The sequence below is a fragment of the Oenanthe melanoleuca genome, chromosome 8, assembly GCF_029582105.1.
Source record: "Oenanthe melanoleuca isolate GR-GAL-2019-014 chromosome 8, OMel1.0, whole genome shotgun sequence".
Taxonomy (NCBI): domain Eukaryota; kingdom Metazoa; phylum Chordata; class Aves; order Passeriformes; family Muscicapidae; genus Oenanthe; species Oenanthe melanoleuca.
In genome coordinates this window covers 24,027,139-24,099,227 of record NC_079342.1, presented here as the reverse complement: position 1 = coordinate 24,099,227, position 72,089 = coordinate 24,027,139, and positions in this window count along the sequence as shown.

Below are 72,089 nucleotides of genomic sequence, written 5' to 3'. Positions count from 1 at the left end.
CTGTTTTGCAACCCCCCATTCCTCCTGCTCTCCTTAAGGTTTGTTTTCTGTGGATTTATAGGTTCAAATCCCAGTGAACAGCCTGTGGATGTAAAGGGTAGCAAAAAGTGAGTTTGGGAAGAATGGGACTAAAAATCTGTGGGTTAGAGGGGTAGAGAACTGGGATTATCTGGGAATAAAAATTTATCCTCAAAAAAAACTCAAGGTAGGAAAGCCAAGAAGGTAGGCTGGGAATGTGAGATTTTTAGAGCTATTAGAGGAGACTGTAGAAAAACTGGGATGGTGGAAAATAAACTAATTTAAATTAAAACATTTAGTGGCAGAATTAGAATAAGGAAGGGGTGATGAAACATTCGAAGGTGTTGGGAAGAGGCAGTCGTGTCTCTACTCAAACTGTCTAGAAAGCCAAGTGGAATTACAAAAGTAATTTCATTTTCCTTCAGTTGCAGCAGACAATAATATTAATTGCTTAAACCTTTGTCTCCCAGAATCCACTTGCTTTCATTTCATCTCCTTGATTTCTTTGGAAGCTGCCATGAACTATTTCCTGGGATTTTGACATTTCTCCTACCTTGCCAAGGCACAAATATAAAATGAGTTTTGCTTCTGTATTTCACACCCCAGTCAGGTTGGATGCTCATGAGAAAAATGGACTCTCAGTTGAGATGGTGCAGGTCAACCATGGAGTAGCCAAAAGGTGAGAACACTTCCAGCCCAAGAAAATCCTAGATGGGCTCACTGAGTAAAGTATAAACCCAGGAAAATTAAACTGCATTTAGTCCTTAGACTTCTGGAAGCAGAGAAAGTGTCAGTTCATCTCCACTTCAGACTGTTTTCTTTTATGTTTCTGGGAAAAATTACTGCCCACAAGTGCATATTGTTGTCTTACCTCTTTTCCCATTGGAGTAGATTGAGGACAATACTAAGGACTTCTAATTTCCCAGAATAAATGAGTTTTGTGAGTGTCTGAGGATAAAAATGCCTTTCTTCAGTAAATAAGAGGAACTTCTGAAGTGAATTCAGCCTTTCTGGCAAAGTGGTTTCTTCAGAATTAGAGAGCATCCTGAAGAAAGTGTCTTCTTGCAAGTGGATTTAATGTTTGGAAAAAAATGTTAGATTTCTTTAAATCAGCTCTGCAAATCTAAGAACTCTCCTATCTTCAGAGTGAATAACTAAAGTAGGAATAATTATAACAGCACCAGAACTTGTTGGAAAAAGGAAATTAATTCTGTTTCCATGACTGAAATAAAATGAAACATTAATGAAGTTAATGAAAACTCACATGGGTTTTAAGTGTCCAACTGGGCAGGTGGAAAAAATCTCTCAGTCCTAAAGTCTTTGAAATATTGGAAGAATTTAGACCACCATCATCCTGCAGGAGATTCAAAACAATACAGTGTTCAATATTTACAGATACTTTAAAATATGGGTTTTTTTCTGATTTTGGGAAGTAGCTTCCAGCCATGTGTGCACACAGAGAAAACTATTAATTAAAAATGCTCATGCAGAGAATCCCTTTACACTTGGAGGATAAGAGCTGCAAAAAGAGTTGAAAGCAAACATCTGCAGCTACTGTATTCCAGGTTATTGGTAATTATTCCCTGTGGAATTCATTAGTCTTGTGTAGGCAAAATAAACCCTCCAGTTTAGAGCAGGCAATAGAATTCCCTCCCCTGGCACCCATAAAGTCTCCACAGCTCCTGTCTAAGTGCTTTAGGAAAGGTTGGGTTCAATTCCCCAAAGCCAAATCACAGCACAATGCAGGGCTCTTGTTCCACTTTCCAGGCATTTAAGCATCTTTTCCAACTTCCACAAGATAAATCTGCCTGCAGCCAGGGTCTTTACAGCTCCAGAAAAGCCCCAGGTGCTGAATAATTCCAAATCTTTGCCTAAAAATGAACTGAAATGCAACATAAGCCTGATACACTCACAAATTATGCACAACCACTTTTTTTTTTTTGAATCTGTTTAATCTATCCACTTTTAATTACTCTTATTGCTCCTCTGCAAGCTTTTTATTGCATTATTGATCCTTCAGAAAGTGTTACAACAAGTTCCCCTGTAATTATTTTAATAAAGGCAAATATCTTTTAAACAGAAAAGACTACCAAGCATTTCTATTATGCAGCAAAAACATGGCTTAATTTCAAGACTTTTCCTTTCTTTTTCTACAGGATACTTGAATCACAATATTATAACTCAATATTAAAACTCCTTAACTCTGTTTGTTGCAGTTAATTCTGATCCATTCATTCATTTCAGGGGGCAGCTGGAGCCCAAATGGTATTTAAGGTACAAATTTGGATACAAACTTATTGGTCCACAAAATGTCCCCAAAAGGTTCAGATGCAGCAATGTTGTCACAATTAGATGTGGTAAATTAATATGAAACCAGATACTTCAGCCACCAAAAATTGAATGAAATGCAGAATTCTCAAGTAAAGGCACATACAGATTATATCAGTACTTTACAACTTGCACTCTATTCCATGATTAGAAACTGAAATTTGGAGTCCTTTCTTCTTAAGAACTGAAAGAATTATTCAAACAACACAAATGAGTTCATCCAAGGACACAGTTATGGTGAATTGAATACAACAGCACTAGGGCAAAGTTTAATCTCAAAAGGAAGATCAAAATGGCATTTTAGGTAAAACTTGATTTTCAGCTCATTACCAGGGTAAAAATCTTACATATGGCCATCCTGAAATTTGTTTATCAGAGGAGAAAAAACACCCTGATACCTTTTGTGTCAAAGACAAGTGTGATTTTCTTCCACATATTTCTTCCTTTTGTGCCACCCTCCTTTCCTTTGCCAAGTACCTCTGTGCATGCTGGAAAACTCCTCTGTGTGATTACCATGTCCTGGGGACAAAATGTGGAGTCCATTCTGATTATTAATGATGATGAGAAATAAAGAAATCAGATGAGAGGGTCCATAAATCCCTGGGAGAGAAGGCTCAGGTTAAATGTTTGTGTTGTTGTGGTGATTATCAGAGCTAATACATCCTCCCATCTCTAATAGCAACATGAGGCCAGGTTCTCAGGGAGGACAAATCATTCTGGTTCTTGTACTATAAAGGATTTTTCTTGGTTGGCTGGTTGGGCTTGTTTTATTTCCATATTTTTGTTCTAAACAATGAATTAAGGCACAGCTCCTCCATAATGGGGGCACTGACTTGTGTAATTGAATGTATCTTTTCTCCAAAACCCAACCAATGCATAATACCCCATTTTTCAAGTATTTCACAGAATACCTAAGTTTAAAGTCCTTTATTTTTTGCTACATTATTTTAGTCATCTGTGGCAAAGCAAAAAAATGACCTGAAAATTTTAATTTTTAAAAAAGACAAACAAAACTCAAAGACTGACCTGAAAATGCCAACTATTTACCTCTGTCAAATCAAGAGCCCACCCCAGTAAATCCCAAGAGTTCAGGATGTTGGGGACAGTGATATTTCTTTTGTTAGACCAGCAGCTCTGTCTTGTTGAGAGTACAGACCAAGGTGTCTTGTAACTTGTCCAGTCAAGCATTGAAGAAAAATGACTCAATCTATTTTCCAAATCTGTATGCTTTCTCTCCAATTATTTCCTAATGTGCCTTTTGACAAATTGTCAGGAAGGGAAGTTAGCAGGCTTGGCTTCTCTGGTCAGACATGCCAAGCAACAATTCTGACTGGGAATCCAGCCTGGAAAGGTGATGGCTGAGCAGACTTGGAGTCTGGAATATCAGGGAGAAAGCAAATGTAGGTGATTGTGACAGTGCTGTCCTGGGTGTTTGTCTAGGAAAAGGCATCAAAGAGGAGGAACTGACCAGAAAATAAATTATTACTATGTTTTTAATAAAGAAAATGCATAGGGACTTTTTTAAAATTTTGTTTTATGGTGAGAGATCCAGTCCACAACATGGGTCTGTTTATGCATTGTGAAGTGCTTGTTTTCATAATTTCAACAAAAATGTCTAAGCCAAGTGATTAGAGAGCACATGGACTTTGCACTGATTCCATGTATTAAAGGAATATATGTTTTGTTTCAATTAAAGTATTGTGCCCCAAATGCTTACTGGGCAAGCAGACTAGAAGGGAAATGACACAAGGAATGTTTGTATTTGAAACAAAACACATCCAGCTTTATACATTTCCACATTTATTTAACAGCATCAACCCTCTGTGAGACCTGATTTCTCAAAATTTGAGATATTGGCATGCACTTCCACATAGGGTGTGTTTGGAGGGAAGGGAGTTGTGCTGCCCTGCCACAAGGCAGGGGATCTTTCAAAGGATGGGGACTCCAGTTGATGAAGGACATGATGACAAACCAATTGGAAATTACCTTCAGTATTTGCAGAAAAAGAGGCATCACTGCAGGGGTAGTCTTAATTAATGAGGGGGAATAAAGAGAAGCTGTGGCTGCCCCTGGATCCCTGGCAGTGTCCAGGGCCAGGCTGGATGGGGCTTGGAGCAACCTGGGACAGTGGAATGTGTCCCTGCCCCCACAGGGGGTGGCACTGGATGGGATTTAAGGTTCTTTCCAGCCCAAACCAGTCTGGGGTTCTGGATTTTGGACACTGAGAGCCTCTGCAGTCATTCTAACACACGAAGAAGCAAGCTGCCTATTTAAAACCAGATGACACTTTTTTGACAGCTAAAATGTTTTCATTTAATGCCCATGCTTCTCTTTAGGCTTACAAAGTGCTTTTAGGCACTCCCAGCTCTGTATAAATGCAAGATAATTTCTCTTATTGAAGTGCTACAATTATCTATCATGCTATAGGATTAATGGAACCATAAATTCCAGACTGGTCTGTGTTGGAAGGGGCTTTAAAGCCCATCCAGTGCCAGGGACTGCCATGGGCAGGGACATCTCTCACTATTCCAGGTTGCTCCAAGCCCATCCAAGCTGGTTTTGGACACTTCCAAGGATCTCTGGGCAATCTGTGCCAAGGTCTCTCCACCCTCTCAGGGAACATTCCCTGTGTCCTGTCCCTCCAGGCCTTGACCTTGATAGGCAGTGTGGAATGGCTTTAAACAGACAAACAATATATTTAAATTAGATATTAGGAATAAACCATGAGCTAAGAGGGTTGGAGCACCTGACCTAGAGAAAGGCTGAGAAAATTGGGAATGTTCAACCTGGAGAAGGGAAGGTTGTGAGGAGACTTCACAGCACATTCCAGGATCTTTAAGGGCCACAAGGAAAGTAGAGAGGAGCAATCCATCTGACACTGGTCATAGTGCAAACCATTCTGGGGTTCTATGGTTCTATGCTTTAATTAGAAAACTTTGTTCTTATGGCAGACGAAAGAAGAAAAAGGGCAAGATTAATATGTTATATAAATCTAAGAATGTAGAAATATATGTAATGCCATAGAAAGAGGGAGAATAAAGGGCAACAGCACATCTTGTTCATCCAGCAGCATTATGTATGTAGTATTACACTTATTAAGATATTTTCTACTAAAGAATTGCATAAACTTAAAAAACAAAACCAAAACAACAAACCATTCCACGCCATCATTTTTCCCTTTTTTTTTTTCCAGAATGGAAGACTCACCTAAAGCCACCTGACTTGTGGCTGACCATTTGCAGTGTCAGTGGAGCACAATTCACTTGGAATTCAGGCTGGCCCATGTGGAAGTGTGCAAATGCCCTCCCTGCTGCTGGGACATGCTTCCCTTCCCCAGGGATCTCAGCAGTCCAGGGGAAGCTGTGCATGGAGAAACCCCAGGGGTTACTCACAAAAGGCCAGAGAAATTTATCAAAATTGATGGAAAGTTCTCTGCACTTTGAATGCTGAAGCTTTTTGCATGACAAACAGAGCCTGTTTGGAGGGGGATGGAGCAGGGATGCTCCATGGAATAATCCTGCTCCCAGGGCAGATGGGACAGTGGAAACACTGAGCTGGGCATGCTGTGCCCAAGGAAACACACAGCCCTGGGCTTTAGAGCCAGGGATTGGCAATTTTACTGCTTTCATGGGGATATAACCAGAGTTAGAAAATGTGACCTTCAGGGAGGAAAAAAAAAAACATACAAAACCATAAAACAATAAATCAACAACAACAAAAAGAACCAAAATCAGGCTTGCAAGGGAAGTTTCAACCCCTTTAAGGACAAGTTTTGAGAGTTGTATTATATTTTGTTTTTGGTTGGAAAAAAAAAAGATCAGCACAGCAACTAGAAGGCTGTTGGGTTGTCACAGTGAGCAGAAAAGGTGATCAGTCTGGCACTAGAACTAATTACAGCATCTGAATGAGAAGGGCTCAGGGAAAGGGACTAAATTGTCACATTTATAACATTTGCAGCATTCCACCTTGGAACTAACTGGAACATTTTGCCTTGATGAAGTGCAACACAGCAGAGCAGTAAAGTTGCATTTGTCCTCATCAAAATTTTCAGCCTGAAATTATGGAGAAAAAAGGGTCAGATAATACAGAAACCACCCCTCCAGACTCCTTTTGAAAGGGAACTGCAGTAGAAGTTGAATTTGCCTCACTGGTGAAATCCAGCTCTATGATCTTTGAGAATTCTGCTGATGTCAGCATTTTTAGCTGATGAATAGAACTGAAGAACAGAAGTTGGAATAGTGAGCAGCAAGTTATAATTCCATTTTGGGGTGTAATTAGAGGCTCTGTGTGATGCCCTTTTTTGGTGGTGCCAATGGAGAGCTGCAGATAGTCAGAAGTATTTGGGAAATCCAAAAAATTCTATTCCCACCACCAGTGGAACTCCCAGCTGGTGGCAAAGCTCTCCTGCATTGCCTTGGACTGGCCCCAACCCTTAGCCTAAAGAATTTAAAGTTTAAACATGAACCAGCTGTCTGCAGTTCCCAAACAGATCAATGGAAATATGTGCCTGGACATTTAATTATGGAGGTTTGGTTTTGCAAGGTATTCAGTTCTAAAAGGAACTAAAACATTCTAAAAAGAACTCAAAATTTTTTTTTGGTGCAGGAGTGAGGCAGGAAGAGAAATGTGTCTCACAGTCTTTCTTCAAAGAAGGATCTTGGCCTGGTAAAATGGATTTTTACCAGGTTTATACTCCATATGGGATATAAGGAAATTAAGTTTAGAAAAGTTGTCTCTCACCAGTCCCAGGATGATGCCTTCATCAATCACATTTATTTAATATGAAAAAAAAAAAGAAAAAAAGATATTTAGACAACATAAAATTATTAAATTCTCAGAGGATCCATGAGAAGAGTAGACAAGAATTTTTGGCTGGCTGAGAGGGGGAAGCAGAGCCTTGGTTCAGAAATTCCCAAGGGATGAGCAAGGCACAGTGGAAATGTGCAGCCAGTCATGGCAGAGTAGAAGCAAAGCTGCTGTAGCAGCAAACATTAAATGGATCAAGCTGCACACAGAATTTGTGGTTTAATTTTTCAGGTAATTCCCTCCTGTTCCTTCCTTAAAATAAACATATTTTCCCACTGACTGTATCTTGCTCTTACATTTACCAGAGGTCTCAGTGTCTTGGTACTTATTCTGCTGAAATCTTCACTTCAGACCTGTTTCCAAAATGTTCACAAGGACATTTTTGGTGCATTATTCCAGATGATCAATAGCTTTTGCTTCAGAAATATTCATTGTGGAGTGACATTGGAAAAGGCAGGTCAGATACCTCCAAACTTGATGATCTTTGTGTGCCCCTTCCCACTCAAGATATTCTGTGATTCTGTAAAAAAAAAAAAAAAATAAAAAAAGAAAGAAAAAAAAAAAAAAAAAAAAAAAAGGAAGTTTTTGGTTTAGTCAGATAGGAATTTCCTTTCATACATATATGAATATAAAAAATCTGGAAAGAAAAGTTGAAAAAGATAAAGACATTTCTGGTTTAGTGGCTGAAGTTATGTACAGGAAATGTTCCTTGAGGAGTCTGTTCACTTCCAGGTGTGCTGGAGGTTCTGTGTGTTTTCTCAGTATCTTAACTCCTCATCAGAGACATTGATAAAAGGTGAACCAAAAGAGAAATGTCAGGGGCAAGAGAGAGGGACACCTGTGTGCTTTAACCTGCATGCTTTGCTCTTCTCTTATCTCCATCCTTTTCCTGGGAAGAAAAAGGAAAAGCAAAGATTGGTAGGGAACAAATTTGGTTTTTGCAGATTAATGTGTAGCAACACTCATGGAGCAGGGAACAGGATTTTTGGATGCACATTTGCTGAGTCCTCTGATATTTTTCCCAGTTTCCTTCTTCTACAAAGTAAATAATTATTTTTAAGAAAGACCTTCCAGCTTTGCAGAAATTAATTTGTTCCTAGACTTTGTAGTGTGATCTAAAGAATAATTGGAAAGCTGAAACTCCCTAATATTCTCAAATTTGTGTCTACCCAGTGCCTAAATTGATGTTTTCTTGTACTCTGCCTTGAAAAGATTAGGTACCAGGTGGAGGAATATTCCAACTAACATCCCAAAATTATGTTTTAAATTTACAGCAAATAAATTTTGTTCTACTGTAGCATCAGCCTCAGAAGCAAATGACTTCTGGCATCTTCTTTGTTCTAGGAGAGATATTCCTGGTGATGTTCCTCCTTCATCAACACCTCCATGTGCCAGATAGCTCTGAACTTGATTTTCAAACGTTTTAGCTGAAACTGGAAAAAAAGCTGATTACAGAAAGCAATGAATATTCCATAAACTGGAAAAGCAAAGGAACAAGCAGCAGCAAACAAACAGACCAAACCTGAGACAACACACTCCAAATGGTTTGGGGTATTTAATTTAAGCTGCTCAAACTCAGAAGTGGAAGGGTTTGATTTCAAGAAAATTCAGGACTCAGGCTGATACCAACAGGCTCATTGGAAGCAAAGCATTCTGAGCAAACACAATTTAGGTGCCTAAAATAATTTTCTGCTTTGTCTCATTTATAGAAATAAAGAATTTCCTTCAAGCTGAAGTAAATAGATTTATGGAGACAGAAGTTGTGCTGAGTGATTTTCACTCCATCAGGTCAGGGCAGCACACTCCATAATACAAGAAAACAAATATTTGTTACTCTCCCTTTATCTAATAGATTTTGGCTTTCAGTGTTGTTTTTCCTTGCAACATAAAGGATCCAGAGGTTGCAGACAGACATTTTTATAGCTTAATGTAAATCACTTGAAGTAGAAATAATACTCCTTTCCTGCTGTATTGAAATTTCTATTCCACAGGCCAGCATTGTTATTTGACCTTTCCAAACAAATACCAAATTGTTTCAACAACAAATGGCAATAACCTTTGGCTCTTCCACTGGGGAAAAGTGACCACTAGTGACACTGTCCTTGTTAGAATTCCTGGTTAGTGGGATGTCCTCAGCCAGTGACTGACATTTCTTTCTTGTGAATAACAAATTAACTCAGGTCTGAGCTTACCTGGAGGAAGTTAAAACACATTAATTACAATGCATCACTGCTCACCAACCAGTCTCATTGTGCTTCATGTTTAGGTGATAAATCCACTTTGTCCTCCAGAGGTGTAAACCAAGCCCTGTGATGGATGGCCTTGGCTTGGACTCAAAGCATCAACACCACTTCTGATTGTTTTAGTGCAGAGACAAAACTGCTTTTGCTGCACTCTGATAACCCTTCAGTAATTCTATGATATCACAACTGGAGTCATTATGTTTATTGTCTATCTGATATAATATGGTTTAACTTTAGTTACTTGGTGAGGAAAAATCCCACAAGCAGACTTTTAAAAATGTGGTTTGTGCTTTTCTTCCACTGTTTACAGCTCATTTGGGTCTCTATTCAGCAGCTTCTCTTTGTAGCCCCAAGGATACAACAAAATGAAGCAGAGCCTTCACAGAGGAAAGAAAATTACCTAGTTTTCCTTTTACACAGTAATTGCTTTTCCAAACAAAATCAAGCACAGTCTTGGGGCACAGTGATCATGAAATTATAGAATTCTCAATATTTGGTGAAATCAGGAGGAACATCAATAAGACTTTTAGGTTGGACTTCCAGAGGGCAGACTGGCTTATTTAGGAGACTTATTCAGAGAGTTCCTTGGGAAGCAGCCCTCAAAAACAAAGGTGTTCAGGAAAGGTGAGTGTGCTTCAAAACAGAGGTCTTGCCCCTGTGTGCCAAAAGGCAAACATCCAGGCTGGATGGGACACAAGGCTTTGGAGGAACTTAGAAATAAAAAGAGGATGTATCATCTTTGGAAGGAGGTCAGATGTCTGAGAAAGTATTTAAAGGGGCTGCTAGAGCATGTAGAAAGAAATAAGGGAGGCCAAGGCTCAAGTCAAATTTAATTTGGCAACTTGTGTAAAGGATAACAAAAAACGTTTGTACAAATAAATTAATGGTAAAAGGAATGGTAAGAGCAACCTTTATTCTCTATTGGATGAGGGAGGGAACTTGGTAACTGCAGATGAGGAGAAGGCAGAAGAGCTCTACACCTTCTTTGCCCCAGTCTTTAGTGGGAAGATGGCTTGTCCTCAGGACTACTGTCCTCCTGGGATGGTAGATGTGTCAGGGAGCAGAATGGTCCCCCTGGTATCCAGGAGGAGGCAGTCAGAGAACTGCTGAGCCACTTGGATGTTCATAATCTATGGGACCAGATGGGATCCATCCCAGGGTGATGAGGGATGGCAGATGAGCTTGTGAAGCTGCTCTCCATCATTTACCAGCAGTCCTGGCTCACTGGTGAGTTCCAGATGACTGGGAGCTGGCCAATGTGACACCCATTCACAAAAAGGGTGGGAAGGAGGATCCTGGTAATTATAGACCAGTAAGATAATGGAACAGTTCACACCAAGTGCCATCACACAGCACTTAGAGGATGCCCAGGGGATCAGACCCAGCCAGTGTGGTTTAGGAGGGGTAGGTGTGTTTGACCAACCTGATCTCCTTTCATGATCAAGTGACCTGCCTGGTGGATGCAGGAAAGGCTGTGGGTGTTGTGTACCTGGATTTCAGCAAGGCTTTTGACACTGTCTCCCACAGCATTCCCTGGAAAAGCTGCAGCCCCTGGCTTGGACAGGAGCACTCTGCTGGGCTAGGAACTGGCTGGATGGCTGGGCACAGAGAGTGGTGAACAGTGGTGTCCCCCAGGGGTCTGTGCTGGGGCCTGTTCTGTTCAATATTTTTATTGCTGACATGGATGAGGGCGTTGAGTCTTTCATCAGTAAATTTGCAGATGACACCAAGCTGGGAGTGTGTATCCATCTGCTGGAAGGTGGGAGGGCTCTGCAGAGAGACCTGGAATGGTTGGAGGGATGGGCAGAGTCCAGTGGGATGCAGTTTGATCAGTCCTAGTGCTGAGTTGTGCATTTTGGCCACAAGAAGCCCCTGCACTGTTCTATGGGGATGGTGTGGCTGCACAGAGCCCAGGCAGGGAGGGACCTGGGGCACTGCTGGGGGCAGCTGGACATGAGCAGGGTGTGCTGGTGGCCAAAGCCAGTGGCCTGGCCTGGCTCAGGAATGGAGTGGCAGCAGGAGCTGGGAGCTCATTCTGCCCTGCACCAGCCCTGGTGAGGCACACCCTGAGTGCTGTGCCCAGCTCTGCCCCTCAGTTTGGGAAGGACATTGAGACACTGAGTGTGTCCAGAGGAGGGACAGGGCTGGGGAGGGGCTGGAGCACAAACCCTGTGAGCGATGGCTGAGGGAGCTGGGGGTGTCCAGCCTGGAGAAAAGGAGACTCAGGGTGAGCTGGTCACTCCCTACAGCTCCTGAAAGGTGGCTGTGCTCAGGGGGGTTGGTTTCTCACCAGGCAGCACTGGCAGAACCACAGGACACAGACTCAAGCTGTACCAAGGAAAATACAGGCTGCATATTGGGAAAAAGTTTTTCATAGAAAGAATAATAAAGTACTGGAATGGTCTGCCTGGGGAGGTGGTGGAGTCACCATCACTGAATGTGTTTAAATAAAGACTGGATGTGGCACTCAGTGCCATGGTCTAGCTGAGGTGTTAGGGCATGGGTTGGACTTGATCTTGAAGATTTCTTCCAACCTTGTGATTTTGCAATTCTGTGATTCTGTGTCTTCTGCAAAACAAAGGAAAAACAAACTTTGGCAACAGGCACAGCAATGGCACAATGTTCCAGGCAGCTTTTAAATCCATGGATCTCTGCTGGAGATGTATGTCATTCCACTAGCTCAGTAAGGAGAGAAGTCCAAAAAGCATCCTATTAATCTTCCTGAAGTAAAAAAATAAAAAGAAAAAAGAAAGAAAAAAACCAAAAACTCAAAATCCTTACAAGGAGAGAAAACGATTGCTCTCAGTATTCCTGGCACGTATTTGCTGCACAATCTGAAGCAGAGATGAGAAATGTGTGTTTAAATTGAATTCTGCCAGCTGTGACAAGTCTGTGTCCATGAGTCCTGTGACTGTAATCCCCTGGATTGTGAGGGCAGCCTATAACTGGAGGATGTAGAAGGAACACCACACTACAAACACACCACTTGTATTCTTTAGTGCTGCTCACTCTTAGGGCCTGAAGAATTATTTTTCCATAGTGAGATCCTTTAATTGATTGCTCCAGTGAGCTAAAAATCCTATGGAAATTATAGGGAATATATTCTAAACACCCAAAACACTGGCTTTTAAATGGTTTGAACGGACCACAGTAGGAGCAGAGTGTTCCAAAGTCAAAAGAAAGGAATAATGACAGAATTGGAAAGGGTTGTGACAGGAACTGAAAATGCTCCAGCTGTAATTCCTTCCTCAGGTACTCTAACAGGAATCTCTTCTGAGGAATCCTGCTATCATCAATTTTTCTTTGGAAAAGCAAGGCACTGCCTTATTATGGAGAGTTGCAGAAGTGATGATTGTGGCTCTAGAACCAGAGCAAGGGAAGAAAAAGATGATTTAAATAGATTAAAATAATTCAATAACAAAATCATTAGAGAGCAATAAATTTCAAATAATTAAAGCAAGTTATTTGCAATTAATCAGTAACCTATTTTTAACATGTAAACATTCTGCTGCACATATGAAATCCACAGCAGTAAAAAGAATACAGTTTCATGCACATCTAGCTTAAAAATTCAGTATTATATCTGAAAATAAATCAGGGATTATGCTTGGAAATAGAAAGGCTTTGGTATTGGTGTAGGTTTGCCCTTATGTTACTCATTGACACCTAAGAAATCCTGAGCTAAGCCAACTTTTCCCCTAGCAGGTTATGGCAACCCTGTTGTTCCTAGGCCAATAAAAGTAAAAAATAGGATGGATTTTGTGACCTGCCTGCAGCTGAGATTCCTGGATTTAGTGATAGGAAGACCCCACAGAAACACAGCCCTCACAATGTACTTTTTGTGCAATTGCCTCCAAAAGCTGCTCTGATTTTTATGCACAAACCCAAAAAGATTCTTTAGAATTAATTGTGGCTGATTGCAGTGCTGCTGTCTAATGACCATGCAACTATAAACTGCCAACCCCATAAGGAAAATGCCAAATTCAGATCCACTAATTTTTACATCATGTCACTGAAAACTGATTTTCCTGCAGGAAGAGTTGTTTTATGTTTTATGCACTCTGGTATTATTATATAGGAGTTGTTCCCTAGATTGGAAAAGGAGGGATTTGTAAAGATGTGCATTTGAGAAGAGATTCTGCCCCAAAAGTCCCATTATAAGGTCTCTGAGGGACATTCTGTCCAAAAAAACCTCACTGTGAGATGCCTGATTAGTTGTTCACTTCTTCTGCTTCCCCAGTTGTGCATATATAGAACTCATTTCTGCTCATATATTACTTTTTTTCCCAACACTTGACAGTATTTCTCTCATTTAGGGTTTTTTGCTGCCTTTGGGATCTTTGTTTGTTCAGCCATCTGCTTGGGAATATTCCATGCTGGAGTGGATTTGGGAAAGGCAAAGCTCAGCCCATTCATGTGTTTTTTAATGTCTTTATTAACAAGGAGGATGAAATGAAATGTGGAATGCTCCAACCACAAGTGGAGAGACTGATGAATTCTGGGGTGGGATGGTGGGACAGGGGGTCTGAGCAGGACCAGAGGGACATAACCTCAGGAGGTCTGACTGGAGCCCAGGCAGAGCTGGGCTGGGTGCACAGCTGGAGAGGCAGGAACAGCTGGAGAGGTGGGAACAGCTGGGGAGGTGGAAACAGGTGGAGAGATGAACAGCTTGAAAGGCAAGAACACCCAGAGAGGCAGGAGAATCCAGGGAGGCTGGAACAGCTGGAAAGGGAGGAACAGCTGGAGAAGCAGGAACAGCTGGAGAGGTGGGAACAGCTGGAGAGGCAGGAAGAGCTGGGGAGGTGGGAACAGCTGGAGAGGTGGGAGCAGCTGGAGAGGTGGAAACAGGTGGAGAGATGAACAGCTTGAAAGGCAAGAACACCCAGAGAGGCAGGAGAATCCAGGGAGGCTGGAACAGCTGGAAAGGGAGGAACAGCTGGAGAAGCAGGAACAGCTGGAGAGGTGGGAACAGCTGGAGAGGCAGGAAGAGCTGGGGAGGTGGGAACAGCTGGAGAGGTGGGAGCAGCTGGAGAGGTGGAAACAGGTGGAGAGATGAACAGCTTGAAAGGCAAGAACACCCAGAGAGGCAGGAGAATCTTTGGAGGCTGGAACAGCTGGAAAGGGAGGAACAGCTGGAGAAGCAGGAACAGCTGGAAAGGAAGGAACAGCTGGAAAGGAAGGAACAGCTGGAGAAGCAGGAACAGCTGGAAAGGAATGAAGGGCTGGAGAGGTGAACAGCTGGAAAAGCAGGAACAGCTGGAGAGGCAGGAGAAGCTGGAGGGACAGGAGATGAGGGTCTTGTTGGAAAGTGTTGACTCATATGCCACACATACTCCTGGCTGAATTTCCAAGGAATGAGGCCACACCTGGAGTGCTGGCTCCACTCTGGAGCTCTGCAGTTCATGAGAATCATGAAAATACTGAAGAGAGCCCAGTGGAGGCACAGGAGAAAAAGGCCAGGAGAACCTGGTTTGTTGGATATTTAATGGGTTGGCTAAGGGAGATTAGGGCTGTCTTCAGCCATAAACTTCTGTTGGGGTTGGGTATTTCTTTTCCTTGTTGCCTGAAGAATTAAAAGCCCTACCTTCCCCAACAAACCTGTGTCTTTCAAACCAAAACAACTTCCTAAAAATTCGGCTGATTGTGCAGGAGCAAAGTGGGTATAAAAAAACCTTCCCTGTTTCAGTTCATGCTATAAACTCAATGGTTTTATCTACCACAGTTATGCATCAAATCCTAAAATTATCCAGCCCTTTTAGACAGTCAGCTGCACTGTTTGACTCCCTGACCTCCCACTGCAGTGGATTTCATATATCCACAAAAAGATATTGGAAGAATTACTTCAATTACCCCTTTTCTTCATCATGAGTTTTTTAGATTATAATTCAACAAATGGAGCACCTACCCTGGGCTCCTGGATGTTAAATCCCACACTTCTGTTCTCCTGCAATGTTTAACCAAGTGAATATCTGTCACTCATTGATAATCAGGTGATGGGAGGCAGCATTTTTACCCACAGTGATTAAAGACTTGGGACAATCTTAGACAAGAATATTGAGAGTATTGATATGAATCAGAATAAGGAATATTCTGAGCTGGAAGGGACCCACAAGGATCATCAAGTCCAACTGCACAGACCCCTCAACAATTCCACCCTGTGCTGAGAGCTTTGTCCAAGAACTCCTTGGGCTCTCAGGACTGGGGCTGTGACCATTCCTTGGGTAGCCTGTTCCAGTGCTTTTCTGGAATTTTCTTGCCTGTTCCAGTGCTTTTCTGGAAGTTTGTTCCCTTTTTTCTCCGTGTCATCTGGAAGTATTTCTTTACATCTCATCAACACCTGCCAGGACTCAAGCGAAGACAACTAGATAAAATTCTGCTTGCCCTGAGAATCTAAAAATCTTCAAAATCACTGTTAATTATTTGATATCACCAAGCTGGATTGAACTCAAAGTTAGGAATTTTATACTAGAATCTGTCCTACTTTGGGGCAGAAAAAAGAATGTTCCCTAAAATAAATAATAAAAAATCCCCATTATCCCTTGGGATTGCATGTTTATTCTTTCACCCTCCTTTTCGAGCCAAATAAATGAATTTGTGAAACAAAACCAAGTCATCCCAGAAACCCTTCTCTCCTGCCAGTCTAGAAATACATCCATTGACAGGGGAGAATTTTTAATGATGTCTAAAACTGGGTAATACCATGGATTATGTCAAAGACAAGAGTTAAGCAGGAGCAGACATTAGACCTGGGGTAGCTGCCATAAAATCTGAAATGGAGAACTGTGGAAATAATAACAATGTATTTTCAATTAAAATATGTGGGCTAAATTGAACCACTTTGATATTAATTCATTGTCTCAAAAGACTGGTTTCTGCTCTTGCCATCAAAGGTATTGGCAAAAAGCAGATTTTAATGGAGTTCAGTGGCAAGGTTCACTCTACTACTGACTACATCAAGGAAGTGTAAATAGGAAAATGGGATTGGAGTCAATTTTGAGTGATTTACACAGTGACTGGAGGTGGAAAAGGGTCAGGGGGCAAAGGATACAGAAACAAAAGAGTACAAGAGGATTTAGCAGCACTTATCACCATTTAATATTAAAAAGGAGTGATGTGCCATCACGCTCAACTGACTTTATAAAAAAAAAAAAAAGGATTAAATAAAGAATAAATAAAAACACAATGAAGAATTCATATTGCTTTTAATGTTTAAGATGTTTTTAAATTTGCCAACATCTGGTACTTTTTTCTGCAAAATGAAATGTGCTAAACAGACTTAAATGTTTATTTATATACATATTTCCAGAGCATAAACAAGGGCAGGAGGTTGGAGTGAGATAATCTGAGAGATCCCTTTGAACCCAAGCCATTCCATGCTTTTGACTCATAGTCATCTTCAGTTTTTCAAACCTAATCCAAAAATTTGATGAAGGTACAGATGGGTGGAAGACAACAATTAATGTGAGGAAAGTAGCACTGGGTGCTGTTTAATTCTCCATTAGAAAATGCCACAGATCTTTTCCAGGTTATGACATGAAATAAAGGAATTATCTAATACACTCGTTTTATTTTTTTTTTCCCTAGTAAATATTTAGGATTTTTTTTTTGTGGGATATAGAGAGGGGGAAATTCAAGCCTATCTTTTCAAGAGATGTGGAGTAAATGTTCTTGTTGAGTATTTAACAACATGAGAGAGGTCTAATCCTCCTTTACTTTCATGAGAAATATCTGATTCTGGTGTCAGAGGTTGAAAATGAACTTCCTGGTATCCAAACTGGGCACTCTCTGCAATCCAATGGCCTTTGTAGATGAGAAGGTGAAGGATTTCTTGGGATGCTGCACAACCTGCTCAGGCCAATGAGGGATTTTTCATGGCTCTTGCAAAATGGAGCCTGCTGGAAGTTTTTGAATCTTGAAAAAACTGTGGGGCTGTTGGAATTTCCTTTCCCATGTTGAGCATACACTGGCAATCCAACATCACTGTAAATTGCCCTGGTGAATCATTCCATTTGCAGTGGGCATTGATCTTTTGCTCTTTACAATTCTAAATCAAAACCCCTCAGTGATTTTCTGTTGAGGAAGGAAATCACCACAGACTCAAAGGACAGCCCCACATCTCTCACCATCTTTATTTTACCCAGGCCAGATCTCGGAGAAATACAAGATATAGAGGACTTTAGGAAGGCAGGTGGATGGTATATCTGCAAGGAGATGCTTTGGGTATGAAAGATACTGGGAAGGAATTGTTCCTTGTGAGGGTGGGCAGGCCCTGGCACAGGGGCACAGAGAAGCTGTGGCTGCCCTGGATCCCTGGAATTATCCAAAGCCAGGTTGGGAGCAATCTGAGATAGTGGAAGTTGTCCCTGGGCTTTAAGGTCCCTTCTAACTGAAACACTCCACATCTCTGTGATAAAAGATAGGAGATAGATAAGCTGTATATGCAGGGGAATGTTGGCTAAATCTATCTAACCTATATCTAAAGGTTTTCAGTTATCCTGGGAATACAAATGTTAGATATGATTTCAGTGTTCCCATTTAAAGCAGTGAAAGTGAATATCTCTTTCCTCTTCTAGCTGTGTACAGGGAAGTGGGACTAATTCCTTGAATTTTTTACAGGTTTTTTGTTGTTTCTATCAAGTAGATGGGTAATGATGCAGCCTTTCTATTTCTTACAGACCTCCAGAGAAGTGTGCATGTCACTGTTGGTTAATACTCTTTGCTTTCCTGTAATTGGGAATGAATTACAGTTTAATCCTTTCTTGTCAATACAGCCAAAACCATTTGTGGAATCCTCATAGGAAAACTCTTTGGAAAACAATTTGCAATTAAACAGAAGTGGAAAGAAGGCTGGTGGTTAAAATCAGAAATAACAAAAATAAAGTGTAATGACCCTAAAGGATAAGGGGTGCAAAAAAAATTCGTTGATGATGATACCTAACTTTGGGGAATTTTTTTTTGTATATTTATTTAATTTTGAATAAAAGGAGCAGACCTTCAGTCACCATAAGGCTTCTTTGACTTCAGTATCAGTTAATATACAAAAACTACTCAGCATCATATCTGGCATTAATCCAGACAAGAAACTCCTCAGATAAAGGATATTTTCTGGCCATTTAATTACACAAGGAACTTTATCATTCTGACATTCAGGTTCATTTACAGGCAGCATTTCTTTTCAGAGCCCACAAGTTTCACCCAGGAGTGAATGTTTTCTTGTGGTACAAAAGATCTGGTTTGAGATCTGGGTAAGTTTCTGTTTCTACTGGCAAGCAAAGAAATGTGTCCCAAAGAAAATGAGCAAACCAGGTGAATTCCAGCTTTTGACAGCAAATTTTTGAATCACTCTGCTGACACTTTAAGAATCCACCTGTCAATTAATTACCACAGCCTAATGGCTGAATATTAAAATGCCTGATTTGAGCTTTCTTAATCTCTTTGAGGCTCACCCAGTTCATGATGAAAATATGTGGGTGCAGGCACAGAAAAACTTGTCCCACTTCAGGGATTTTGTAGATGGGCTGTGAGGATTGTGCAGGTGCCAGTTTGGACAAATGGGTTTGTTCAGATTTGGAAGGAAAACAACATTTTCACAGTAAAAACATAAGTCAAAAAGCTCCTTCAGCATCTGTCCTGAAAATGCTGAAGAGGAAAAACCAACTTCAGTCTAAATGGGATTTCAAAAGTGTCTCACTCACCTGCAGAAAGTTGTGTAGATCATAGCTTTATTAATCAGAGGAATACATCACATGTGGGCTATTGAGCTCACCCTGACAGACAAAGAAGCATTAAGTAGTGACCTTTAAATGCTAATTGGTGTTGTGTTAGAGCTTGTAAACTGCTTAAATGGAGTTCATGCACACAAATCTTAGAGCAACAAAGGATGTGCTCATTTGGAATATTAAAGGAACAATTTACTGTAGCAGTTTGAGAAAGTATATTTGACATTAGAAGTATAGCAAAATAATAAAATAACATTATTAGATACTCAAAGGTCAAACGTCTGAATCCAAAGCCACAACCACCTGTAAAAAGCAAAGTTGTTTGAAAGGAGTGGAAGATGTTCAAAACACCTTCCAATGGCCAATGTAAGCTGTAGAGAATGAATGGAAATGGGACAGGCAAGAAAAGTCAATAATGGACCTATAGGTAGTTTCCTGTTTTGGTTTTGCACAGCCTGGTTTTTGGTAGTGGGGGACCACAGAGGTGGTCTGTGAGAAGCTGCTGGAAATTTCAATTATGTCTGGCAGAGCCAAGATGGACATGCTGGGGCCAAGGCTGGGGCAATTAGAGAGGCTGGCAATGCCTCTGTGATAACAGATTTAGAAGATTAAGATTAGGAAGAAAATCAAAACAAACTGGGATGCAGTTTTTTTCCTAGCCAGAGAAGAGGAGGAAGTGAGGACATGTGAAGGAAACAATATAAAGACACCAAGGTCAGTGGAGAAGGAGGGGTAGGAGATGCTCCAGGTGCTGGAGCTGAGATTCCTCTGCAGGTGGAGCAGCTGTGCCCCTGCAGCTCCTGGGGATCCATGGGGATGGAGAGACCCACCCACAGCCCATGGGATCCATGGGGATGCAGAGATCCACCCACAGCCTCTGGGGATCCACAGGGATGCAGAGATCCACCCACAGCCCATGGGGATCCACAGGGATGGAGAGATCCACCCACAGCCTGTGGGGATCCATGGGGGCTGCAGAGATCCACCCACAGCCCATGGGGATCCACAGGGATGGAGAGATCCACCCACAGCCCATGGGATCCATGGGGATGCAGAGATCCACCCACAGCCCATGGGATCCATGGGAATGCAGAGATCCACCCACAGCCCATGGGATCCACAGGGATGGAGAGATCCACCCACAGCCCCTGGGGATCCACAGGGATGGAGAGATCCACCCACAGCCCATGGGATCCACAGGGATGCAGAGATCCACCCACAGCCCATGGGGATCCAGGGGGATGCAGAGATCCACCCACAGCCCCTGGGATCCATGGGAATGCAGAGATCCACCCACAGCTCATGGGATCCATGGGAATGCAGAGATCCACCCACAGCCCCTGGGATCCATGGGAATGCAGAGATCCACCCACAGCCCATGGGATCCACAGGGATGCAGAGATCCACCCACAGCTCATGGGATCCATGGGAATGCAGAGATCCACCCACAGCTCATGGGATCCATGGGAATGCAGAGATCCACCCACAGCCCCTGAGGATCCACAGGGATGCAGAGATCCACCCACAGCCCATGGGATCCACAGGGATGGAGAGATCCACCCACAGCTCATGGGATCCACAGGGATGCAGAGATCCACCCACAGCTCATGGGATCCATGGGGATGCAGAGATCCACCCACAGCCCATGGGGATCCACAGGGATGCAGAGATCCACCCACAGCTCATGGGATCCATGGGGATGCAGAGATCCACCCACAGCCCATGGGATCCATGGGGATGGAGAGATCCACCCACAGCTCCTGGGGATCCACAGGGATGCAGAGATCCACCCACAGCTCATGGGATCCATGGGGATGCAGAGATCCACCCACAGCCCCTGGGATCCATGGGGATGGAGAGATCCACCCACAGCTCCTGGGGATCCACAGGGATGCAGAGATCCACCCACAGCTCCTGGGGATCCATGGGGATGCAGAGATCCACTCACAGCCCCTGGGATCCATGGGGATGCAGAGATCCACCCACAGCCCCTGGGGATCCATGGGGATGCAGAGATCCACCCACAGCCCATGGGATCCATGGGGATGCAGAGATCCACCCACAGCCCATGGGATCCATGGGGATGCAGAGATCCACCCACAGCCCCTGGGGATCCATGGGGATGCAGAGATCCACCCACAGCCCATGGGATCCATGGGGATGCAGAGATCCACCCACAGCCCATGGGATCCATGGGGATGGAGAGATCCACCCACAGCCCCTGGGGATCCATGGGGATGCAGAGATCCACCCACAGCCCCTGGGGAAGGTTCCCAAGCTGGAGCAGGTGGATGCCTGGAGGAGGCAGTTAATTGCACTATTTCAAATTATTTTCTTTTTCAGCTGAATTCTGAAATTGAAATACTTAAGCCTTCTTTGAAATTATTTTTAATTGTGTTCTGGAAACAGTCCTGTGAGGTCTTGAATGCAAACATTTTGCTTTACTGTCTCTTCACTGATATATGTGAACAACAGATTTGGAAGTCTGAGTCAAAATCTTTCCTGTTTAAGTGAGATTAGGTAATATTTTAATTTTTTTTTTCAGTTATGTCCTGAAATTAAAATATTAATCTGCTTTTGAAGGTTTTGTTGGAAACTTTTTTTTTACAAAAGTTACTTATGATGCCTCTTTTATTCCAAAGCACAGAGATTTTTTTTTTCTCCAGCCATAATTATAAACCTTATGAGCCCATGACAGGTTTCTTCTCCCTCAATTCATCAAGGACATTGAAAGCAAGAAGAAAGGGCATGAAGCCCCCTATGTAACTCACTCTGCTGTGAAAACCAAGGAGTTCCTCACTGTTGCTGACCTGTGCCAGCCAATCCAGGGAATGGCCCTTCCCTGGTGCTCCAGGAGGGACATCAGTCTTTCCAAGCACACAATAAACCTTTCCCAATATTGCCAGCAGACATCCCTGAATTTGGCACTTAGTCTTTTTTTTTTTTTTTTAGTCTGCAGTGCATCCATTGAGTTTTGTAAATGACACTTGGATTTCAATCTGTTCAGCACAGGGATGGGGAGCTGCTGTACCAGGAGCCTTCTGAGCACAAATCACATCCTTTTGATGCAGGCATTTCTCATAAAATTCATAAAGATCCATCAAGCAAGCAGAAATTCTGAAACTCCTTGTATTTCATTGCAAACTGTACATCTAAAATACATGGGTGTAATTAAAATAGAACAGTTTAAAGCAGAAGCATTGGAGAGACTATTCAGAAAATACAGAATATTCTGTTAGAAGATGAAAATCTCTCTTTGAATTTCTTCAGGCAGATGGAAGATTTAAGATAGAGGTCTCCTACACTCTGGGAAAATCCTATTCCACTCACCCTGTAGGAATTAGCAGTGATGAATCCTTTTCTGGTAGATTTTCTGAGCAAAATCTCTCTCTCCTATTTATTTCTCCCTGAAATCTGGGGAATTTTGTATAAAAATACAGTGTGTGGGGAGGGAAGGAGCTGATGGATGGACTTATTTTGCTGCAATAATTAAAATAATTTAGCCCAGGGCCTAAGTGTGTGCTCCATACTTGCAGTAAAACCTGCTTGGGGGGCTACAAGAGAGCTCAAATTTTTATTTTTTCCCCCCACATTTTTTAGTATTCAATTGTTTGCCTTATCTTTCTCCTCCACATAAACATTTGGAAGGAAAAACACTGAATCCATGTGCTTATGGACACTGTGTTTTCTGCTTCTTGCCAGCAGTCCCACTCTGCATAACAAGATTTATGCTGTTAGAAAGCCCCAAAATGCACTCAGCAGCTCTTCTGTGCCTGTTCTTTTAGCTCTCCTGGTATCAAGCACAACCATTTGTTTTCTTGAATTTTAACCCAGTTGTAGAAATGTACCTCAGGGTTTAGCAAGAATATGATTATTTTTGTCCTATTTACAATGTCTCCAGTCACTTTTAGGTTGCAAAACTGCAAACAAGGAAAACACAGTTATTTAACCCACTGTTAAAACCTACTTTTTTACAGTTCTGAACAAAAAAACAGAGCCTAGCATTAAATAACATCTTAATGCTATATTCACTTTTCAGCCTGGGCTTGGGGAGATGTAGAGGGGGCAGAAGTGCTGCCAAAACATTTGTCTTGTTCCTTCTCAACTTGCATTTTTAAGGGATATAATTTCTGGGAGTGTAACCCCATCCCTGGAAGTGTCCAAGGCCAGGTTGGAAAGGGCATGGAGCAATCTGAGATAGTGGAAAATAACCCTGTTTATGCCAGAGGGTAGAACTGGATGGGCTTTAAGGTTCCTTCCAACTCACACCATTCTGGGATTCTGTGATTCCATAAAATCTTTATGCACTTAAAACTGTTTCACTTGCACTTTGCTCTCTGTTCTTAAAGTCAGCAGGAAACACATTTTTGTTTTCTCAAGTTGATCAAGTTCGAGTAAAGATGTTGGTAGTTTGAAAAATATATAGGCATTAAAATATTTATAGCTCCCTCTTTATAAAGTTCTAAGGAATTCTAGTATTTGCACAGGATTGTTCTACTTTATTTGTCTAAATAGCAACAGAAGGACTGAATAGACAATTGGGGGGATATAATGAGGACAAAAATGGAGAGGAAGAGATTATAGTGATCAACAGATTGTTGTTAATTTTCTTTCACCCTTCCCAAAGTTATGCAGCCATGATTTAATGATTTAGCCCTGCATTAATGGGAAACAATACAGAAATATCTCACCCACGTGCCTTGTTTTCCTAATAACAAAACCCAACAGTAGCTCGAACAAAACACTCTGCTGTCAGTGAAGAACAATAGAACAAAAGAGACAAATCAAAGCGTTTTCTCAGAAGGAAAGAGCAGGCAGAGCTCTGCTGTGATCCAGTGGCACTTCTGTGGTTCTGCTCCTGCTCTTGATGCTCCGTGAGGTCGCTGCAGCATCTCCCCATCTTTCAACCAAACACTTCCATCCCTAATAACTATTTTGATCATTATCCACGCACTGGAACGGGGAGAAGAGATCAGATGGTTTCTTTTGCTGCTGGAAGAGGAGAGAGAAAGCCCCCCACTAATGAGATGGCTGATGCCACTCCAGTATTGATTGCTGCACATCAGCCAGCTCGGGGCACGCTGCTGGACTCAGCACAGGCAGCTCGCTGGCAAAGATTAAAACACGGCTGGGAGGCTCTTCAGGCTGGGGAAATTCAAAGCAGGGTCTGTGCTTTTTGAAGTAGAGCAGAAGAGGGTGAGGGAGAAGGGTCAGTGCCAAGCTCAGCTGCTCCAGCTGAACAGACAAAGCCTCAGCTTGGCATATCCACAAAGGGATGCATCAGGCTCAGGCACTGCTCCACCTTTTGCCCTGCACCAACACTTAAAATAAGATTTTGTTTTTTCTCCTGAAGATGAATCTGCAGGCAGGTGTAAGCTCTGCATTTCAGGCACAACAGATACTGCAATGTCATTAATCTTAGAGGAATGTATGCTTCTTTTTCCTTTTCTCTGGCTTTAAAGAAACTATTTCTTTAATATTCAGGATATTGTATAGTTGTTTTTCACAAATAATTATGATGGCATAACTGCTACAATAACTTTTTCCTGTCTCAGTTTACCATTTTTATTTGAAGTTTTAAACCTTCCCTTGATTAAATAACATCCTTTTACAGAGCCCAGTTTTTTCAAGCTTTGTAAGAAGTGTCAAAGCCTGTGATAGCACTATCACCATGTTGCTTTGCATTTGAAAGCAGATATTGCTACATATGTTTTTAGGGGCTCATTTCACCACTATCCATGAAAAACCATGAAGTAAATTGTGTTTTCAGCAGTGACATTTAATAAAAGCCTGTAGTTCTTTCTGGAGTGCTGTGGCCAGAGCAGGGGAGGTGGTTTGGCAGGTGAGGAAAACCCCATGCCTGCATGGTGCAGAACTCAGCTCACAAACACAAGAAATGGAGTAATTAATCCTAAAATGAGCACAGAGTAAGACTGAAAGGTCAGCTGAGCTGATGGGCATGTTTTGCAGTATAACAATTTCAAAAATGGTGTTGAACTTCTGCAGGCTACGTGGTGCTGGAAATGCCACCCATCTGCTTGTGCTGAGCTTCAGCTCTGGGATTTAGAATTACACAGATGAGGATCAGCCATGCATGGAAAGGAACAGCAAAGATAATTTGGTACTGGGGGAAAGCTGAAGGTTTAAGCTCTCCCTCTTGCAGAGGTCTTAATCATTCATGCTGCTGCTAATAGTAAATTAAGTCTTTAAATGTCAGACCAGAGCATTGTTGTGCATCTTTTCTGCATCAGAACCAAGGAAAATCTTTTCAACCTCTAGGAAAGGAGTCACCAAGAACAGTTTTTCCTGTTGCTGGTCTGGAAAAGATGAAAAGCTGTGTCTGCCAGTCTCAGGGGATGAAGGCTGCATTCCACCCTACTTGGATATAATACAAATTAATATATAATTAATTTGTATTTTGGTCAAAACCATATCCAAAACTGTTTTGACCACAAAGTTGAAGTCACTGGCACCAGAGATGGAATTTTTCTAGGTTAGAAATTAAGTGCATATACAAGAGAAAAAAGAAAAACCTGAAAATGAATATTCTTAGTGTTTTCACCTATATCAGTATAACAGAATGGCTTTACGATGAAGGAGGGGAGATTTAGATGGAATATTGGGAAGGAATTTTTCCCTGTGAGGGTGGTGAGGCCCTGGCACAGGGTGCCCAGAGAATCAGCAGTTCTTATAATGACTACAACTGTCATTTAAAAATCCTTACCCTATAAAATATTTACACCTTAAAATGAGATGTGAGACTAAACACAAAAACCAGACAGAAGGAAACATCAATTTTGAATATGTGCTGTGTATAATTGTGGATTAAAATATTACAGTAACTCATTTTTTCTTGACAGGAGACACTGTCCTCCAAGCAGCCTCGTGAGGAAATATGACAGTTTTGACAGAACACATTTTGCAAACACAGGTAGCAGTTTTGATAAAAACACACAGAATTATAGTATTATTCTTATGAAATAATGATGTGGTAAATTTTAATTTCAAAATTACAGCTGTGTTGGTATGATTCAGTTCCAGTTAAATAAGTAAAATCAATTCAAGAAATAAATATTTAGATTTTATTAACATAGAATGTCATTTCTATAGAATGTATTTTAGATTGTTAAAACATATATTTATTTATAAATTTTGCAGGTTTTCCTAGTTTTTCTTTGGACAGAAGCTATTGATCTATCAGTATTGCATCATTTATGTCCTGAATTCAATGTGTACAAACATCAGAGTGCTAAGGCTAAAGCCAAAGATTTCATTTTTGGAACATTTAGTGATGTCACAGTCCAGCTTTAGAAGCTCTATAATTACAAACTCTCCTTAGATCAAACAAAATAATAAAATATTAGTGTCACTAAAATATCTATAGGTTTTTATTTATAAGCTGTAAGATCATTAATTGAATTTCATAAAAGCTTATTGCACATAACTTCATCCTTCTGGGAAGCAGCAAATATCACATTAACACACCCACAATGAGGAGGGGCAAGGGGAGTTATTCCCAGTTAACCAGGTAAGAAGGGTGGATTTTGTCTGAGGTGAAGAACACTTCAGGAAGGGCTAAAGCTGAAAGGATTTTAAGCTGTAAATCAGTAAAATCATTATTCTGCCTTCTCAGAAGAAATTGGTATTAATGTTGTAGCACTGTGACTCACCTAATCATGTTTCAGGAACAGCAGCCAGGTCCAGAGGGGATTTTTGTTAGTTTGTACAGTTGTTTTGTTGGGTTTTGGGATAGATATGGAATTACAAGCTGTTTAGGGTCTGTATACCATGTTTAGAAGGCATAATTTGCTTTTTAACTATTGACTCTTTTTGTTTGGGATATCAAATTTCCTCTCTGGGACACAAAAATAAACGTGCATTCATGGTATAGCCAAGATGCAGATGTCCCTGTGTGTACCAGAGAAGCATCCAGATTTTATAATTTCTACATCCTTTGTAAAAATAGGTTTATGATATGGTGGTGACATCAACAATTCCTGACTTTTAAAGGAAGGTTTAGGGACTGACAAAGTGCACATGTAGCAGCCCTTCTCTGAAATAAAGATGTTCTTTTCACAATTTCAAAGAAAATAGGATGCATAACAACAGCAACAGCAATAACTGAGGTACCTTCCAATAATAATATCATTAATCCTTGATAAGAAAAAGGAAATGAAGGAAAAATTAATAGCAGAATTATCAACAGACTGAATCATGACCCATTGTTGTACAGACACCTGATTTTACACAGCTATTCTGGGAAAATTACAAGTTTTATTTCCAAGCTGGCTTGTCTTGGACATCATCTTCATTTTGTAAGCAGCAGTGAAAAGTTTCAAAGAAATACTGTTCTACTTATGAGCACTTAATAATATAGCCTCAATATTTCATATTATTTAGAGAAAACCACTCTGCCAAATGCAGCTAGTTTTATAGATGGTTTCAGAGCACTAACTAGAAAAAAAAGAAGGTAAAAGGCAAAGTAAATTGTAATTATGTCTTGCCATATGGCCCTTGTATAAGGAGAAGATGTTCCTTACTATATATTTTTAATTAAAAATGAGCTACCCTTTGTAATACAGCAGCAACAAGGTCTTGAAGAAAAGATGTGACCCTAAAATTCAGGGGGGTCACTGCTGCCTGGGACATCCATTAATAATTACCTTGATCAGACAGGGATGATTAATGGACTTCAGGTGTTCCAACAGGAGAAAGTGAAAACATTTGAGGCTTGGCTGGACTTCAGAGAGGGAGGAGGGGGCTGCTCTGAATCTCAATTGTACAAGGTTAAAGTTCCAGTGAGCAATATTCCTGTTAAACTTGGGACAGGTCCCACCTCTTCAGCAGCCACAGAGGGGCTGGATTTTGTTTGTTAACCTGTTCTATTTCTGAAAGAGAGAGATTTCCAGGGAATTTGGCAGCAGTCTGGGCAGTGTAAAAGAGTAGAATAGAGAAGGAATGTCACATCAGGAAATGCACTGCCAGTGGTCCTTGGGCAACATGAGCTGTCCAGAAGAAAAAAAAAAAAAAAAAAAAAAAGAAGAAGAAATAAAATTAAGTCACATTTTTATTTCTGCCCACAGTCTAGCATAACAAAAGGTGGATGTGGTGGGACTCAGCTGGCTTTCAGGAGATGGTGCAAACCATGATGCAGGCACCTCTCCCATGCAGGGATGCTCCAGAGCCAAAACTTTGCAGCACGAGGGTTGGGGTGGTAGAAAACCTTGTTCCTTGTTATTTCCTCTTGGCCTCCCCTTGAGGTCAGCCTGATATTGCCCAGCTGGAAGAGAATTCCCTCCCACCCTTTCCCCATGAAGAACAGAGGCATTTAGAGCTATTCTCCCAGTGTTAAATGCCCACATATTAATTCCATGAAAAGCACGTAGGACCAAGTTTAATCCTTCTGGGGGTTGAGCTCTTTCCATGAGATTTTTCTTCTCAGAAAAGAGCAGAGATTGCCCTCCTGTGTCCTTGAAGTGTTCCCTGGGGTTTTTTCCTTCAGCCTTCCCAGTCTCTGTGAAGCTCCCCTGGTGCTAGGGGATGTGCCAAAGCTCCCCTGTGCTGCACACAGACACTTCTTCCCCAAAAAATCTATTTTCTTCTGGGATTAAAGCTAAACACAGAGCCCAGCTGTCCTTTCCCTTGGCAGCTTAATGGCAGGTGCCTCAGCAGGGTTAATTCCAGCCCTATATATTCTATATTCTATATTCTATATTCTATATTCTATATTCTATATTCTATATTCTATATTCTATATACGAGATATATAAATATATATTATATATTATTAAATATATATTTATAAATATATATTTATAAATATATAAAATTATATATTTATATAAATATTAAATATTATATAAATTCCAGTATTTATATTTTGGGATCTGTACTGCTTCTAGAAATGTCCAGAATACAAGAAATGCCTGCAATTGGGGATGCAATATGAGAGCAAAGTAATTATTCCAATTTGTTACAGATTTCTTTAAAACCTGCCTGGCTAAAAAAGAGAAACATTTAAATGAACAGTTTCCTCTTTGTACAACTTGTGTACAAACAACTCCTTTAAAACACAGATCAAGGATGGTTTATTCTTCTATTGATAAAGGTTTTTTTTTCTCACACACCAATAATCTTCTCTTTTATTTTCCCAACAAAATATTTGATTTCTGCTGGTTGAGTTTCCTGACTTGCATCTCTAAATGACCCTCATGAGGTTCATCAAGTGCTATAATCTTTAAACAATAAAAATCAATGGGTGTTGCTTTTTTTTTTCCCCTTATAAAGTGCTTTTTTTTGCATAAAATTCCTTCCAAATTTAAGGAAATATTCCAGCAACACCATTTTTCAAATAATTCAGTCTGATTCTTATTTTCAATGCTCAGAATGCATCTCCTCGTGTAACTGCCTTGACATTTGCAGTTTAAGGAATGTTACACTGAAAAAACAAATCAATAACAATATTGTTCAATAAAATGAGTGATATATCTGGGAAGAAAATGATAAAGTTCAGGTTTATTTTTAAAAGTGTTTTGAGTTAAAGGTTCACCTCACCCACTGTAAACCTGATGCTCATGATAACTAAAAGTGGGGCTTCATAACCAGGTTTTAGTGGGGTCAGTCACATATTTATATTATGAAATATAATTTTGTGGGCCAACAAAGTCTTTTTTTCTGTAAAAGACTAAAAATTTTTGTGTGTCTTCCACAAAAAACTCATTTTCTCTTCCTTTTGCTGGAAGTTTTCTGATGGTATCCAGCACATCCTGGATGTAAAAGTGTGGTTTTATTTTTTGCTTTTTTTGCATTGAGCTTGGTGGATCTTGGATCTATCTTAGATCTTGGAATTCTAGTGCCAGTTATGCAGGTTTTTATGGGTTCTTGGAAGTAGAAAAGGAAAATGGGCAAAATTAATAAGGGTGAGGTTGGTACAATAGTGAGAAGACAAATAATAATCCAGGGCAGATATAACCCAAAGTTCTAAGACTGTGGAACTGTTGGAAGGTAATCTTTATGAAACAATAAAGTTAAAGGCATCAAAAAAGGGTTCCTCATATGAAAGGTTTAGATTCCCAGCAAAAATTGGGCAAGACATATCCTAAGTAATAGCATCTTGGAAAAATAACTACTTTTAAAATAAATGCAAAACAAAATCAACAAAAAAAGTGGGGGGAGAAAAAACATCCTTGGTATGAATGGGGTTAAGATTTCTTCCTGCTTCCTTATTTATTTTCAGACTTGTTTTATGAGTGCATGAAACATGAGGTTGCAGAAATATCCATCCCAAGAAAGACAAATGCAAAGTTTTTGTTGGAGGTGTCAGAGGCAGCAGGAATATTAACTTTTACTGGTGACCAACCAGAAGACAATGAGATTTCTAGTTGGAGTATATCTATTTTTTTCTTTATTTTTCTATGAGAACGTGTTTGCTTTTCAGTGTCTAACATTTACCTAATGCATTGTACCTCACAGCAAAATTCATTGCCAGGTTTTTCTAGCATTGAGTGTTTCACAACATCCTCTAGCTGAGGATTCTCAGGAACACAGAGGTCATCTGGAAATACTCCCCTGGCTGTGCTTAGTTACAAATATATGTGCTGTAGTGGAGGAAAATCCTCCTTTTTTGATCACAAGACTCCTTTTGTCAAACAGCAAAATTGATGTTGATCATAAAGATTAAGTGAGGAGGATTTCCACTGCCAAGTCTCAGGGTTAAATCTTTCCTGGAGATGTGAATTGCTCATGGAGTCAGTGGGAAAATCATAAATACCTTTATTATGGTTTATGGAAGACTTGAGACTGTTCCCTACACACCTAAGCAGGATATGGAATGACATTGGGAAGATTGCTGCAAACTTATTTTATGCAAATGGTTGTGAGTGGAAATGATTTGAATTTATTCCACACTGGAAAATATAAGATTTTTCCTGTGACTCTTGGGGATGTTTTGATTTGGACTCAATGATCTTTGTGGGTCCCTCCCAACTCAGCAGATTCTGTGATTTCTGTATTTTTATTCTCTGAGGTTTTTCTTCCTTCATCTCTGGAAAGAAGCCAGAAGCTGTTGGACAATAAACAGATGAAGTGAAATATCTGTGTGGCTCCTCAGGAGCCTGGCTGAAATTATGAAATTATCCAGTGTGTAACTAAATGTGAATTTTCCCATTAAACTCTTGAGTTTCCTGAGTTTATTGTCAGGAAAGTGACAGCCCTATCTATTATTTAGACCTCCATAGGCACAATCAGTGCATGAAACCCTCTCATCCCCCTCTGCTGGCTCATTCTAGGTTAACTAAATTAATATTAATGATTTTTAGTAAGAACAAAGAAGTTGTTGAACAGTAGGGGAGAGAATTTTATTTTGAGAAACCCATGGAGAAGAGAAGTGGAGGGGTGAGAAAATTCAAGAGGAACTAGAGATTGAACCTGGTTCACCACTGACCTGCTCAAAATTTATCACCAAGGTGACACCAAGCCCTGTGCTGGTGAAAAGGGAGCAAAAAAGTCTTTTTTATCATATTCTTTAGATAAACTTTAGATAATGATATGCATATTTAATACAAGAATACAGAGAGGTTAAATATTTCTGTAACAAATTTGGTGCCTCTATTTTTGAAGGAACTTTCCCAGAGATGCTCTGAAGAATAAAGATTGTGATCTGTAAATTGATAAAACAGCTACTTTTTTCCATTTCTGTTTCCAAAATTATCAAATAAACAATTTGCAAATAAACATTTGTTTTGAATTTGTGTCATCAGTGCCAATATTGAAAGAAGCAAACTCTCTGTTCTAAATCCAGAATTTTACCCCAAACTAAACTCACAGGACCTGTTGAGCATATATCACATTTATCTATAGGTTTAAAGCATAGAATCATGGAATAACCTAAATTGAAAGGGACACCCCAATAATGCCACCCTGTGCCTGAGAGCATTGTCCAAGGAATCCATGGAGATTTTAATCTCCTTAATTTTACCAGGCTTTGACATTTCCTGCTGAAAAATCCAAGTAAGACATAACCAAAAGCTGTTTAGTGAAAAATAACCCATCAAAACAAAAAAGGTTTTAAATATTAAATAGTTTTCACTTGAAGTTTTGGAAGTGAATTCCCTGCAGGATGAGGGACTTGTGTCCTAGAGCTGGTTTTTTTTTTAACTCTTTCATTCTCCTACAGCCTTTCTCTACAGCCTGCTTTTTAGTATAGGCAATTGCTTCTTTATTTGAATGGATTCATGCTCTATAAGTGATTCTTGCATATTTGGCTTTTTTTTTTAGCTATGTTTAAGTCTAAGTCTCTCTTTCTGCTGGAAGAATCACAGGAACATAAAAATTAGATAGCCTGAAGCCTCTGCAGGTTTCTCATGTTTAATTTTTCCAAGTTGCTATAGTAACTTATAACAAACAAAAAAAAAAAAAAATCATGTTGTGTTAAAAAAAATACCTTAGGTAAGATAAGAAAACTTGATAGAAAACCAAATTAAATTCCAAGATAGGAGATTGAAACACATTAAAATAAAATGGATATCACCATATTTAAGACCTATGTAAAAGAGAGCATTTAAAAATCTGAAGATGGCAGTAAACATAATGTAAGTAAACAGCAAGAATTTAGTTTTGAATTTTCTTTGTCTGTCCCAAGGGGTTGGTTGGTGACATTTATCCTATAGAGGAATTCAGCTGTGGAAGTGGAAAAGGATTTAAAAAAAATAACAGGTCACACTCAGATCCACCCCTAAGAGAAGGTGTGGCTGCCCCTGGATCCCTGGAAGTGTCCAATGGCAGGATTTGGAGCAAACAGGGATAGTGGAAGCTGTACCTCCCAAAATCCAGGATAATTTCATACTGAACAAAACATCTCTGCCCAGATTATCTATGCCCTTAAAAGCAACATGTTCCCAGCTCTTGGAAGGCTGATAATCTGCTTAAAGCAGAGGAATTAGCATCTCTTTATTAATACAGAACCACAAAAATTCCATTTGCACTTCCACCTCCTTGTAATAGAATCTATTGCAATAAATTATATGCAAAGAATATTCCATTTCTCTGAAGATGAAGTTCAGTTGACTTAGTAGAAATCCACAATCTACAAAGAGAAAGCACATCAAATATTCTCTGCATCCATTAATAGCTGATTAAACAGTGACACTGAAATACTGAATCAAATTGTTTCCCCTATGAAAACTTTGAAGAGGCTCGTTGAAGAGTCTATTCCTATATGGAAATCTGTGTGAAACATTCACAAAGACAAAATGAAAGGATAAATGAAGGCTCAGAGATGACCTGTAGGTCACCTTTTGGTGGACTAAAAACTGCACATTCCTTGTCATTTTATAGTCCCCTGCTACCAAGTCTCACAGCCCATCTTTAAATATTATGGTTCTTTTTAGTTTACTTCCTTCTCTGATAAAATAGTAAAAAATGTTATTGCTCATTTCACGGTCTTAATCATGTTTAAGGTGCACTGACTTATTATGGTGAGGATTGTAAGGATGAAAGAATAATCTGGGGTCAGTTTTGAGGCCCTCAGAGACAGATATTGAGGGGCTGGAGCATATCTAGAGAAGGGAAAGGGGCTCAGCCTGGAGAAAAAGGAGGCTCAGGGGGAAATTCTGGCTCTGCACAGCTCCCTGACAGGAGGGGACAGATGGGAGGGTTGGGACAGCTCCCAGGGAACAGGGACAGGTAAGAGGGAATGGCCTCAAGCTGCACCAGGGGAGGGTCAGCTTGTATTCTAGCAAGAATTTCTTCACCAAAAGAGTGTTCAGGCAGTGGCACAGCTGCCCAGGAAGGTGTTGGAGCCCCCATCCCTGGAGGGTTTTAAAGCCACGTCAATGTGGCAGCTGGGGACATGGGGCAGTGGTGGCCTTGGCAGTGCTGGGGGATGGCTGGACTCAACCTCAGAGGGCTTTTCTGGGATTCCATTTGGGAGCAGAGAGAAAATATTAACTTGGAAAAAGACTGATAAGGAAGACGTGCTGACATGGATTTGGCTGGGGGAAAGAATCCTGTGCTGGTTAAGATGAAAGCTGAAGAAAGCACACATTTTCTGAGGTGAAATTGAACTTGGAGATGAGGGAGAATAGTTGCACATTAAACTCACTAATCAGAGACCAGCCAGGAGAAATTAGCATGACACAGAAAATCAGATTCTAACACTGAATTAACGTTGATTAAAAAGTGAGAAACTGTTTGCAATGGAAATAGAAGACCCTCCTTCATCCACGGGGCATAAGCACCACAAAAATTAATTATTAAAAGTTCAGCTACTGAAGTATTTAATATTCCATAAATGAGCTCCTGGCTCTGAGTGAGAGAGTGGCTTTTCTTTATCAGTTCACAGTGTGCTTTGCTTGTAGAATCACTAAGAACAATATTGATGGCATCTCAGAATGTGCAACTGGGCTTTTTTCACAATGCTGAGCCTATTTAGTCCTGACACACTGGAACACAGAGCACCAGGATAAATGCAAACTATCAAACACTGGATTTTTACTCCCAGTAGGGGAAATGTGAACAGTCTATTTAAATAGTGCAGCTACTACACTACAGTTAATTTATTAATCATAATTGAGGTGCAATATCCTGCATTATTTAAGGCTTTCCTACATTTTCACTTGCACAGTTATTTCAGGGATTTTCATAACTGCTGGCATGTGGAACAGTCATTATTTTAATTAGGAGGGAAAATACGATGGCTCAGTTCATCCTCCAACAAATCAATATTTAATTAACAATATGTCACCACCCAAATGTCTGGAATTAAATTTTTTTTTGTGGGTAAGATGATAATACTGTTCTTTACCCACATTGCCCTATACATTAAAATACTAGAACACAAATGTGAAAATGTACAAAAAGGTTGTCACAAAGAATTCAGACAGACTTAGCCTCAGTATAATAATATATTTGGATTTTTTAAAATCTAGATTTCTCCCTTAACTTAAATCCTTGTGAGCTGTATGAAAAACCAAAAGTTCTCCAAAATATTGTTTTGCAAAGAGCTCTGGCTGTGAGAGGCACATTCAGTAGCTGGACTCTGTGAATCTTGGAGGAGGTGTAAACTTTCTTTCCTATCATCCTATTTCTTTTCCTGTTTCTCTCTATTCTCCTGTTGGGGTCTTTCCAACAGCTGGTACCTAAGTGTAACCATATTATTATGTATATGAATATTTTGTGCTGAGGATAGCAGTGTTCCTCTGGGAACTTTGGAAAATCTTCTGCAAATGCCTCATCTCTATTGAAATCGTTTGCCAAAGTTTTACTGGACAAAATACAGAGTTAAAAATTGAAATGGGGCAATATTTGGCTCTTGAATAATTCTGAATAATCTTGAATAACCCAACAATTTACCTCTGGTTTTCTTCAATTTTATGTTTGTGATAATGAAGGATAAAGTTTAGGAATATTTCTTTTTTAGGAATGTGGTTCTGCAATGTATAACAGGCAAAAGGATTTGGGAGGTGAGAGAGAAGACAGGATTGAAAACTACACACAGCTGGTCAAACACAGAAAAACCATGCACATAGAAAATATCTTAACATTTTTTATATTAAGAATGTCCAGAATATTATTGAATATTATAAAATATTAGAAATACTAATTTTACAGAAGCCCACTTCCCTGGTGACAAAAGGCAAGTGCTTTCTTGAGCATAATTTCAGGGTAAATTAATTTTGTAATTAAAGGTAAATTGGAGGCTTTTTTCAAAGCTAATAGCTACTCACATTAATTTAGAGATCATGGATTTGTTGTTCATTTATGGTTTCTTACATTTAGTTATCTTAGAAGAGAATATGGCACATTCAGAGTCTTTCCTAATCTTGATTGAATTGTCACACCTTGGTTTTAACCCCTTTGAAATATTAAACTTGTAAACCCTGGAGACTTTTAACTGTGCAGGTTAAGTCTCCTCTCAGGCCCCTGCTTTTCCCTGGTACATGACCAGCAGGCAGGATTTAATCACTGTAATTCCTTCAAAGACAGGCAAGGAGATCAAACAGGGCCTTTTGCTGCAGTAAATCAGCAAATGCCAGGTGTGAATGCTGGAGCTTTCCCAAGGCCATGACCATGTGTGCACCAGGGTCACACCAGTGCCAAGGCACAGCTCTGCAGCAGGGATTTCCCTTGGCAAAAACAGAAAAAGGGAAACTTCATTGCCATGGAGCTTTTCCTTCCTTACTACAAGGAAATTAGATTTGCTCTTTAGGAATAGAAATGAATAGCTATAAGAAAATATTACACAGGAGAGTTGCTGTCCTGAGGAACAAATCCATTTTATTATTGCATAGAACTGCTCTGCCTATTGCACCAGTTTTGAAGTCCAAGTCTGTTTTTCGGCAGAGCTCTTAAATTCTAGAGTTTTCCAATCTGAACTGAAGTAGGAAAAGACCTCCAAGATCACCAAGTCCAACCCTGAATGAACACAACCTCACCCACTACAGCATGCCCATGTTATAATAATCTCTTTGTAGGATGGACATAGAGAAACCTATTCCACTGATAGATTTTCTAGACTGTTTTACCCAGCTTTGCAAACTGTGTTCTTTGACATTTTTAAGTGGCTTAAATTAGTTGAAATTATTTTCTCAGCTTTCTTCACTTGTAACTCCATAAGTCATGCTCAGACTGAGGTTTCATGTGTGAATAAAACCCCCATGCCCCTGTGGAAACCATGCCCAAGACCACCCTGCATCTGTCTGTTCTCAGAGAATTTTTAAATTTTGATAAATTTCCAACTCCTCTTTTGACCCTAGAATACATAAACTGGAAGAACATCCATTGCTCTGAGGCCAGGTAACCTTCAGCTTGCCTGTCCCAGAATCTGGATGTGAACTTCTCATTCAATGAGTTATTTGTGCCCCTTCTGCTTGACAGCTTCTGTTCCTGGTTCTTTTTCCTTCAACTTTTGGCATGGTAATCAGGACTGTAGTCAGAAAGTCTGGAAAAAAATGCAGGAAACAGAGAAACAGGACCACATTTCAATCCATCATCATCCATATGAGAAAAATAGCCTTTAAGAGGTTATTTTTTTCCTTGTATTCACAACACACTGCTTGCAAAAGAGAGAAGAGACTTTAAATTTCATTTGAGACACAAACCAGGATCACTAATTTTTATCCCACACACTGGCTGGAAGCTCCATCTGTTTACAGTTCCATTTTGCCCTACTAATTAATGTACATAAAAGTCACTTATTTATCTTTTTGCTTGAAAACAAAAGAGTGAAGCAACAAAATCAGGTCTTTCATCATGTGGGAAAGAACCAGAAATAGAAAAATAGTCTCCAGAACCTTGTCTTTAAGGAGAGAAAAGTATGATCAAACTCAGGAATTGCTCTTTATATTCCTGACCTGAGAAATCAGCTGCATTTGACAGTTTTCCTCTCTGTGTCAAGGTGGAAGTTGATATCCACAAATCCTGACAGATTTGTGGAGTATCCTTGGGGTGATTCCATCCTTGAAGGTGCTGATTGTGCTGCCTGAAATGCAAATTCTGCCTGACCCCAGGGACAGGGCTGGGACAAAGATCTGACTGCCCTGGTTTGAGTGGGTAGGAGTAACAATTCACCTTTTTGTTAATTCTTCCAAATACCCTTTTTTTCTGAGCCAAGGGTACACAATGAAGGTGCCTCTAAAGAAGGACAGTGCCTTGGCTCTGTCTGGAACCAAAACAGAAATGCTGACCTAGAACTGGGAAGGTTTTGTTATTAATTCCCTTTCAGTGATGAAAATCTGCCTGGAAGTGATACCAATTTCAGTTCCCAGCTTATTTAAGCACATGCAGTGTGGGATGGTGCTGGGTCTGCATCACCACTCAGGAATTTGTTGCAGATTCTTCCCTCAGCAGTGGAGCTGAACTCCTATGAAATCCTGGTGCCTGAGGCTGCAGCCAGGCTTTTCTCCATGCAGGATTTTTATCAGAGATAAAATATATATATATAATATATAAATATATATGTGATATTTACTCTCTGGACTTTAGGAAAGGGAGCTGAGCTGTTACCACCTAGAGGAATTTTATTGCAAGTGGAATGATTAAACCCTGTGGTACTCTGTGATTTGTCCAACAGATTTTTCCAGCACATTTTATTGTTCCAGTTGTCTATGGAATAGGACTCTACTCTTTATGGATTGGATTAAAGGACATGCTTGTTTGTGAGCTCTTAATTACAAAGACAGTCTAATTTACAGATAAGTCTAAGCTATAAACTCAGCTCTAGATTTCACTCCTTCCTCCCCTTTAAAGAAACAAAAGCATTTATTAGGATTCAGGCTTTGGATTGCCCAGTTAAATAGAGAGGGGCCAGCTGTGAAATTCAAGTCTGACTTCATCCAACAGAAACCTTTACCTGGACACATGACTGCTTTGGATGAAGCTCTGCAGATCTTTATAAATAATCCCCAGCTTCCCCTATTATTTAGGTACTATATTAGCAATAAATCTAGCCTTAATCATGGAATCACACAATGTTTCCTCCTCATGGAACAAGCCCCACTTCATCATTCATGATTTCAAAGCTTGTGGTTAAACTTTCCACACAATAGGAATTAAATAACACAGTCATGGTGTATTATTTTGTATTATTTGTCTATACAGATAATTGTCATAGATAAGATCTTTGTTGTCAGATAATTAATAAGCAGAGCTTAGGTGAATGACAAATATTCAATTTATGTAGAAAATAACCATCTGAGAATGCTGAAGAGCAAGAAGATGCTGGACTGAAAGCAAAAAAAGGTAAATAACATTAGGATTAAATAAGATGTGTCTGGAAAAATATTTGGATATTTGTGTTTTCAGATTTGAAGTTTTTATGAATTTTTAAAATATATTTCTTATATACCTATCTCACAACTTATCAATATATAACTGTATTCCATTAATGTTCTGTACATTCAATATCATCCCTGAAATAAGCCTATATAATCACTGTAAATTCTAAGCATTATTTCTGTATTAAATCAGACACTTTTTCTTCTTATCTTGCTGCTTCTTTTTGCTCCAAGGATATTTCTTGACTGCTGTTGATCAATCCAGATTTATTTGAGTGAATGTCTTGCATTATTTAATTCACTCTGCATTGCTCTGCTCTGTAAGCTGGTATTGAACAACTTTTGGAACTTTTTTTTCCCCTCATTATTTTGGTATTTGTAGAAACTTTACAAAACAAATGTGAAGTTCTGTATACCTGTTTCATGTCAGCAAATTATTCCAAGCTGATGCAGCCTTTCTTGTTTTGAGAAATGGAAAGCTCTACAAGCTCTGGGGGAACAAAAAAACAAACCAAAAAAACATATCCTAAGGCAAATAAAAATAGGACCTTTTCGAAAGGAAGTTCAGAAGATGACTGAATACTGTAGACAGGTAAAGAAATTATAAAAGGAAGGCCTCATAAAATCAGGCCTCCTCTGGTAAATTAAAGCTAGACTGTCACTTCTAAGAGCAGCTTGCAAGTTCCCAGGCAAAGGCAATCTTGGTATGAAAGGTTTGTTAACACAACAAACTGTTCCTGGCTGGAAAACAGCTGCACCTGGATAAACAATAGATTTGTCCCATGAGAATCAGTGAAGAGATATGGAAATAATTCAAGAATGGAGAGATTTGATGGACAAGTAAAGCACCTTTCACTAACCAATAGAGTAATTGGCTAGAAAGGTGTGAACCAATTGAAGTTGCACATGAGGTCTGGAAAAACTGTATAAAAATTAATTATGTGAATAAAGAGTTGGCTTTTCCTGTGTGAAGAAAGAGGAGTCTCAGCTGATTTATCACAACAACTGAATTAATTTTTTTATTTATCTATTAACCTTCCTGCCACTTCCTACCTCCCTCATATATACATAATAAAACTACATTTCCAACATGATCAGGAGAGTCCCCACTAATTAATTTTCTTTGGAAACACAGCTGTATAATTTCTCCAGTTCCATAATGATTTAAAGAGTTAATATTCTCACCTCCACAGCCAACATGCTCTGCATGAAAAAGAAAGTGGCAATGATCAACACTACTGAAAAGTGAGGTAAATGAGAGAACAAACTGGTCTGCCTCTTAATTTTACCTGGTTAATTCACAGCTGGGAGCAGTCATACATCCATGTCCTTGATCACAGAGTTATGGAATGGTTTGGGTTGGAAAGAACCTTAAATCCCAATCCAGTTCCACCCCTGCCATGGGCAGGGACACCTTCCACTATCCCAGGTTGCTCCAAGCCCCATCCAACCCAACCTTGGCCACTGCCAGGGATCCAGGGGCAGCCACAGCTTCTCTGGGCTGGGCTGAAAATCCTTAAAAGTGTCGAGTTTGCTATGAACAAAGTCCAAAGTGTTTTCAGTTAAAGCCAAGATCACCAGTTGTGACATAAAATTTACTGAAAGTACAAATTGTTCAAAGTCCATTGCAGCTGGGCTTCATTGAGAAGAAAAGTGGCACCTGAAAGGTCAAGCCTGGGATTTTCATGGGGAATTTAATGTTTATTACTGAAAGACCCAGAGTTTTCCAAGTATGCCTCTGGAGTATCATATCCAGGATTCCTGCCTTGAAAAAAGGTAAAACTTGCAAAAACCAAACAAAGAAAAATGAGTTAAATTAAAGGAGTTCTAGCTTTTGATATTTCTCATTTTCTTGCTTTACCAAAAACAGAAGCTGAATATTTATTTTCTGATTCTCTTTATAATAGAATTTGTGCACATTGTATTTATAATTATTCTATATTGTGCTGTAGATGTGAAAATAAAATGTAATATATTATAATATTATATACTTAACTCTTATGCATGAATTTTTTCATTATATAGTAGAGAGTGCTGGGAAGAGATTTTGGGGTTGTTCATGGTATTCCCAGCATGGTTGCAGACATGAAGCTGGATTCAGTCTTATGATTCTAATTTAGATGAAAAGTTTCTAGATTTATGTAAGATTAAAAAAATGTTGTAAGTTTTAGGAGATAATATATTCTACTGCTTAGTTGGGTTCAGTTTGTTTTATATATTATAAAGAATCATGAGTGCCCAAAAAATGTGGCATCTGACTAGAAAATATAATTGGGAATTTTATTTGTGTTTTCACTGACCTTTCTACTTTGAAATTTTGTCTTTTATATATATAATATATGAAAATCAACGACTGAAATATAATGACTCTGTATACCAGGAATTTCACATGCAATTATGATAATTTAATTATTTACAATTCTGTGTCACATTCTTCATCCTCTACATTTAAAGTATTTCCTTCTACAGAATTTTATAGAACTTTTAGAGAAATTATTTTAGGCTTTTAATTTATTTTCCTTTAAACATGTGCTGCAGATCCATTAAAAATGTTCTGTCTTCAGAACAAACAAGTAATATAAAAAGGAGGAAAATTTCTTAGTCTTTGCCCTTAGTTCTACAAAGCTCTCTTTCTCCAGAGAATTGTTAACAGTGGGATATAAAAAGGGTCTGAGCTCTTGAAAGTAATTTAAGAGCTCCCCAAACCTGGTACTACTCTGCAGTTCTTTCCTATTACATAAAAAAAAAAAGTTTTTTTTTTCCCTACAATTTTTCTCTTCAGATATTCCATCAGCAGCAATATTTCCCTGCTGGAGCCTGGAGCTCTTTTGAAAATGTATTTATTATTGCTATGTTTATTGTTTATTTATTATCCTAATAAACATTTCTTTATGATTCATCTGTGTTCCTCTTTTGCTTTACCCACAAGCTTGTGCTGTAGCATCTCACAGTAGGAATTGACCTTGAAATTTTTAACTTCCAGAATAAAATTCACCATTTTTCACATAAGAAGAAGGAAAAGAAAACATTTCTTCATTACAGTACCAAAACATTTCTTCTTGTTAAATATTTTCTTTTTTTTTTTTTTCTTCTTCTTCTTTTCCTAGAAGCATTTAAGAATAAATTTGTCCAAAAATTAACAACATGTGGGGGTAGTTTGTATGTTAATGAACAGAACTGCATGAAGCTGTAGGAACTCCCACTTTGCCTGTTCACTCCATGAATTTTAACAGCTATAAAAACTTGACCTTGGAAGATATCCAAGCCTTTACTAATAACAACCTCAGCAAGAAGTATTTTTCCCTGTTCAAAATTAATTACTTTTGTTTGTTTTTTATTTACCTAACAAGGAGAGGTTGTCTCTTTTTTTTAACCAAGTTTCCCTGGCATTTCCCTAATTTCTACTGGGGTTTTTTAGCAAAGTAATCCTTTTTTTTTTAATATTTTTCCCCCAGGGAGAGATTCTCTTGGTGTTTTCTCGCTTTCTATTAAAGAAATTTTTTGATGATGCAATTTTTTTTTGTCTGGATTGAGCCACCCTTTATACACACACTGCACATTTCAACACCCAGGCTGTAAATTTAGGAGTGCATAATTCACCTCAAACCAGAGGCTGACAGCATTTTATGGGTCTTACATCGTGTGCCACACCTGCCAGGATCATTCCCACCCTTCCCATCCCACTGCACTTTGCACAACAGTTTATGAGAGGAAATAAAGAAATTTTAGGGGTGGGAAAGCTTCTTGGAGTAGGAGAGTGTAATTATCTCCCTGGAGATTCAGCAGGCTAAAACATTCCTGTCAAGGTGCCATATGATATTTAATAACTACACATGGCCAGATCCTCAACATATTTTTCTGATGGATGAACAGTTTGTTGGAATGTCTGACCTGAGTGAACTGGCAGAACAGCACTGGAGTGCTCCTGGTGATTTCCCAAAGCACAGCTCAATAAAAACAAGGCAGAGCCCTTGGATATTGCCTGCAGGTTACATCTTTATATTGCTGTTGGATAAATATCATTCCACAGGGGGAAACAGACCCAAAGAAGGTCAGCTGGGCATCTAATTCCATTGGGATTCTTCTCCATAGACAGCAGGGACTCATGAAAGTGTCCAGGAGGATGTTCCAAGGGCTGGAGCATCTTTGCTGTGGAGACAGGCTGGAAGAGTTAGAATTGTTCAGTCTAGAGAAGAGAAGGTTCTAGAGAGACCTAAAAGCAACTTCTAGTGCCTGAAGGAGCTATAAGAAAGATGGAGAGAGATGATTTACACAGTGGAGTGACAGGACAAGGGGGAATGGGCTCAAACTGACAGAGAGCAGGGTTAGATGGGATATACAGAAGAAATTAAATAGAGTGGTGAGTCCCTGGTACAGGGTGCCCAGAGAAGCTGTGGCTGCCCCTGGATCCCTGGCAGTGTCCCAGGCCAGGCTGGATGGGGCTTGGAGCAACCTGGGACAGTGGAATGTGTCCCTGCCCATGACAGGGGTGGCACTGGGTGTGATTTAAGGTTGTTTCCACCCCAATCCACTCTGGGATTTGGGATTCCATGGCTCAGCTCCTCAGCACCAGATGGGCACTGGAGGGGCTCAGCACCCCCTCAGTGGCTGCAGCTCCCCTTTGCTGAGTTCAGGAGGGTTTTCCCTTTTCCCTCTGAACACCCTGGCACACACAGAGCCTTTCAGGCCACAGCACCCTCTGTGTGAGCAGCAGGAGATTCCCAGCCTGGCAAGGCCGGGCTGCCACCCCGAGTGCTGCAGCTCCTCGAGGTGCTCAGGGAGCCCGGGCGGCTCTGGCACAGCTCCTGGAATGGCTCCTCTGGAGAGGAGGAGTGACCCTGCACAGACAGAGCAGCAGCTGCTGTGCTGAGAGCCAGGGACAGGCAGGGCCCAGCACTGCAGGCTGGGGATCCTGCAGTGTCCAGCTGGAGAATGGCTGTGCCAGGCACGGCTCCTCTCGGCTCGGGCTCTCAGCACATCCTCAGGGAGGCAGCAGGAGCTGCATCTGCAAATGCATTTTAGTGCTGCAGCGCCCTGGGGGCTCCTGACACAGAGTGGGATCCATCTCCTGGCAGGAACATCCCCGTGTGCCTCCCAGTGAGTTCCACAAACCAGCCTGGGAGCTGCTCCCTGCAGAACAGGGAGTTCTGCAAAATCTGCTTGGCAGGGCTGAGAGCTCTCCTTCCTGCAGAGATCCTACAGAATGGTCTCTGCACCAGGGCAGCTCTCCAGCAGAGAACTGGACACAAATAAAGGGGCTTTTGCACCAAACACACACCCTGTGCCACAAGTCACAAGGGCTTGGTGTCCCCACATCCCCCAGCCCAGGCAGCGCCTTCTCCTCAGTCCCACCCTGCACACACTGCACTGCCCCAGCAGCCAAAAGGCTTTGGCTTCAGCATCCCCAAACCAGTGACTGCAGCCCAGTGACAGCAGCAAGCACTTCACATTCATCACTTCATTTTATTTCAGTAAAAGCATCTCATCTAACCTGTTCTAAGTTAGTAAAAGCTACAACTCAACTGCCTAAGGAACACATTCCAGAGGAACAAGAATTTGTTCCAAACTGTCGTTTGTGACTCTGCAAGGATACAGGATTTGTGTGGCTGTGACCATCTGGATGCATTTTGGCATCTTCTTTGGTTCATTTATTGGTCCATGCAGGTCTGTCCAAACAAACAAAAAAAAAGGCCTTTAATAACATTTTGACACCTTTAATGATGACAATTTTAAGGTACTGATATCTAAGAACATCTTGCATAGAGTCCATTAATTTTTCATTGATTTCATTACACAAAGGGATTAGGCAGACCAAAAAAAGTGTAAATTAAATACATTATATGTGACATTTTTGACATGCTTTTTTTAAAGTTCAAAGTTGCCACAAGGTAGTACCTATTCAGATTACTAATGGCTGAAAATTTGTAGGAAAAAATGAAATAATTTACTTTTTAAATTACTAATAATGTCCCATTTTGATATTTTATTATTACAAGTTTAGAGTACGAAGGAAATTATAGTTTCATCCAGATAAGTTGAAATGAGACATAACAGCTACTCTCTGTTTGCTATACAATGTTCTATCACCATCTGTAATTTACAATTTGAATTATGTAGTCTTTTTTAATCTCATTAAAGACTTATCTTTTAATCATAAATGTAATTAAATGCATTATATCTAGAAGTCTTTATACCTGCATTTTGAGAACATTATTTTTAGATGCAGATATCCCTGGCTCTTCATAATAAAATTTTGACTGTAAATGGAAATGGTCAATTGAAAATAACAATTTTTTTATACCATTCTTTGCTCAAGGTAAATGATGCAGAAAACAAAAATATCAACAACAGATGGTTTATTTGCTTCACTTTTGTTGTTTTTCATACATCTCCTGCTGAGGTCTGAAAGGTACAATTTCAGAAACTTGAAAACCAAGTGCAGGGAGACAGAGAAAGACCACAGTGTTACAGTGTAATTTCAATCCAATACTCAGATAAAAAAAAAATCTCAAGTTCACTTTTTTGGTTTAATTTTTTGGGGTTGCTGTGCTTAATTTTAGTCAAAATTAAATTATTTCCCACTAATCCAAGATGTCTGAGTTAATAATATGGTATTTTCAGGATGTTTAATAATTATTTGGTGTTTTCTACAGAATTGCCAGACATGGCCAAAAAATAAAGCAGTCTCCTGAGTTTGTGAGTGTTTCAACAGCAAAATCTGCTGGACATTGCCCTGAATCTCTGCCCTTTTCTGGCATCCTGTGTCTTGAGCTGCTTTTAATCCTGAATTTTGTTCTTAATGCCAGGATACTGCCAAAAAAAAGTGGCCTTTGTGATGGTTGCAAGTAAAGCTTCATTTGTCTGTCCCTGGGGGAAGTTCACCATCATGGGGGAGGATATATAATATTCTCCCAGGGAATAGGGAATGTCCTCAAGCTGTGCCAGGGGAGGGTCAGGCTGGATTTTAGGGAAAATTTCTTCATGGGAGGAGGGAAGCACTGGCACAGGCTGCCCAGGATGGAAGGCTAGACTTGGTGATCCTGGAGCTCCTTTCCAATCCTGATGGTTGCAGGATCTCCATGGATTCACTCATGGAGAAACCCCTTTGGTGTCCAGGTCATCCTGACCCCTTTGCATCCCTTCCTGTGGAAAATCCCCACTTGTTTAGAAGACCTGACCCACCCTTGATGAACAAAGTGCCATTGGAATGACATCAGAATGCTGGATTTCCTGGATTTCAGAATTATTTCTCATCTGGGGCAATATTGCTTATAGCAAGCAAAGTGATATTGTGGAAAAAAAAAAAAACAAACTCCACATTTCCACATTAATTTTCTTCATTACCTTTGATTTACATTAACTAATTTCCATGTGCTCCTTTCTCACCTTAGCTGGTTGCAGTCTTCAATTACCTTAATTTAACCAGAAATCTCCAGATAGGTCACAGCTCTCATGTTTAATGAAAAATTGAGTGAAAGAGGCTTAATAGAAATTCATAAATTCCTGATGTTCTTTGGAGTAACACATACATTATTTAGTTCTGAGTGATGCTCTACACATTTAACCATATTTAGGCTGCTAATTGTACTGGATTTAATGTCCCTGTGGGAGTATCCTTCACAACACCAGACAGCTTCTCACTGAACTCCCTGCATTGCTCACCAAGCAAAAACCACTCCTGGATATTGATCACTCCTAATATTCTGAGTTTTAATGACAGAAGAATGCTTTGCAGAATAAACCAGAAAATCCTTAATTACTTCTAACGTTCCCTGAACTGCTGTAAGTCAAGGTAAAGAGATAAAAAGACAATTCCTATAATGTTTTAAAGTGTGGTGAAATATCTTTTTGTTGTTGTTCAATCATTGTGGGTATTCTGCTCAACAATTGGGGTCTGTAATTCCAATAGAAGCTGAAGATGCATCCATGCTGAAAATAAGATTCTTTCCCTTTTTTTGGTCATTTCTGACTTACTTTATGCTGGGAAGGCTCTAATAACAAACATTCTGCAAACTCATTGGTGAACTAAACCAGGCAAAGAAATGTTACTTGTTCCAGGAAATATTGGTATTACAAGGGAGGAAAAAAGAGCCAACAAGAAAAAAATTGAAAAGTGAAAAAAGAGAAAGGCTGAACTTTCCCTTCAGTCACTAAATTACATTAAAAATATTGAAACACAATATGTGGCTTGGTTATGAATAATATTTTTTTAAATAAAAATATCTGTGAAATATTGAATTCATTCTGTAAAATCCATATAGTAACAAATATTCTTTCAGCGAAAATGAGGGAAGAGGTTTTTTGAAACCATTTTCAAACATCAAAAATTTTTCAACAGCTTGACTTTTTGTAAAATCCTGGTGACCTACTTATAAAATAGACATAGAGGCTTCTTTTAGGTAAAAACTCAGTTTTCAAAACATCAGTTTTGGTGATTTTCAAAGTTTTGCACCACTGAAATAATCAGTATTGTACAACTTAACTACTATAATTTCTAAGCTAATTGATAAAAAAAATTTTGGGGTAAAAAATCTTCTTTTTATTATATTTTAATTCTGTTTTAAAGGAATTTACTTTCTACCTAAAACATATTAAAAATTCAAGTGCTTGATATCAACTTGTGGAGAAGCTAAGAATTAATGCAATTTAAATTTGCATATTTCAAAATTTAAAAACACTGAACAGATACCTAAAAATCTACATAAGTATTCTTCCAGCTGCTTTATGATAATATTAAAATATTTCTTTAGAGCTTTACCATTTATTTTCTACTCTCCATAAAATCTTTCTGTTCTAGGAAACCCACTAAAAGAAAAAGTTCTTAAAAACATCTTTTTAGATGCCAAAGCTGAAAATGCAGCTCTAACCTGAAGCTTCACCTGTGCAGATTCCTCATCTTCTCTTAGACTAAAATATTTTTATCCCAAAGATTAGGATGTTTCTGTGAATATTGAGAATCTGTATCCTACACTGGATCATCCCTGGATATAAATATCATTACAGAGCCTGGGAAAAATACCTTGTTCTAATAATGTCATTTTAGCTCTGGCAAATAAGAAATCTAGACAAGCAGGGCAAGCAATACAAGATTTCTTGGGTAGTTCTGAATTTGCAAATTCTGCCATGAGCAAAGCTAATATTTCACGTGACAATAGAAATTTTTAAGAGGGGTGCCTGAATGTGCATAAAGATACTGACAAATGAAAGAGCAGTGAAATAATTTGTCCCAGAAATTGTGATCTTGTTTTTTCTGCTGTGAGTGAGGCCTGTATCAATTGAAGAATTTTCTCACTGTGGTACATGGAATATTTAGCACACAGCAAACTATTTTAAAAGTTTTATCAGATTGAATGTTTACTACACTACTCTAAGTGTCTGTAACAAATTTACCAAGTACCATCCAGTCATATCACTCACTCCCTTCATGGACTGGTTTTATCTTAGAACAAGCCCCTTTCCCTCCCTTTGGTTAAAGACTCACAATTTTCTAACTCAACTTATTATTAGAATCCTTCTGGGTTTGCATTAATAAATAACCATGGTTAATTTAAATTTCTTGCCCTTGTGCCATTGTTGTCATTCCACAGGAGACTGTGCTCCTTCTCCAGTGACCATCCTTTAATTATTGCATCTGTGGAAAACAACTGCATCTCCTCCCAGACTTTGGTATGCTCAGATGAAGAAAAAAAATAAAAAATATCCAGAACCATCTGTCACCTGCATTTCACATGGGAAGGGACTCCAATTCTACCATTCCTGTGAGCTCTCTCTGCATCCACTCCATCTGGAATTAATCCTGAAAGCAAGAACTGTATGAAATGCTCAATGCAAGGCTTAAATTCTTCCTGGTAACACTAATAATTCCCAGTAATTAGAGAAAATGCTCTTCCTGAAAACATCTGCCTTTTCCATGGCTTCACCAAAGTGGTGGATTGTCACATAATCCTCAAAATAGGAGATAGGAAAAGCTCTATCAATCTTTTCAAATTGGCTCTTCAAGTGTACAAATCCATTCTGTTTCCTTCTTCATTAATTTTTAAGTGAATAATACAATATTTATTAAATTAATGGAAGTATAAAGGTTAATATTCCTGGAGGTTCTGTAGGACATGGCAAAATGAGTTGAGAATGTCCAGAACCAAATCCAGAGCAAATCTTCAGAGTTCTGCAGGTCAGCAGCAAACCCAAAACAAGGGGAAAACCCTGGGAGAATCTGAATAGTGTTCACTCAGGAATAATGAGTAAAATGTTCTTAAATGCAAAAATAGGATTACTTTTGATGGGCAAGGAAAAGCATTCTGCTTTTTGCCACTTAAAAAGAGCTAAGTTTATTCTTTTATCTGCATTTCAGATGTTTTTTTTTCACCCATAGTGAAGTTCTGTGAGCAAACAAAGAAAACAAAGAGAAAGAGGGAAAAAGAAAAAAAGAAAATCGACAACTTTAAGAAACCAAGTTTGCCCAGGGAAAATGGCTTCTGGACAGAACTCTCTAAAAAGCATCCTTAAAATTCAGATGTCTTCCCTTCATCCATAAGAACCAACCAAAGTATGGATTTGAATATTTAAAATGACCCTATGAGTTAAAATAAAAAATTCAGCTGAAGAGCATTAGTAAAGTTCACTCTATATAGAAACTAAATATCTATATTGGTGTTGCAAGTAGTGAAACTGGAAAACAAAAATACTCAGTCTGGGGTGGGAATTTTTTAAAATCATGTGCTAGGAGCATAAATATTTTAATAATTTACTTTTCTTGTACAGAATTTGGCTATGCCACCAAAAAATACCCTCCTCTGGAGGTTATGTGAGAGGATAATCGAGGCTGATATTGAACTGCACAAGTTATTTGTATTTTTCAGGCTTTCTGGAGAGGCAGAGTGCTTTTTAGCAGAGCACAGAAGTGAGGAAAAATCCCAAATTGTTTGTATTTGTAACAATAAGAATGATCACTGGAGCAGTATCAAACACTTACAATCCCCCTTCCTGTCTAGTCTTTTATCAAGTGATTTAAAAATGACTCATGTAATTTAAATTCTCCATTTAAAAAGTGACTTGTGTTGCTCTCTGAAGCTTCCAGCTGCAAGATGTGATTGCAACATGATTTGTTACATGCAGGAAAATAATTGATCAAACCCTGAGTTCCACAGAGCCATCAGTCACACCAGCACCTGAGTGGGGGGAAAAAAACCACCATAAATTCACAGGTTCTGAGTTATGCCTGTGCCTTGGTGTGGGATGAGCAAGCTGCTGATAAAAACAGCTGCAAACAAAAGTATATCTCAAAAACTAAAGGCTGTTTATTCCTGACAATCTCTGGGGGGTGCAGAGAAGACAATTAATGGAAGGGATACTGCTGAAGCCTGGCAAATCTACACAAATTATGCAGAATCTATGCAATTATGCAGAATCATCACTTACCAATTAAATATTAACCCAGAATTTTCTGACAAGCAGCAGAAAGCACAGCCCAGCAATTCAGTGTTCTCATGGCAGCTGCAGTTTTTAGTGGCTGCTTGCACAGAATGCCTTAAATTCTTGTTTTCTGGTGCAGTGGCTCCATCTTTCCCACAGATTTGAGAGACTTCTTGGGAAATGTTTGGCTGCCCCATCCCTGGAAGTGTCCAAGGTCATTGCCCTCCAACAATGGCAGCCAAAGTCTCCTTAAATCCACTGCCTTGGCAAAGTTCTCTTTCCAAGTGCCCTATCCTTCGTTTTTTCATCACTGGTAGCACAGAGGAGACTAAATGCAAAGCCAGGGAATTAATTTAGGTGTCTGCCCTCATATCTGCATGTCCTTAATTCAGGCTGTGCACTGCACTCCATTGTGGGTCACTTCCAGGGAGATTGGGCCAGAATGGGGCCAAGAACTGAATCTCAGGAAGAAATAGATTGCTAAAACAGCAGAATTTATCCAGAAGGATTTATATTCAGACATAATATTTAACCACAGAAAGCACAGAATATATATATTTATATTTGTATAACAATATTAATATATAGACGTAGATATCTCCTAATTTCAAGCAAGGAAATTAAGTTAAGACAAGTTTTTAACATGTAATTCTGAAAGATTATAACAAGGGCTTAGTGTTAAATGAAAGATAAAAATCTCACCTGAGTTTGAGCCCTAACTGGGATGAAAAAGTTGATTTTTACCTTTAATACCTCATGGCCTGGGGAAACAAGTCGTCCTTGTCCTGTCCTGAAAGATGCTCAGGTGCAGAGAAATTTCAGAATATGGGGAAGATTCCTGAAGAGATGTTTCCATAGTCCCCTCCTTCCTGAGCTTGGATGCTCTGAGCCTGGGGCTTCACCTTATCCCAAAAAGAAAAGGGGTGAACCCACCCATCTCAACATTTTACCTAATTTGGCTTATCATAGAACTTGGAACCAAAGCAAATGAACATTAATTATTAGATTTTTACTTTTGATGTGTTCTGTTTATCATTTTCTCTTTTATTTTTTTTAAAAATGTATTTATTTTTAGAGTTTTTAAGACAGCAAAGTGCTCCAGAACACTGCATTAAACAATTATTTATGTGCACATTGGAAGCACTCCAACTTCCTTTCTTAAATATATATATTAAGCAACAATGAAATGTAGCTGGTGAACAAGATATATTTTTCACAATGATTGAGCCAACAATAGAGGGAAAAAAATAGATGAACCTGTGAATAATTTATAAATTGGATTGGAAAAAGGCAGATTGACCTGTGAATTTATTAAATATTAATAAGAGGAGAGGAGAGGAGAGGAGAGGAGAGGAGAGGAGAGGAGAGGAGAGGAGAGGAGAGGAGAGGAGAGGAGAGGAGAGGAGAGGAGAGGAGAGGAGAGGAGAGGAGAGGAGAGGAGAGGAGAGGAGAGGAGAGGAGAGGAGAGGAGAGGAGAGGAGAGGAGAGGAGAGGAGAGGAGAGGAGAGGAGAGGAGAGGAGAGGAGAGGAGAGGAGAGGAGAGGAGAGGAGAGGAGAGGAGAGGAGAGGAGAGAAGAGAAGAGAAGAGAAGAGAAGAGAAGAGAAGAGAAGAGAAGAGAAGAGAAGAGAAGAGAAGAGAAGAGAAGAGAAGAGAAGAGAAGAGAAGAGAAGAGAAGAGAAGAGAAGAGAAGAGAAGAGAAGAGAAGAGAAGAGAAGAGAAGAGAAGAGAAGAGAAGAGAAGAGAAGAGAAGAGAAGAGAAGAGAAGAGAAGAGAAGAGAAGAGAAGAGAAGAGAAGAGAAGAGAAGAGAAGAGAAGAGAAGAGAAGAGAAGAGAAGAGAAGAGAAGAGAAGAGAAGACCCCACACCCCTGTTATTTCTGCAGTTCATGCAAACACATTAATAGGATGAAATTCTCTCCTTATCCCATGGTGTCCCCGGAGTTCATTTCCAGAGCCTGGGATCCAAGACAGATAAGCACTAATTTCTGAGCAGGGCTCATATGGCAGCTGCTAAAGTGGCAGCTCCCTGACTCGGATGTTCTGCTAATAACATTTAGTGGGGTTGGCAATCCCATTGATTTCCCATATGTAATAAGGAGAGTGCATTGCTACCTTCCTACTTAAGGTTTATTAAGCAGGCAGGATATTAGAAGTCAGAACTGATTAATTCACAGCATAAACAATCAATTTGGTTTTTTTTTAGACTTCTTTTTCATTTTTTTCCTTTCAGTCTTTTCCCCAAACACATCCTATTAGTGCTCACATATCTGATGACTCTTGTTTTTTACTTTCTTTCATGAGTTTTCACTTTTATATTAAAGAATGTATTAAACACTCATGGTTTTGTCTTGATTTTTGTCACCATAGTCACACTGAGCTCAAGAATTTCGTGGTAGACCCTGAAAGGGCTGGAGCAGATAAACCTTGTCACATCCAGTTCACACCAATACTGAAAGTCTTCAAATTATAATATAATAATAATAAAATAGGTCCATGTTCTATAGACTCAAATTAGGGTTTTTTACAACAGACATAAAGGGAACACTTATTCTCTTTTCTTTGCATCTATTTTAAGGTCAAGAGCAGCCAGGGAGTAGCCTGTAATTTAGGTAAGCCCATTTCAGGGTCCTTGGGGGGAAATTTGTATCCAAGTAGAAAGCACCTTTTTAACTCTCCTAATTTAAATGGAAGTATCTCATAATGTCCTCCTTGCTCAATAAACTTCTGCTGGAAATGCAGCATTCTCTTCTCCTTATTACTTTTGGGAAATCAAGGGAATTGCTAACCCCTTGATATGGCATTGCCACAGCCACAGAAGCCAGGATGTGCCAGCCCAGCAGTTGCCATAGGAGAACTCTTTAGAATCACTAATTTGTTACAGGATTGGAGTGGGAATGAGCACCTGGAGTGTGACTTGATAGGGATGGAGCTCTGCTCCAATAATGAGCCTGCTGCCTTAGTGGAGCTCGTTTTTATAACTTCAGGTAACTTCAAAAGACTCACTGACAATGTTGGAAACATAGAGATATCTACATTTATTCAAGTTTTTAGTGGGTACATATATATTACATATATTAAAAAAAGATATTTTACTACTTCAAGACAGCAGTGAAACAACAGAAAGAAAAGGAGGAGGGTAATAATAAAAGGGCAAATCTGCCCCATAGCAATTATCTTTGCCATGTTCATAAGAGGAAAACCAAAATAAAGGCATAATCATACTAGAGGTGATTAAATAGAAAAACAAAGGTGCAAATCATGTTGATGTAAGAGTCCAGAGCCAGTGTGAGGTGCAATGGGACACGGTGACCCAGCCATGTCACAGTCAGCAGGGATCCTCCCTGTGCCTGTCTCAAACACCATGTTAAACACCAGGGCACTGTGATAACCCCATCAGCTCCTGAGCAAAGAATGAGTCTCAATTTCTGCCTTCCTTTAGCAGCTCCTGAAATACCTCCTTGCCTTGGACCAGCTGACAGGTTGTTTAACCCCAGCTGACAGCTACTCTTGAAACCCCAGGAGATTTTACAGCTCAAGATGCCTCTCTGTCTGCATATACAATTTTTTCCTTCAGACTGTGTGGATCCTTCTTTCCCTGCAAGCTGCACTACAAGACACCTGTCTCTTGGTGGTTTTACATTTTCTCTTACAGTTTCTCTAGGACAAGTCTTTGTTGCAGAAATCCCTTTCCTGTTCTCTTCCTAGGGGATTCCTCACACTCATTTCAGACAACTGAATTTGTCCATGGCAGTCAGTAAAGGGATTATGTCAGGCTACTTGTCCAATAACATGGGCTTTATTCTCCTCTGACTCAAGCAATCAAGGAATGCATCTTCTTTTTCTAAAGATGCAGCTAGAGTTACAATGGTCAAGGTCATGTGGCAAAGGGATGGAGATTATAATGACAGGAAGAAAGAAAAATGATTAAAACAACAACCACAACACGAGGTTGAAACATTTAATTACACACTGCAAAAGATATCACAGTCAGGTGGGACATAATAAAGAAACAAAGACTGAGTGTTTATTATGTGGCTTATCGACCTGGGAACATCCTGAGCTGCTTTCTGGCAGGACTAAAACAAGGTTTACAGTTAAATCCCTGGGTGATATTTGTGACATTTTCTATCATCTTCACAAGCTTCCTTCCCATTACAACTTGTGATTCTCTGTGTTCAGTGTATAAGTCCATCCTTTACACCATCCAACTCCCCAAAGGCTTCATTCTGTTGTTGTGCTCAGATATTGTGTTTAAACCATTAACTTCTTCAAGGCATCCCAAAATCACAACATCATTTTTTTTCCTATTTACTCAGCCCAAGTAGGACATCATTCCTGTACCATGATGTTCTTCACATCAGGGCTCAAAAGTTAAACCTGTGGGTTTGTTTGGGTTTTTGGGGTAGAAGTGGCAGGGGGAAGGTCCTGTCTGCTCCTCACATCAGAGTTTCCATCTCTTTTTAGGATGTTTAACTTCATTAAATGAAGTGAGTCTACGGTTCTGCTGAGATAAAAACACTCTGATGTTGCAGCAAAGAAATCAGTGGCATTTAAGGGAAAGGGGACACAAGTGGTTCCCTGATCTAGACACTCCTACTCCTATTCTTCAGCTCTTTTTAACCATCCTCAGCAGGTCAGTAAACATTCTTGTGTACTTCTGATGGGACTTTTCCTGGATTCATTACCCCAAAGCATTATTCCAGCCCTGTAGTAAACCTTTAAGGTCTTTTAAAGGGTCCCTTTGCTGGGAAAAAAAAAAAAAAAAAAAAAAATCTTCACATTTAGAGTCAGAAAGAAACTGTAAAATCATATTTTTCCACAGCCCTAATAAATCAAAATCATTTAATTTTAGCAGATGTCACATCAATCATACTAATTTGAGTGCTATAGCAATAAGTGAATCAATAAAGGCCTAAGAACAATTGAATGAACACAGTTAACAAACTCTTTCCTCTTTCCCAGTAAGAAAAAAGCTCCAAAATTCACAAGATGCATTCATCTGTTGAATTTTTATGCATTGATTGTATTCCAAAAGCAGCCCAGTGAGAGGCCTTTATAGTTTTTCCTCAGGAACTACCCTGCACTTTGATATAAATGAGCTATAATTAGATAAATAGTGCATTTAAGGGTCTAAAGTGGAGGTTTGGAGTTGCTTTCTCTCACTTGCAGATACAATCACAGCTCTTGCTGGTGGCACTGCCTCAGCTGGTCACCAGGTACCTTTTGATCACTCCTCCATCAACAGGAACAGGGAGGATTATGGAAAAAAATCTCTCCTGGGTCAAGATGAGGACAGGGAGATCTCTCACCTATTAATGTCACAAGCAGAAGTCTTGACTTGGGGAAAGTAATTTAATTTATTGCCAATTAGTTGTAACAGAGGAGGAGAGTATGGAATGCAACAAAACTAAAATACCCTCCCTTCTTCCCAGGCTCAGCATCACTCCTGACCCTTCTGCCTCCTCTGCCCAAGTGGTGTCCTCTTTGTCATCCATACATTTCATCAGTGTCCCTGATGAAACTGTAAATCACTGCCCTTCTAAGATATAATCAATGGATTCAGCAGCTCATGTTCCCCTCAGGTATGACTTAAAGGAGGTAAATGCATTACACACCTTTAGCAGAGATCTGCACAGGTCATTTTCATATTGCTGCCTGACCATGCATGTCAATTTCATAAATATACACATTTTTCTAAAGTTCAGAAATGAATACACAAAATAAAAATAGTCAGATCTTGTCCTAGGCAGTGTCACCATGTCTGAATCCCCCAGCAGGCTCACACTGGCTACTCAAAACTTTTATCATCTTGAAGATATAAATGGGATTTTGGTTTCTCTTTCTTTTGGGTTTTTATTTCAGTTCAGCCCATGAGTATTTAAAGCATTTTTTAAAGATTACTCTCACAGATTTTCCCTTTAAAGATTTTCCTTCAGCTTTAATGAACAGTGTAGGTACTGCTTGCTTTCACCAGGGAGGAACCACATTGGCCCTGTCTCCTGCTCTGCTTTGCCCTTCTTGTTCTCCTATGTCTTAATTTCCCCAAATATAAACAGCAAATAATGCTCATATACATATTTGCTCCTGGAGACGATTTTTACTGAAATTTTGGCTGTGAAAATCAGCAATCCCTAAACACTTCTGCCTTTTTGATACAGTGCAGAGTAACAGCTTCAGAATTCCCCTGCAGATAGGGGAAAGCCATAACTGAAATGCAGCCTAGTACATAACAGGCAATACTAAAACAGCTCACAATTACTATAATTTTACATTTAACTCACTCTCAGCTTATAGAAAAAAAAAAAAATCAAGCACTAGCTCCTTGTGCTGTATACCTTTGTACAGCTTCCATTAGAAAATGTACAAACAGCCTTGTTATGTGAGACACAAAACACTTCCTGAAATGTCATCTCAAGCTTATTACTGGGAGAATGAGAAAGCTCTCTAATGTGATTGCTCTTTGTTCATAACAAAGGCAAAAATCACCTGTTCCTTGGAGTCTGCAGTGAGCTGTGATTGGAGCTGGATGGAGGGCTGCTGATGAATATTCACCTGCACTGGCTGTGTGTGTGTAAGGCTGTGTTAAAATGCATGGATTTAATCTGCACTGATCATTTCTATTCATCAGATGACGAAAATAATAGAATTATAAAATCCCAGAATGGTTTGGGTGGGAAGGGACCTTAAAGCCCATCCAGTGCCACCCCCTGCCATGGGCAGGGACACCTTCCACTGTCCCAGGTTGCTCCAAGCCCCATCCAGCCTGGCCTGGGACACTGCCAGGGATCCAGGGGCAGCCCCAGGGCCTCCCCACCCTCACAGGGAACAATTCCTCCCCAATATCCAATCTATCCCTACTCTCTTCCAGTCTGAAACTATCACCCATCGTTCTGTCCCTCTATCCCCCTCTAAAAATTCCCTCTCCAGCTCTCTTGTAGGCTGCCTTCCATTCCAGACTTAAAAAGTCACCTGAAGTCAATGTTAAACCTACATAAATCTGTTGCCCACCCTTTGTGACCATTTAAATAGAGAAAACCTTTTGTCCCTGATAGCATTATTGATTTTTACTGGTTTTGCTTCAGTCAATTGAACTGTGTCATAGATAGAACATCCCTCAACTGTAATTTAAGAGTTTCCTTCAGTTTCCAGAAGGATTGGATTAGACTCACCTGCCATAGATACACACACTGAGCCACTTCAGAAATGCTGAATTTTGGAGGGAGTCCAGATGGACTTTCCTGATTGCTGCCCATGTGTCTGTGAGGTGTCACATTCACAGGTCCTGCAGAGAGTGCAGGGGTGGCCAAGTCCCACATAAATCTGGGGAAAACAGCTCTGGTGTTAAAATTATGCTGAAAACTGAAAACCCTCAGTGACTGTGAGCTCGCTGACCTCATTGTGGTTTTTTTTTTTTTTCAGTGCTTGAAGGGAGCTCATGTAAAGGAGATGAAGCTTCCAAAGATTTTCAGGCAAAACACAAAATCTTTGAAAATCTTTTCTTGGCTGTGTTTTGTATGTTTTTCTGTGTAATGCTCAGATGCTCCAAAGATACCTTCACAATATGGGACCTTCTAATTCAAAGCAGAAGAAATTTGCCTGCGACAATCAGAAATCTGAGGAAGTACAAACCCCACTCATGGAGTCTGATTCTAGAATCATCTATCACTTCAAGCTGCTGTGACTTCTCTTACTGGTGACATAGTTTATAATAAGCTGAAAATAATAAGTATCAAGCAGAGTCAGATGAAAATGCAGGCTAGGACAGAACTATGGATCCCTGTATCCAATGTAATTAGGGCTGCAATGTGCTAACCATGGAAATGAAACTGGTAATAAAATAAGAATGTTATTTTCCATGACACAGTGAGCACCCTGCATACTTTAATAACCACTAACTTAATGAGTTTGGAAGCAATGAAATCCTTTACTAGTATCAGGAATATAGCAGAATTATATTTAGCTCAGGTATTTTTCTCCTCCAATGTTAATTAGGAAAAAAAAAAGGAGAACTATAGCAAAAAAACTTAGGCTAATTTATCTGTCTCAGAAACAAAAGTCATGGCATGTTTATTCTTGAGAAAATTATAAAAAAAAACTTATTAAACAAATGAGACAAACACCATGCATTAAAATTTAGTGCTGTTTGTATTCTGAATGAAAGCAAGAGATTAATGAGATGTAATATAATTAGTGAGATATGGAATAACCACACAGGGCAGGTCCCTCTGTGCAGCACAGCCTGGCCAGGCTTCAGCAGTATTTTCACACTAAAAATCAATGCATCTCTGCACTCATTTCTCTTCATCAGAGCACTGCTGAAGTATCCTATTCAAAACCAGGTTTTTAAAAGGTGCCACTCTTCTTAGTTCTTCTTCCATTGAAATTTGAAAATACCCTGCTCTCACAGCTCCATCCTGCAAGCCAGGGACATGGGGAAAAGTCCCAAGTCTTTTGTGCTCCCTATTTTACAAATTGTTCAATCTCTCTTTTCTTAAGGAAAAAAAAAAAAAAAAAAAAAGGCTAATTCTCAATCCTTGCCAGTGTCCAAATCCTGCTATATTTCAGCATAATACTCCATACCAGGGAAAGTTTTAACCCCAAATGTTTCAGTTTTCCAATTTCACCTTTTAATAACAAATAAGACTTTTTACAATGATTAGTAACCTTGGGGTTAGATGTTCAAAATGTTTAGGAGTAAACAAGTTGCCATACAAATACAATTGAGCAATATATTCCCCTTCTCCCAGATGGATAGCTAATGATTTTTCAGAGAGATCTTACACTTTTTCTGTTCAATTTGTTCAGAGTAAGGTGGTGCACAGTGATGTGCAGGCATGCTTTGACTTGCTTGACTTCTCTGATCCTGTTGAGCCTGGTAGTTGTACAAAAATGAGTTACATTGCCACTTTATCCTAAAGTATAAAAGCTCTCAGGGAGAGAAAAACTAAATTCTAAAGCTGACCCTTGATCAACAAAATTCATGCAGACAGAGGGGTATCAGCCATGCCATCTGCATTTGGATTGTGCTTTCTCCTTCTGTCCATAACTAGGAGGTGTGAAACACATTAACCTTGAAGTTTGACCCACTTTTCTCTCACACTTGCACACCCCCAGAAAGCACACAGGTATTTGACCTTCTCTGGCTCAGGTGCTCCATTATTCCACATGTAGCCTGTGACAACCAGAGTTTTCCATGAGATGGACTGTGCTTTGGCTCCTGTTACAGGAATCAGTTTTCAGGGGAAAATATTTCTCCAGAGAAGTGTCATGATACAGTCTTGGCAGCTCATTTATTCTCAGGTGACTCCTCTTTCCAAGAGCATCTATGAATGTATTCATATACAATATTTTACCCTGAAACTGCTTGAAAAGGGTACAGAACAGAGTGCCCTGTTCTCATGCTGAAAAATATGCAGCTAAAAGAGGGTCCCTCCTTTGTTCAGCATTTCCAGGAGTTGTACATGCTGTTCTGCAAGGAGACTTTTATCCATGCTCTTGTCACTGAGTGCATCAGAGAAAAGTAACTTTATTCATTAATTATGCTTTCATTTGCACTGATCCCACTGTGGCTGCACTGGACTAGGCAATCATCAATTAGCTCTTGTATTACATATTGCAAAGAATGAAGATTTTTTTCAGTGGGGAAGAGAGATATTGATGTTTTTAATTTAGCAAATAGAAAATGCACATACAAGTTCTTTGGTTGTTCTCTAAAGTGTGTGGCTGAGAGAAATTGTTTTTTCCAGTCACTTTTTCTCATTTGTGCCTCTTTCAGAACTCCTATTGTATTAACTGCACAGGGCTTGCCTACTCAAGGGTCATACACTGTGAGTACAATTGAATGAATCCTGAGTGAAAAACAGATGAGAGCCCCTCTGGACTTCATTTAAAGTTTGCTGCTCAAGAGGCTGGGAACTCACTGTTGGTTTTGCTCCTTCCTCAAGTATTCCCAGAAGCTCCAATCTCAGCAGATCACTTGGGAGCCTGAAATGATATGTCTGTTGCCTACCAGCCTTGGAGCTGAGAGGAGGGAAATTGAGGTCTCGACCTGGACGTCCAAGCCTGTGTGGAAAAGGCAACTCACCAAATGCCATCTATATTAGGATCTCTCCTGCTTATTTCAGCTTGTTGGGAAATTGCATGTTCAGTAAGTGCTGTCCTTGAAGTGTCTCCAAGACTTGCTGAACCTCAACGTTAACCTTTCACCAGCCTGGAAATCGACCATTTATTCCTGCTCTTTGTTTTCCACCTCTTTCAGCTGGTTTCTAATCCAGGCAGACCTTCACCTCCCTCCTCAGCACTGCTTTGTTCCCACAGTCTCCTCCTGGGGAGGACTTTGCTGCAGAATTTTTGAAAGTCTGGACAAATCACTTTTCCCTTCATCCTCTCCTTCCCAGGCATTCCAGGGATTGCAGTGGGCTGGCAGCAAGGTGGGATGTGCAGTGCTGAGTTATCAGCAACCTTTCAGGGGTTCAGACTGCAAAATGCAGAATCATAGAATCATTAAGGAAAAAATATCCAAAAATACCAAGTTCAGCCTTTGACAAATCCCATCGAGCCCAGTAAATTGTTTAATCCACATCCACTCGTTTTTTGGACACCTCCAGGGATGGTGACTCCACTACTGGTCTGGGCAACCTGTTCAAGTGCTCAACCACTCCCTCAGTAAATAAATTTTGCCTAATATCCAACCAGAACCTCCCCTGGTGCAGCTTGAGAATGCTTCCCCAGGAGGAAGCAGAGCTTAGCCTCTGTAATTTGGTACCGGATGAATAGGAAAACCAAACCTGGTGGTTTGGATCAAAGAGATTATTTTCTCTGAATAAAAAAAAAAAAAACAACCAACCAACCAAACAAACAAAAAAACAAAACCAAAACAAAAAAAAAAAACTTGGAGTGTTTTTTGTGAATCCAGATGCACCTAAAGGTTCCTTCTGCTTGATTGTAGCACCAAACCCACAAGACACAAGGAACACAGAAAACATGAGGAGTTCTCTTGGAGTGAGAGTGGGATGGATTAAGGGATAAGGAATAGGGCAGTTAGGTCAGATTTCTTAACAAAATATGTTTTAAGTCCTTAAAGTTTCCCAGTAAAGAATTTAAAAAACAAAATTCAAATATTCAGCACCAAACCAGTGCTGTAAAGGAAAAGAAAAAAACCCAAACCAAATGAAATAACTACCATTAAAAAAACCCTAACAGCAACAAAATACAAAAAAAAAAAAAAAAAAGACAACAAAAACAACAACAACAACAAACCAAAACAGAATAGAAAAGAAAAAAAAGAATGGAAAAAAAAGCATTTCTCTCCCCTCTTCTGTTTTTCACTCACTGTAAGCAGTCAAAATATTTTCCAGCATAATATGAAAACCTTTGGGGACGAGATGATGGAAATACCCTAATTTCATGTTTTCTCTTTGCTTCCCATTTTGCTATGTCTGTACAGAAATTTGGCATTTACCAGTGCCAATACCAAGACAATCATGACATCAAGGGGTGTTACTAGGGTGGCCCTCAAGGTGCTGTTGGCCCTGTAAAACTTCTCTGGCCAAAATATCCTTTCAGTTGCCTCTGAAGATTGCAACTGTCCCTTACATGGCTGAAGACCCAAACACCTTCCACAGCTCTGCTGGACATTTTTGTTGCCTTGTCCTGCTTTTTTTCCACACTCAGCAGTTTCCCATGCCCTACCCAGTGGTTTCCCTGGTCAGCTCAGCTGAGGGCAGGAGCTGCTCAGCACTTCTACCTGGCAGCTCTGTTCAGGAACTATTTGGTGAAAAAATTTGTAGGACTGCCTCAAGAACCTATTCCTGTGAAAGCTGAGAAAAACAAAACCTCCTGGTTTCTCCAGTGGGATAAACTAATTACTGTGTTCTCAACATGGTTTAGTTTGGAGGAAAAAAGTTCTCATTTTCACTAGGAATGCAGATAGAATATGCAGAGAAAGGTCTCAGTTGTGGACATTCAGTCCACATATTCTTGATCTGACAGATGCATCTTTGCCAGGAACAGTTCAGTGTTATTTAGCCTCTAACCCAGTCTTTGTCCTGATGAATGGCTCTCTTACAGCTGCTCTCAAGGGACACCTCTGGTCTCTGCTCTGTGACAGGGACAGGACCCAGGGAATGGCTGCAGCTGTGCAGGGCAGGGTCAGGCTGGACATCAGGGAAAGGCTCTTCCCCAGAGGGTGTTTGGAGCTGCCCAGGCTCCCCAGAGCTCCAGGAGAGTTTGGACAGCACTGCCAGGGATGCACAGGGTGGGATTGTTGGGGTGTCTGTGCAGGGACAGGGTTGGATTCCATGATCCCTGTGGGTCCCTTCCAGCTCAGGATATTCTGAGATTCCATGATTCAGATTTCAGCTGGTGAATGTGTAAAACCCATCCCTCTGCTGGGTACCAGTTTGGGCACAGTCAGCAGGGATCACACACTCTGCCAGCAGGACGTGCAGGGCTTCAAAACAAACCCATTATTTATGGCCTGACACACAAAGGACAAGCCAAGGACCCTGAAGCTCTTCACTCCCCAGGTCCTGGTGTTGCCATTCTCCAGCAAAATCCTGGACAGCCTCAAGAACCTGAACTGAGCATCCACTGAGTCCCCTGCTTTTCCCCCAATAATTCCCTCACTTATTCTCTCTTCATGTAGGTGATTTCACCCTTGAATCCTTCAGCTACAGCCCTTCCCCACCTCACTGTGAGACCTCTCACTGCAGTTTCACCTCTCTCCTCTTCCTGCAGGTTTCTCAGCTCAGCAATTTTCCCTGTGGCCTGAGCCAAGGTTAAGCACCAGAGCAGGGCTTGTGTCCTTGTCTTTGTGCCCCTCTAGCAGGGAGGAAGTTTTGGCAGAACTCACCCAGTGAGTCACAGTTTTACTTCAGTAGGAACCACCAAGAGGAAAGGTGGACAGAAGCCACATTGTTGGAGATGTCAGAATATAAATCAAAATTACTGCACTTAAATAGCCCAAGGAAATATACTTTAACTGGAAAGGCAAATGACTGAGAAAGGCAAATGACTGAGAAAGTCAAATGAAATGCTAAATGCATGAAAATGTTTACTTGAATATTAACTAGAAAAATCTTCCCCCAGGTGACATTTTAGAAAAGCAACTTAGTCCTAAAATATCATTACCCAGATCCAAGTTTTTTGCTCATATTATGACCATGCTGGCTCTGAAGGTACTTAGTAAAAAATTTAAAATATTTAATATTGTACTGTTATTCTGAATAAGTAAAAATAGATCACTGGCATGAGCCTTTTTAGAAGGGTTGGGATGCCAATCTAGAAATTTTGGAAGTGAAAAACAAGTCCTGGTTTTTGAACTTCAAGGTCAGAGCTTTCTCTTTTCTTTAGGGAAGTTAAATCTCTGCCAAATATCTATATTTGGATACAAATATTATTCCTTAAAGCCAATAAATTCTAGTGACAGTAAACAAAACTACCTCCGTTTCATAATTTTTTAAAAAATCTATCTTAGGACTTTGGTTTTAATTAATAAAGATATATTTGCATTGGGTATGTTTTCACTGTATTTTGTGTTTGTTTTCACTGCTCAACAAGGAATTATGAAAATTTAGGAGCAGAAAAAGATCCAGACTCTTAAAGATGCCTTGTAACCAAGCTGAGACACAAGATTGCAAGATAAATGACAATTTAACAGTAGCCTGCAAAAGAATAATGAATATTTATTTTCTCTGCACAGATTAATCTCACTGGGATGGCTGGAGTGACTGATGTGCAGTGACTGGTCTGTAGCCCAGGTTAAAAGGAAATTCTTTGCCTCAAGGAGGAGCAGGATTCATAAGGACATTTGTTCAGGGTGGCTGAAGATTTCTATCCTGATTTCCAACCCCATCCATGCATATCAACTCCTTATTTGCAGGGATGGAGCACTCCTGAGCTGGCAGGAGCTATCCTTGAATATCAACCATCTTTCTTGGCCCTTCTTCCTTCCAGGGCTTTATTCCATTTTTGAACAGGTCAGAGTCAGCTATCCTGAGACCCAGGGTTCTCATCCTTCTTTGCTCTTTTGTCACTCTCCTCAAGATCCTGGAATCCTTCCAGAACTCCAGACAGGGTGTTTGAAACCAGGAGAGAGAATAAAGAACAAGCATAACATATTCAACTTGGAAAAAACCCTCAGCAATTTCTCCTTCATAAATTATCTGAAAGGCCATTCACCAGTAGTAATCAGGGGAGTTTAACATGTTGGCCAATGGATGTGGTTGGGAAATTCTTTTTCCAAGCAGGTTAATTTTCATTTTGTTTTTCCCCTGATCACTGAATCCTGGCTTTGGTATCAAGAGATACTTTAGTAATGAAATCATCAAGGTTGGAAAAGCCTTTTAAAACCATCAAGGCAAATAATTCCCAGCACTGCCAAGTTCACCACTACCCCCAAGTGTCACACCCATGTGCTTTTTTAACACTTCCAGGAGCAGTGATTCCATCTCTGAGCCCCAGTGCTGTGCTGGCTCATCCTTTCTTCCTGCTGCTGTTGGATTTTTGAGCTTTATTTAGACAGGTAGTGGAGTGGCTCCAACTCTGACCTGTTCCCACAAAGCATCCCCACACTTGTACATCCTCAGCTCCATCCCAAGCCCCACGTGGAAAAACATCCCCCTTGCCTGCCTATTCCATTTGAGGAGAGAAGGGAGCAGAAAAATAAAAATAAAGCCAGCCAAACTGTAGCCTTCAATAAATTTACAAGCTGGACATGGAAGCTGCTTATTTATCAATCAGAAATTTGAAGCCATCATTGCACTTCCCTCACTAGGGAGGGAAAAAAAAGCAATTGTTGGTGCTTTGAAATTCTGCCTGAATTCACCCTGGCTTTGTTTTTATGGCCCTCTGAAGAATGACTCTGAGAGAGCAGAGAGATTGGGGGGGTTACTTTTATGGTTTTCAATATATCCAAAGTGACATGGATGGTATGTGGCAGGACTGTGATTAGAATGAAGAGTTCTGGAGACAGGGTCATCATAAAGTATTTATAACAGCAAGTTGTATATTCTCCCTGTCAGGGAACAATGGATGGGCAAGCAGTAAAGCTGAATTAAGTTAAAAATATGAAATGCCAGTTGGTGTTGAGAGTCCTTGATGCTGCTTGAATAAACAAAAGGAAGGACAAAAGTATTTGAGAAGAAAATATCATAGTCCCAGTGACTGGTGAATTTATTCTGAATTACAAATTGCACATTTTGACCTCTATTTTTCTGGTGGTTCAGATAATCACCCTCTGAGCCTTAGTTCCCACAGGCTAAAGAACTATTTTACTGAAAAAAAAACCAAAAAAACCAGATGTTGGGAGGGAGAAAAGTGAACACAAACTTTAAATGCTCCATGAAATATTCTTGTGCATAAAAAATTAGGAAGAGTAAATGAAAAATCATGATGAAAATGACTTAGGCATTGGAGCAAATAGCCCTGCAAGATCTTAAAATATTTTACTATTTCAAGGCTAGGCAACTACACAGTAATTAAAAGTAAATATAGTGCATTAAATAATAATTCTGCAGCTGATTCCAGTGCTCTTTAGATTGTAATTACTGGAACTGCAACATATGCTGTAGTATCTCAAATAATTGAGATAATGACCTTAGTTATTCTCTTAGCCATTTTTAAAGCTGCTCCTGTGAGACATGGAGACTTTTTTTTTTTTTTTTTTTTTTTTTTTAAACATGCTCTGTCTGTTTTCTCTGTTTTCTTTGGAATATTTCTTTAGGAAAATATTTTTTTTTATTTTTCTTAGGAAAAGTATTTTTTAAAACAAAAAAATAACCAAACTTCTTTTGCTGAAGGGAATTAAGTTCCCTTTGTGTAAGAGTTTCCCCAATTTCCCTCTCTAGCCTCTCTCCCTGAAATTTTAGAGGTCATGGTCACACCAAAGGGTTAAAAACAAGGTAAAACATGGATCTGGGAGAATACAGAGATTATCAATTTAATTACCTTGAAATATCTATTTTAACAGCTCCATTCTCATGGAAAATGGGTTGCTTGTTGCTTACTAAGGTTTGGAATAAAAGCCTTAAAGTCTACATCAATTGGACATTTCAAACTTCCCAGAACAATACAAATATTGCAATCATACAATGCTGAAACAATTCAGTTATCTCAGGATTTTCCCAAATTATCTGTTAATTGAATATTTTGATAATCAAGAATGATATGCTCATGTTGATCACTCCTCAGTGCATGATTTTGCATTTTACTTTTACTCAATATACAATATTTTCTGAATACTTTTTTAACAATATTTGGGAAATATTGAGTAGGTTGAAGATATCTGCAGGCTCACAAATGAAGTAACCCACTCTGCAGCAAAAATTTTGAAGGAGAAATGAGGTAAAAATGTTTAGTGATTTCTAATGAACATTCAGATTTCTTTCAAAATATGTAAATCAGCAACCACAAAGCAGAAATACGGTGTTATATCCCAAATACACCAGAAGATATTATTGCACTGACACCCCAGGTGTCACTTCTTGCAGGATAAAAATGCCAGTTTTGATTAAAAGCTCTTATCTATTACATTTCAGGGAAAGCACAGAGGATGACAACTCCCTCTAACCTTTGCACATTGTGTTTGGGGAGTCAGGAAAAAGTGACACAGCTTCCTCCAGAGTGATGAGTGGAGGATCTGCATTACACTGTGAATATTCTCTGGCTTTAATTGCTATTATTTTATTATGCTACCAGGTATTAGATAATCTGCTTAGCTGGGAAATGTGTGGGCTTTGGACAAAGTGAGTATTTTAACAGCAGTAAACTCATTAATAAGGGCAAAACTGCAGTGAAATTAATTACATACTGAACTTGTCAGGGATATCTGGTCATATTCCCTAAAATGATTCATCTTCCAACATAAATTTTTTGTTAGAGATGGAGTCATTGAAGGAAGAAAATGCTGAAAGAGAACACAAGAGAAAGGTTTTATTCTTTATACTGTCACCAGGTGAATAATTTATCCCTAATTTTATCTTCCTGTCCTTTTTGCCTCTTAGATCTGTCCACTCCTATTTAGACTCTTTGGAGCTGGGAGTGGCTCCTTGAACCATGAAATTCACCCAAAACCTGAGGAATTTTGCCTTGGCTTGACCCCCAAAACTGAGAAACTGTGTCCCCAAGAATGCTCAGAGTCGTGTTTCATCAATTTTCCTTTGCCAGAAGTCTCTTTTTACCAAAAATACAGACATATACATATATATAAAATATATAATATATATATTTTCTCCAGCAGTCATGGGGCCAGATCTTCCAGCTACCTCCCAGTGTCCATGGAAAAGGCCCATGCAGGATTTCTGTGCTGCCAGACAGTTTTTGGGGAACAAGTTATTTAATTCATCAATCACAGCAGTGCTACCTGAGCCAGGAAAACCTCCCCATGGAAATCAAAGATCTTATTTTGGAACCCTCAGAATCCTTAAGGTTGGAAAAACCTTTTCCCTTCTCTGGATTGATTCCAGCACACCAAGTGTTAAACCTCATGACTTGTTTGTTTGGTGCTCAGTCAAACATCCTAAAATTAATTATATTAAATACAATAAATTCAGTTTACATTGAGATTAAACTCGAGATCAGTGCTAATGTGGTTTGAATTTGCATTTTTTTTTTGCTTTATTTATTCAGCACTACAATGAAATCCTAATGGAATTTGCCCTTCAGAAGGGCAAATATAGAAAACACTTAATGATAGTGCAGAATTAGGATTCAAAGAAATCTTTCTCTTTTTTTTGTTTATTACTACTTAGCTTGTATGATTATTAATACAGAAACTATTCATTGTCACCTATAGCAACAATTTTTATTGTTTGTAACTGGCAGCACACTGTGCTGAAAGAAAATAACCCATTGAGCATTTTACTTCTGATTCATATTTTGAAATGAAAAAGATTTCTTTCTTAAAAAATAAAACTCATTAAAAGACAAGAATTCAGGGATATTCTGGAAAAGAAATAGGCATTTGTATTTAAATTAAGTTAAATTTCATTACATATTTGAAAAGAAAATATATACCTAAAATGCCTATAAACCACAAGCCTATTATGAATTTAAAAATACTGTTCTATTCAACCAAGGCTTGCAAATGTATTTTATATATAAAGTATAGGAATCATCATAAATTTTCTGTAATTTGAATTAATTCCATGTGCTCTGTAATAAGCTTAGTTTAATAATATTAATGAAATATTGGAACCAACACACCTGTAAACACCAAAATGCTGAGTAAACAACCAACAATAGTAGTTATTTTCAGTAATAGCTTCCAGAAGGGCTTTGTTTTGTGCAAAAAAAATATTATTTTTGGCCAAACATGATCTGCAGGTCCAAAATAACTTCCATGTAAGATGGAGAATAAGGAATGTCTGACCCAAAAGTGGGTGACAGGATCAGTTTGCAGGCACAACTTGGGCAGTGTAGGGAAAGAAAAAAAAGTAGAATTCATAACATTACTAAAAATTAATAAACATCAATAGGTATTAGCAAATTTTAATAAAATTAACAAAAATGTGTAACTTCAATGTAATATATTGGTTCATAGTCTGAACACTACAGATAATTTGTTTGGAACTATCTACCATGGGTTTTTCCTCACTGAAAAGTTATGTTGGTTTTTTTCCTTATAACTTTTCTCTACCTTAAGCAAAAAATAACCCAAGAAATTTTATTTTTGGGGGATCCAGAGCAAGAGCAAAGCAAGAGAAATCCTAATTTTTACTTCTTGTTTAACTGAAGTATTATCACTGATTTTATATACTTGAAAATTGTTCCACAATTTTCCCTCTCTTTACAGAATCCCAGAAAGGTTTGAGTTGGAAAGGACCTTAAAGATCATCAGTTCCAACCTCCCTATTTGGAAATGTGGTTTTAGCTTCTACTAGACTTGGTCAAAGACTATGATGATTTTTTTTTCATGCAACTGTTTTATATTTGACTTTCTTGTGCTATTTTATTTTTGGGGTAAAGGACATGCCCAGTTTTTTTTAAGAATATTAAGAGATTGTGAATATTTGAAGAAATTATGATTACAGATAACATTTTATTAAATCCTTTTCTCGGTGCAAACACCCTGGCCAAGAAAATAAAAGTCCTTATTAGTATTGTGCAGAAACTTGTGTCCTTCACAATATGGTTTAGTGGGAATAGGAGGATTTGATCAAATGTAGGACTTGATGATCTTGGAGGTCCTTCCCAGCCTTAATGATTCAGTGGTTTAATTATTCACATTCCAGATGGTGATGGGGTACAGCAAGATGTGACATGTTAATGACTCTGAACCTTCTTTTGATGGAAAGAAGTGAATTAAAATATGGAACCATGACTTTCTGCAGGATATTCTAAAAGAGCAATGAGAAATACAAACAGCAAAGACATGGAAATGTTGTGCAAGGTTAATGATTTATTTCTTAATTTGTTTCTTTCACTGGATATATTTGGGACATGAAGCTCAGCTCTAAATTTCCCAATATCCTACAGGTTCCTGTAATCAGTTATTCAGCCAAACCTCCTCTTTTGCTTTGTATAGACACAATTATTATTTTTTTTTTTTTCTCCATGTGGATTAAACTTTAGAGAAAAGCATTTAAAACCTTTGTAGGAGATGCCATCCCTGAAAATCACTTTGCCTTCACCTCTGGAGTGGCATCTCCAATCCAGGGCTGTGGTTTGAGCTGGTTTGTTGGGAGGTTATCCCTGATAAAGAGTGAGGGCTGGAAGAAAGTTTAGCTCCTACTGGAAATATTTATTTGCTGCTGCATTCTGATACATGATCTGGTTTCCAAAAGCTTTTATTACAGCATTTCATTTGCATTAATTACATACTCAAATTAGAAAGTATATTTGGGCTTGTAGCAATTTGTAGAGGAAATGATGTGTTTTAATTATTGTTTGCAACTCATTGTGTGATATTTCTTTGAGGATTAATTGATCTGGAGAAAGGAGGGGTGGATCCCCTGTTTGGTCTTCCATGAGCTGCTTGAAGTCAAGGGGAAACCACTGAAGGGAGAGGGGGAGTTTCTCCTTTCCTGCTCTTCCCCAAAACTGGCAGGACCAGGGGATGGAAATGAGATACTGCAGCAGACACATGGGAAGGCAGGGAACAGCACCTGGAAACTCCAAAGTGAAATTTAACACAACACAGAAAGCCTGGGAGGGTCCCAGCCTGGGGCTGTGCTCTGCAGAGATGCATCAAGCAAACAGGAGACAACAATAAACCTTATTTTTCACTCTTTTTTTAAATAAGAACCTCTGAGTTTGCTCTGGTTTATTACCAAAATTATTCTTCTTTTTGTTTTCCTACAATATGATTTTTTAAATTCTTGATTTTTCTTGGAGTCTTGGAGGGAATTAAGCTTAAAGGAATCTGCAGACACATTGATGGTCTAGCAGAAATGAGGGTCCTATATTTACTAAATATAGTGGTTGTCTGGGGAAAATAACAAAACAAAGAAACAAAATCCTAATTTACTTGTTTGGTTATAACCAGCCAAGCAAGCTCTTAATAAATATTTTTATTGCAGAAGCTCCTCTTCCTGTATTCCCACTGCCCAGCCAGAGGGAATGAGTCACCTTTTCCTCAAAGGCACTACTGGGCAACATAAAAACTCTGATTGGATCCAGGATATTTGGGTGTTGATATTGCCCACAGCAGGTACCACTCAGGAAAATAATGCCATTAATGACCTTCCTGTAAAACAAAAAAAAAAAAAAAACAAAAAACAAAAACAAAAACAAAAAAAAAATTGTTTTTGTTTTGCTGAGAATAAATACTAATAAATCTCAATTAGGATATCCCATGTATTCCATGATTGTGTGATTCTACACTCATGTTAGTGCTTCACCACATGCTACTCCCCCAGAATTATCTTATTTATTGCCTGGATTGGCAGGAAATTCTGTTTAGACAATATTAATTGGAAATGTGAGGCTGTCCCCAGAATTAACTCTGCCTTTTGGCATCATTGCTTTCCTCTTGTTTCCTCAGATAATTAATTCTTTTCTCTGGCACACAGAATATGTTGCCAAAGATACTTAACTATATCAGAAGAACACATCTCTCTATGGTTTTTATCTTCATTTAATTTTTTTTTTTTTTTTTTATTATTGTGCTGAACATGGATCAGGACTTGATGAGATAACACATAAAAATCCTCCCAGTAAGAAACTGCTGAGACTGCACTGAAAACTATAAGGTAACATACCTAAAAAATTCTGAGGTAATGATGTTTTCATCAGATACCAAAACAAAGTTCTATATTCAGCACAGTAAATATTGATTAAAACCATGTTATTTAAATTTTAAATGAAATTAGATGCAATTGTAATGTTTGATAGTGGAATTTGGTGTGAGGGAATCAGAAAATTCACAAGTGAATCTATTGAATATGAGTTTGTCTAGAAAAATGAGTACTAATAAGCACTGGATGAACAATTTTGTCTGCAGCATTAAGTATTCTGAGAAATATTTTGGTGACAAGGTCACAGTGAGTAGCTCCAATAAACTACTTTATTTTTTGTCTGACACCCTGTGATGTAATACACTGAATGAAATATTAAAAACTTTTCATTTATATGGTGGTATCTTTAGACTCCTAGACTGTTTCTCAAAATAGTCGTCAAAGGATTGAAGAAATGAATTATGGAAATCAAAAAGAAAAAAGGAAAAGAATATATTTAGTGTGGGTTACCACTGCAAAGAGCATGTGGTAAGTTGAGTCATTAAATCATTTTATCTCAGGATTAAACCCAGTAAGAACTTCCCTGCTTTCAAACTTCTGCTGTAACACAAATTTT